This window comes from Amblyomma americanum, chromosome 3 (genome assembly GCF_052857255.1).
Source record: "Amblyomma americanum isolate KBUSLIRL-KWMA chromosome 3, ASM5285725v1, whole genome shotgun sequence".
NCBI classification, from domain to species: Eukaryota; Metazoa; Arthropoda; class Arachnida; order Ixodida; family Ixodidae; genus Amblyomma; species Amblyomma americanum.
Window position 1 is genome coordinate 109,237,010 of NC_135499.1, and position 71,923 is coordinate 109,308,932.

General features: G+C 48.0%; 1 protein-coding gene, 3 non-coding genes and 1 pseudogene across 4 annotated transcripts; all 5 read left to right on the forward strand.

Annotated features, from left to right (window-relative positions):
- Nucleotides 1-18,872: 18,872 nt before the first annotated feature.
- LOC144126369 (uncharacterized) lies at nucleotides 18,873-20,977 on the forward strand (annotated as a pseudogene).
- A 480-nt stretch (nucleotides 20,978-21,457) lies between these two features.
- Nucleotides 21,458-23,251, forward strand: LOC144123223 (uncharacterized). Its single transcript, XM_077656095.1, has one exon. It carries the CDS (start codon nucleotides 21,458-21,460, stop codon nucleotides 22,865-22,867), a length of 1,410 nt encoding a protein of 469 aa, XP_077512221.1. The 3' UTR covers nucleotides 22,868-23,251.
- Nucleotides 23,252-38,370: 15,119 nt separating this feature from the next.
- Nucleotides 38,371-38,442, forward strand: TRNAI-GAU (transfer RNA isoleucine (anticodon GAU)). The gene has a single exon. It is a non-coding gene; the product is annotated as a tRNA-Ile (tRNA).
- Nucleotides 38,443-41,426: 2,984 nt separating this feature from the next.
- Nucleotides 41,427-41,498, forward strand: TRNAM-CAU (transfer RNA methionine (anticodon CAU)). Its single transcript has one exon. It is a non-coding gene; the product is annotated as a tRNA-Met (tRNA).
- A 4,932-nt stretch (nucleotides 41,499-46,430) lies between these two features.
- Nucleotides 46,431-46,502, forward strand: TRNAM-CAU (transfer RNA methionine (anticodon CAU)). The gene has a single exon. It is a non-coding gene; the product is annotated as a tRNA-Met (tRNA).
- The last annotated feature ends 25,421 nt before the right edge of the window (nucleotides 46,503-71,923 follow it).

A 71,923-nucleotide genomic window follows, 5' to 3' on the forward strand; every position in this document is an offset into this window, starting at 1 on the left:
AACCACTTCAATGCAAGTGAAATCGTCTGTTAGGAAAGGGTGTCCCTTGTCACCTTTATTATTTGCTTTGTTGCTCGAGCCATTTTGTTTAAGCATTATAAAGAACAAGGCTATTACCGGTTTTATGTTTTGTTCAAGCGAAGTTAAGCGTTTGTCATACGCGGATGGCATTGTGATTTTCTTCGCGGACAAGCCCAGTGTCACCAACGCAGCAAAAGTGACAACCAAGTTCTGCAATATGACTGGAAGTAGTATCAATTGGATCAAATCAGTCGGTATCTGGCACGGTGAATGGGGCCTCATGCCAGCTGTGTTTAAAAATATGCAATGGTCGCTCTCGCCAACGAAGTATCTCGGAGTGCCTCTGCAGCACTATAAAGACAGCGCAGAATACTGGAAGCACTAAGCGGAACACATCAAGGAAAAAACAGCGAAGTTCGGAGGGCGGGACCTCTCTATATTTGCGAGATTAACTGTCTGCAATCTATTTTTTGCAGCAAAGTTTTGGTATGCTATGCAAGTCATGTTGTGGTTTAAGGGGCGCTACGCTCACCCTCTCCAGCAAACCTTTCAACTCAGAGATGATGTCTGCTGGTGACAACCCGATGGGCGAAAATGTCAAGCCCGGGTAGCGCCAGGTTGTGTCAACCTCCGCCACAGGTATGTCGTCTCCTCCAATGGTGAATCGTCTTGAGGTATCCACTTTGGTGATTTTCCTCTTAGCATCAGGAAGGTACGGTACTGTTAGGCTCTTTGCGGGGTTGATGGTCAATCCTCTGAGAGCCAGGTAGGCGTACAAGGAATCAAGTTGTTCCTGCAGGCCCTCCGGGGTCGATGCCATTATTAACATATCGTCCGCGAATGCCATGGAATTTACTGTCAATGGGCCACTCTTGAATCCGACCTCCGGAGGGCAAACCACCAGCCAACCATCTAACACCAAGTTTAAGAACATGGGGGATAACGGGTCACTCTGCCGAACCCCTCTGGTTGGCTTGACATACTGCGAAGACCCCTGAAAGGTCAGGGCTGTTTCGGCGCCTTCGTAGAAGTCACGGACATATCGTAGGAACGGCTCGTCCAGTGATTTTCTCTGAAGCCCCTCCAGAATGGCTGCCGTCGTTACTCGGTCAAATGCTTTCGCTATGTCCAGTGTTGCCATATACGGTGGTTCATAGCTGCGCCTCGCCTCGTGTATTACACCAGCCAAAAGGTGCACGTTCTCAGCGCATCCATCAACTGGAATGAAGGCGCATTGCTTGAGATCAAGAGGAATTGCATTCACCAATCTCGTCGCCAACACCTTATGAAACAGACGAAGCAATATGGGGGCTACACTTATTGGGTGGGAATCCCCTGGCTCACTCGCATCTACTTTTTTGGGGATAAAGATGGTTCGAGCCCCTTTCAGGCATACCGGCAGCCTCCCCACCAACATCAACAATGTCAGAACAACTATAAGCACGGGAACCGGCACGCCCCAAAGTTCTCGAGCAGTAAAACCATCCGGTCCCGGGGCCGAGTCCAGTTGAGGCAATGCCGCCTTGAGTTCACCGGTTGTAACGGGTTGAAAAATGGAAACTTCAGCCCCATCCTTCCCTACAGATCCGAGTTGGGAGGCCGGTGGCTCGGACTCCATGACTCTCTTCCACGTACGCAGAAAGTCCGGTACATCTTTCACAATCGACTGCTTCGGGCCATCAAGAATTTCCCTGGCACATCTGGATTGACATTTCTTAAAATGCTCCTGAGTCTTCGCGTATTCATCCTGGCGTCTCTTTCTTCTACTCATGCTCTTCCTTTATTTAAGAGCGTACGTTGTTGTGCTAGTCGGTCAATCATGGTAAATACAAGGGGGGGGGATACTGCGCACAAAAAGACAAGGACAAGAAGATAACACAACAGGCGCAGACTCGCGACTAACTTTATTGACAACACGACACTCCTTTATAAGTTTCAAACTGTCACATCACACACTTGTGGAAACCAAAAACTTGTCTTCATTCTGATACAGTTTGATAGAAGGGTCACTTACGTAATCTGTATCCTTCTGTTTGATACAAAACGCCTCCGCCAACTCGCGCGCCACCGGGTCCCGGCTCCTCCTCAAAACTTTTGTATCTGTCAGCAAAGGCAGGCAAGGGTTATTGCGCGTAGCATCCGGGCATGCGCCACAATGCAGGGGTAAATTCGACCCTGTCCCTGATTTCATGGAACGCTGGTGTTCCCTTAAGCGCTCATTCAGACATCGGCCTGTCTGACCGATGTATACCCTGCCACAGGTGAGGGGAATCTGGTATACGACACCCGTCTGGCACCTGACAAAACGAGTGGCATGACGCTTCTCGCAGTCCGCTTTCCTCTTCCCTCCGGACATGACCTGAGGGCACAATGGGGCCAACTTGCATGGGGCGGTAAAAACCACCGGCACGCCGTAGCGTTTCGCCACGTTCTTCAAGTTGTGGGAAATTCTGTGAATATACGGTAGAACCACTGGCCTCATTTCCTTAGAACGGCCACTATCCCGGCATGTCCTATCTTTCAGTTTGCGCAGAAGCTTCTCTGCCATTGCAACAATGATTGAAGCAGGAAAACCAGCCTTCATCATCCTAATAACCTGAATATTGAGGCTCTCGTGAACCAGGTGAGCGCAAGACTTAGACAAGGCGCCCTGCAAGCAATACGTTCCGATAGCCCGTTTAACAGTCTTGGAATGTGCTGACCTGAAAGGCAACAGGTCTTTCCGTGCACGTGGTAAGTACATCCAGCAAACGTGATCTGGTGTTAAAGTCAGGTTAATATCTAAAAACTGTAGCTTGTCATGTTCCGGTAACTCGTCAGTAAAGGTCAGACCCTTCCCATGTCGTCTGAAAATCGACAAAATTTCTTCCACAATCACAGTGTGCGTCGCGCCAGGTCGATCTTTAAGAAACACTAAATAGTCATCAACGTACCTAAATATTTTCAGAGTTGTCTCATCGACAAAATAGCGCACCAGATCACAGTCAATGCTGGACAAGATGATGTCAGCCAGTACAGGTGCCACACAGGAACCAATGCAAATTCCTTTGCGCTGAACAAGGACCTGGTCGTTAAAAGATACAAAGGTAGAACCAAGATAAAACTCAAGTAAAGACATAAAATTGTTCAGCGTTATACCGCAGGCATTCTGAAAAGCTATTACACCCCTATCTTCAATACAATACCTGATGGAGCAAAACAGGGCATCGTGGGGTATTGAAAATAACAGGTTTTCAACGTCAATTGAAAAGGCGTCGCCTACAGGTGGAGCATCCTGTAGGTAGGCGACTATATCATCCGAGTTCCTAGTCAAGAATGGGTCTTCCACTACCACCAATTTCAAACACTTTTGAATAAACACACTTACTTCACGCTGCCAAGTACCTTTTTCACTTACTATGCACCTAAACGGCTTGTCAACCTTATGTGTTTTAACAGTGAAAAACAGTTTGTCGTCGGGGCTGGCTTCCCGTTCTAGCTGGTGGTCCATCCCGGAAGAAGTACTCCCGAACATAGTTGTTCAATGGTACAAGGACATTTTCATTATCCAGAAACAATTTCGCGATTGTCCAAAGGGTGTCTGCCCCAAAAGTCCTCGACACAGCTTATTTACAAATGCTCGTAATGCCTCCAAGTTCAAATCCCGGTCGGACTGAGAAGGTACAAAGTCACCCGAAGAATTTTGTGTCGTGTTCATTGTATCGTTAGCTCCGGCCGGCTCGGCTATCGGATCGAGATCTCTGGCCAGGAGCTCTTTCACTAAACTCTTGTAAGCGTCTTGGCGCCTGTGTGATTTCCGGCTGTCAAATGTACGACCCCTGAACATGGCATGTAATCGTTCATTCATGTTTTAAACGTGAACACCATCTTGTTTGGCCTGCCTCAGGATTTGGGCTTCCCGGAGCGCAAGGCGGTAGTTCTCTTCTGGTAACCATTGCGGCTTAGTTTTGGAAACCACAATCTCCGCGTTGTATGCCACAAGGTGCGCCTCTTCCGGTGAAGGCTCAGGCCCACTCGAGTGGTGAATGTCCTATTACAGTCAATGCAGGTGTTGTGTGAGATCTCGGAGGATGAATCATCCGAGTCTGAGGTGAGCAACTCATTCCTTAATCTCCCAAGCGGGTCCTGCCTAGCAGTAGACGGGCCTGGACAGTTCCTAGCCACACTAGTGGGTTCACTCTCATCCCGTTCAACATCGCTCCTACACGCACTGCGCCTAGGGCAAGATGCATCATGTTCATCACTAAGCCTACGCTTCCCGCGCCTAGCGCCAGAAGCATCTAGTGAAACGACGTTTCGGTCAAGTTTCGCAGTCACCACATCGCCAACACTACATACAGATTTTTGTTCAATGTCCGTATCATCACTAGAACGAATAATCACCCTGCGCCCCACTCTGGGCCGCGTATGCACGTCACTGTCGCATGAGTGAAACTCGGAATCCGACCCAGAAGCCGGAGACACAACAGATCCGGACGCCGCCGGAGAAACACGATCCGATGAAACACGAGGACGGGACCTGATGGCCTGCACATCACCCCTCAAGGAGCTCCTATGCGAAACAGAGAAATCTGAACGCTCGGCGGAAGTATCCAATCCTTCCCGATCAAGAGGGGGTTTGTCCGATCGACGATCCCCACTCTTGGCGTCCGATGCAGTGTCCAGACCCGACAACACGTCTGCCGGGGCGGGAGAAAAAACAAAAACCGCGTCTGCCTGAGCGGCAGGCGCGGCAACCGCGTCTACCGGGGCGGTGCCCCGGCAAAACGCGTGGGGAAACCCCCCCCCCCCCCCCCCCCCCCCGCAACGCCCTGCAGGTCTTGCTCAGCAGCCTGCGGGGCAAAGCCCGCCCGGCTGCGAGACGACGATACAGGCAAAACAACACACGACTCACCAGGGTGGGAAGCACTCCAAATCACGGCAGGCAGAGATCCGTGGATCTAAACCACGCTCTGCTATTGTTTTTTTCTTCTATCCTTTTTTTAAACAGTAACATTCAATCTGTACTGCAATTTTGTGGCGCCTGAGCAAAGTAGCCTGGTACCGCTATGATGACTATGGATATGATGACTATGATGACTATGGATAAGTCCATTCGCGTGGCAACTTTAAATGTCCGAGGGCTTGCCTCAAGGAGGAAGCAGAGTCAACTGTACCGCCTGTTAAGCGACTTTGACCTTGGCATTCTAGCAGTGCAGGAGACGAAAGTCGAGGGCGACGTGGAAACCGGGGGCATGGTTCAGCAATTCGTAGCGCGATACTGTGCTTTTGTGAGCCATTCCGTGGGATATTCTTGAGGCTGCGCATTGTTGGTCCGACATAGTCAGGAGCTAAAATAGAAGCCGTTACGTCATGCACGTCAGGAAGGTTTATTGTATGTGATTTCTTGTTATCATCCTTGGAGTGGCGTGTAATCTCTTTGTATGCACTGACTGTTGCTGGGGAAAGGTGCAGGTTTTTTGAACAGCTAAAACAGTATACCCAAAGTAATAGGTTGGTCATTCTTATTGGTGATTTCAACTGCGTTCATTCAGCCCGGGACAAAACAAGCGCCCGACCGTACAAGGATGCCAGCACCACTACCCTAAATGAAATAATAGGGAACTGTAGTTTGGCGGATGTGGCTGAATGCCTTGGTGGTGGAAGAAATACACAGTACACCCGTTTTCAGGCTTCGAGCCACGCTCGTTTGGAAAGAGCATACGAAAGCCTTGATTTGGTACCCTTTTGCAAGGAGTACCGAGTGAGCGCTGTTTCATTTACTGATCACTGCTTAGTCAGTTTTCTAGTAGCAAGCACGAAAGAAAGGAAAAGAAGCTTCGAGTGGCAGTTATGGAAATTGAATTCAAAATTACTGGATGATGAAATTTTTATGGCAGACGAGACGACGCAAGTTGTTGCAATGAATTATATGGGAAATACGACGTGCAGAGAAAAATGGGAGAACTTCAAGCAGACAGTTAAAATCAAAGCATTGGAGCGGCCGAGTGCTATACGCAGACAAAAGGGGGCAGATGAAAAAGCGATGCGCAGAAACTTGGAAAAATTGATCAGTGAAGAGTGTAGTAGACCCGGCATGTTCAGGGACGATATTCGCGCACTAAAGTATAAAATAGAACAGTTCGATATCGAAAGACACCACGGTGCTCTGGTTTTAGCGAGAGCGGAAAAGCTGATAGCGGGGAAAGTTCCGTCAAAAAGAGAGTTGGGCTCAGAAAAGTGGCACGCGCGGCGCAATCAGATAGTGGAAATTGAAGTTGGTGGAAAAGTTAGTGACGCAGAAGAAGATATTGAGCGCGCTTTCTTCGAGCACTACAGTGGGTTATTTGCGAACTGCTCAGTTGACATTGATCGTTTCAAGAAGGACTTCTTTTTGTTGATGCCCAGCCTAGACGACAGTACGAAGGAAATATTGGATGCAGCTATCTCAGTAGAGGAGGTGAAAAACGCTATTGAAAGCTTGCAGCCGGGAAAGTCTCCGGGCCCAGATAGTCTGACCTCAACCTTTTATAAACGTCTAAAAGGAATAATTTCATCAGTTTTAGCTGCTGTCTATAATGAGGCATTCGATCTTAATGTACTGTCGCCGTCCTTCATATCCTCCCACACTGTTCTTATACCGAAATCAGAAGACCCCTCTGTATTGCGCAGAGTAACCTCTTACCGTCCAATTTGCCTCACAAATGGAAACTATAAGATAATGATGAAAATTTTGGCTAAGCGATTGCAGACAGTCATTACTGACCTGGTGGGGCCGCATCAAACGTGCGGTATTAAAGGCCGATCTATTGTCTCAAATATACGTGTAGCCCGTAGTATCCTTAAATGCTGCGACCCAATGGGCACACAAGTAACAATGATCCAAATTGATCTGGAGAAAGCGTTCGTTAGGGTGCCTCATGAAATTCTTCTTTGCATTCTAGATCATGTGAATGTGGGTAGAATTATTCGAGGCGGGGTCGCCATGTCGTCCCAGGATTGCTCGACAAGTCTAATTGTCAACAAGGTGGTGGGTTCACGCATTCCAGTCAAACGCTCGGTGAGCCAGGGTTGCCCACTTTCGCCACTGTTTTGTTTTTATATAGAGTCATTTTGTTTGAGCGCGATAGAGAGCGATTGTATGCGCGGTTTTAAACTACATCAGTTAGAAGTGCGACTGTTGGCTTATGCGGATTATATAGCCGTGTTTTTTAATGATTACGACAGTGTAACACAGGCTGTTAAATGTGTTAAAAGTTTTTGTGCGGCCAGTGGCAGCGCGGTAAACTGGAGTAAGTGCCTGGGATTCTAGCACGGGGATTGGCTGGAGGCCCCAGACACTTTTGCCAACATGACTTTTACTACGACTCCTGTTAAATGCTTGGGAGTTCCTCTTGAGTGTTACAAAGACAGCGAAGCCTACTGGAGGAATGAAGTGGATAAAATGAGGGAAAGAGTGAATAATAGGAATGGATGGAATCGGTCATTGTTCTCGAGAGCCACAATTTGCAACATATTTTTAGTGAGCAAACTTTGGTATGTCCTTCAAGTCTTGCATTGCTCCAGGGTTCATATCTAAAAATTTCATCTGGTGTTGGCAGTGTTCGTGTGGGCATCTTCTTGGGAAAGATCAAGCCGCACCAATTTATTTCTACGAGTTCGAAATGGAGGATTCAGTTTGTCACATTTGTTTTTGAGACAGGTTGTCAATCGGTTTTTATTTCTTCGGGACGTTAAGCACCCGTTTCTACACACTGTCTGCCAACTTCGCCTGGGGAAGCACTTGCCTAATAGGATTGTCTCTGCTAGCAGTATGCCCGGTGGAGTGCATGGTTTTCCACGCGAAGTTGTGGTTTCATGTAGGTTTTTGACGGCGCGGTTTTCACTCGAATACCTGAGTGAAGTCAACCGGAAAAAACTGTATAAAAACCTTTGTAGTGTGGTTCTTCCCGTTTCTCTATATCGGCCCATTAACAGGGAAGGTATAAGTAACAAGGTACTAAATCGTGTTAAGGCAATGTTAGTCCCGTCTGGTGTTAAGACTTTCTTTTTTAAATTACACACTGGAACTCTGACTGTCAAACCGTGGATGGCTGAAAAAGGTTTTTTCGTTCCCTGGGGCACTCACTGTATAATATGCAGAAAGGAGGAGACAATTGAGCATGTGTTCCTTGAATGCTGGGATGCTGTGTTCCTTTGGGATGTGCTTCAGCGCACAATAAAAAAAGAATTTCCGCTTGCTGGGTATTGAATTCGCTACTTGCCAATTGAAAGTGATGACGGTACCCCATTTGATTTGATCATGCAAATTGCCCTACACAGCATTACTACAGAATGGTAGCAAGGCACACCGATCTCGATGCAAGACCGGCACGTCAATATTTTAAAGAAAGCAAGCAATTATGTTCATGAGAAAAAGATGCTGCAAAGTGGTCCAGCGTGGCTATCACGTGTTGAGTTATTATTGGCGATGAAGGAATTTTAGCATGAGCGTGACCGGACAAGCTGGGAGGCCGTTGTTTTAACAAAGATGCTGATTGTGTTTTAGTGCTTATGTATGAATATGTGTTTTCTTTTCATGTGGGTCAAAATACCGGCAATAAAGAAAAAAAAAGAAGCAGAGTGGCGCAGTGGAAGCCTGCTGGGCCCATAACCCAGAGGTCCGTGGATCGAAACCAAGCTCTGCTATTGTTTTTTTTCTTCTATCCTTTTTTTAAACAGTAAGATTCAATCTGTACTGCAATTTTGTGGCGCCTGAGCAAAGTAGCCTGGTACCGCTTTTCAATCCCAAGCTGCGAGATGTCAAAACGGGCACAATGTTTAGTGCAAGTTGGCGCTTCTATATATGTACACGCTACGGCGGTTTTCCTTATATGCCGGACAACGCTGCTGCTCTGGCGTGGAAAACATATTGCCGTACTTCTCTTGCGTCTGGTAAGTGCGATGGTAAATGAATTACTGGTTAGCAGCACCAGTTCCATCTTCTTTTTTAGATCGTCTGTGGTTAAAATGACCGTCCAAACATTTTTCTTTTAACTGTTACTGTTCACTCCCTCTGTTTCCATTCGTAGCAGAAGGCAACCAAGGGATCTTCATGTGCAGAATAGTGTGCAGTCAATTCGCCGCTATATATACCATGCCGATGCTACTCCATTGTGCTGACACTGGTGGAGATGAACTTGTCACAATACCGAAATGCATATGTACAAACAAGATAGTGTTTGTGCGAAAATACGGCTAAACACGCTTACTCGCGAGTTTACTCACAACAGTGCAGCCTGAATTACCTTAGGTAAGCATATCGACTGTACATTTTTAGACTTCCGGAAGACATTTGATTGCATTCCACATGCACTTCTTTTGCTCAAAATGTCCCTCCTAATGCCGGCTGAACAAATAGCATGGATTGAATCATACCTGTCCAAAAAGAAAACAGTGCGTGGTTAGGGATCATGAGAGCTAATCAAGCGTGTCTGTGCAATATGGTGACCCACGGGACTCCGTTGTGGGCCCTCTTTTTTTCTTTATTTATATAAATAAACCTGCTGATCATACCATCAGCCATGCAGTAATGTATGCTGATGATTGCTGATTTACAGTGAGGTCACTAGTGCGGCTGACCACCAACATTTACAGAGTGACATGAAATTTGTTTTATTTTGGTTTCGCTCCTGGAAGATGTCTCTTGATTTTTTGAGATGAATTCTGATGAGTTTCACAGCAAAAAAGGGCCAATGCTTATCGTTTGTGTCATGGTTGCAACTTGCCTATCAGTCGCAACAGAATACAAATATATAGTGGTTGCTTTTTTCTGCAAACATGTCTTGTAATGCTCATGCTCGGGTGCATTGCATGACGTTGAACGCTAGCCGAGTTTTAAACTTCCTCAGGCTAAATGTCAAGCAGGCATCGGTTAATATAAAGGAAACAATATATTTGTAGAATGTACGCACCATCCTCGCATGCGCGAGCAGTGCTTGGTATTCGTCATCTGAACCAAAGAAAGCAAACCTTGAACGCATAGAGGCGCGTGCTGCTCACTTTTTGTCAGCGGACTCTGACTTTAAAAAAAGATCTAAAGATATTTCTAAGAACTTGCAGTGGCCGCTGCTCGAAACAAGAACAAAATACCTGCGCTTATCGCTATTTTATTATTTTAACTCCAGATCATGCATCGATAAAGACAGATATTTAAAAAAAGCCAACATATGTATCTGCGCACTCAGACCACACCTGAGAAGGGCGCGAAATTGCTTGCACGATTAAAATATTCAAGTACTGCAGCTTCTTCCCGAAGAAAACACAGGAGCGTTGTGATCCTCCAGAAGAGACTGTCTCGAGAACCCCTTCATCTTCTGTCTAAGATCTTAAAAATATGCCGTTTGTATTAGTTTGACAAGTTTCCGTGCTACAGTGTGATTTAAAGATATCAACATCATGTTTAATACTTGCATACGTCGTTTTATTTGTTTTTATTCTTCGTCCTTCGGAACTGAAATAATATTGCCATTTGTGCTCTCATATTGTTTCTTTCCCCCACTGCTACAGTACTGCCCGTAATGACGTTGTATGTGGGTGAATAAATAAATAAATAAATAAATAAATAAATAAATAAATAAATAAATAAATAAATAAATACGTGTGAATCACACCGTATAAAAACAGCACTGCGAAATAAACACAGCTGCAACCAACGGACGCACAGAGAAATTGTTTCTACATTTGCCCTCGTCTGTTCGCGCGGCAGGTATAGGATGTGAGCTGCAGAAAATAAGATTTCTGTGCCTGGAAAAGTAGCCTTCTTAGATGCAGAAATTTAATAATTATGTTCATTGCACAGGCCTACGTAGTCTTGTGACACAATAGGGTTGACTGATCTAACATTTTGTACCAGCACCCGTTGAATTCTAGATTGTGCATTCTGAAGATCCCCAAGCCGCACATGGGCTGTGAAAGACGCCGTACAGCAGGGCTCAGGATTAATATAAACCCCTGACTTTCCTCACCATTCGCTGACATCGCACAGCATGCGACCGTTGGTGTATTTTGAATTCATCGATGCCAGCATGTGAGCGCCAAAGACAGAGCCACCGCCGCGAGTACCCTACGTTGGGCGAGTGATCGCCTTAGCGAATCTATGCTATAATGCGCAGTACATGTCATGTCCTAGAAAATTTTGGCGTGTTAGCGATATGTAGAGAGGAGAAATACTAAAAAGTATGTCCAGGAGCCTCATCACAGCGAATTTAAACGGGGGTAGAACGTTCTTAGAACGCTGGAGTTAGATAGGGATAGCGCAGGTCTAAATAATTATGAGCATCTATCTTTTAGGAGGCTGTTTATTTACGCTCATTCGAGACACGAGTGCGCATGCGAACCAACGCGTGCAATATTGGCGGAAGGATCAGTCATATCAGACTTCACGGCTGCTGTCAAGCGCGCATTTTTTAATAGCTCCGGGTCGCTGTCGACTCGGATGTTTCTGTCGCCAACGTATCCGTTGTCGCTTCCGTGATTGACTCTAGTGTGTCTGGTTCTGTCGGCGACGTGTCCTTGGTCGGCCCTGCAATAGTCTCTGTGGTCGCTTTAGCAGTCGACTCTGTTTCTGGTTCAGTCAGAGAGGTGTCCTTGGTCGAACTCGTGTCAGACGTGCCTAGTGGGCCTCCCGTTGTCGACAATGCTATTTCTGGTTCTCTCACTGATGAGCCCGTGGGTGCGTCCGCTGTCGACACTGCTGTTTCCGCCACGAACGGGCCCTTGGGTGCGACGAATGAAGTGACGCGGTGATCGGTAGAGCAAAGCGACATTTGCAAATATCTTGCAACACAATGTCTAGAGTGCCGTCCGACTGCCTTCACCACCGTAGATCGCCGCGCTTCCCGCAAACCGTCGGTGCCAAATCAAAATCTATACGGCACGGTGCCAGTGTAAGAAAACCATGCTCAACTTTCTTGTCCTCCTAAATAATAAACCCTGGGCAAGGGAATTTCTAAACTGAATCTTTGGTGATCGTTGACCTGTACTGAGTTGATGGTAGGAGTAATAACTGCGATGCAATATAGTTAATCTTCAAAGTGAAGTAGCAGCGGACGCCGGTGCATCGCAGCTGACCCGATCTGTTTGCACGCTAGCTCCGCTCTAATAGATCACATATCTATCATTCATTAAACGACTATGACGGTTGTTGCTAAGGCGGTGCCATGAATAGACCATTTACTATAGCACTATTCAATTAAAAAGCGCAGTCCGGTGTGCCTCCGGTGCGAAATAAGTCAGGCCTAGCGACGACTAGGTTGTAGCACACTGCCAGAGCGCCGTCGTCTGCCAGGCTTGCGGGCGGCACCATTGCGGTATGCTCGCGGAATCTGGTGCGCCGAGCGTTGCTAACTTCTCAACTACTTTAACGACGCGGCAGGGACCGGACCTTTGCGGGACGCTACGGCGCTTGAACGCGTAGCTTGAGTACCGCAAAATGGCACACAGTATTTATTACGCTGTTGCTGCGCCCTGGGACGATACTCGAAGGCTGTGTAAAAGCGCTGTCGGACGGCAGTCGGCACGTACACTGCCTATTCTACTGTGTTGCTCTTCAGAAATCATTCTATGCGAAAAAGTATATTGTTGAAGCTGGTCAGCTCCTGTGCTTTTCCCATTCGGCTGTCCACGCGCACCTTCCGTTTACAGAAGCCGCCATCTTCTTGGATAACGACGCAAACCGAGGTCGGCCAACTCGGTTAGCGATAACCTATATTAGCGGCGTAACCGCGGTTTGGTCCGCCGTGTGAACACAACAGCGGCAACAATAGCAAAAACCGCGGTTAACTTAACCATGGTTAAGCGCGCCCGCGTGAAAAGAGTACAAGCCTCTGAAGAAGTTGGTTCACGCTTTTAATACGAATATAACTACGTTTCTGCGAAATACACCCAGCAGAGTGGCGCAGTGCAATAAAGAAACAAAACTGCGGCCAGTCGGAGCGGGCTGGACAAATCCAGCTGCTGGGCCCATAACCCAGAGGTCCGTGGATCGAAACCACGCTCTGCTATGGTTTTTGTCTTTTTTTTCTTCTGTCCTTTTTTTCAACACTAAGATTCAATCTGCACAACAATTTGCCTTCTAATATAGGCTACGTTGCTGTGCAGCGCAATCAGCAAAGTGGCGCAGTGGACATTCTACTTCCGGCCACCGAGCGTGACGGACGCAGGATCATGAGCTCCGGCGGAGCGGCGAAAGCGGCCCTTGCTGGCCGCGGAAACGACGATACGGATTATCAGGTGATCTTGCCGCAGCTGCCTACCGGACGTCTGGCTTTAAACACACTTTTTCTGCACGGTGATGTCCGTGTTAGGCCCTTTCGGGCCGAGGATTTTCGTGATGCGCTAGCCCAGGCTGGTACGCTTCCTGACGTGGTGGCTTTGGGGGCGTACCAAACCAACCACGTTTGGGCTGTGACTTTCAAGACCGCTGAACGAGCCAAGAGGCTTCTCGCCTTCAAGGAGCTGAAAGTGAAAGGACGGCGATGTCTTATCATCGATCCGAAAGACCAACAAGTCAAGCTACGGCTCCGCTGGATGCTGGAAGGCGTGGCCGACGAAGACATCCGGACGGCTTTTGCTGCGCTCGGGAAGGTAACCGAAGTTACACGGGAACGGTGGCGCGTCCAAGGCGTCCACGACAAGGGATCTACAACACGAACTGTGCTCCTAAAACTGAAACCTCGTTTGAAGGTCGACGATCTGCCTCACCAGATACGTGTCGCCGGGGAGTTGGCCCTTGCTGTGGCGCCGGGGCGACCGATGCAGTGCTTGCTCTGCCATGGCACGGGCCACGTTCGGCGAGAGTCTAAAGTGCCCCGGTGTTCTAAATGCAGGCGTTAAGGCCACGCCGACAGCGACTGCGTCCGCACATACGCAGTGGCAACCGGGCTGGCAATGGGGGTCGACACGACGGAGCATATTATGGACGTCGCCGAGACAGAAGAGGCGGCAAAGGGAACCGACGTGACGACGAAACCGGCGGTGATGACAGAGTCTTCGGGGCACCCGAGCGGCGACGGAAACACGGCCAGCGGCGGTGGGAAGGAACCGGGGACGGAAATTCCTGCTGGGACAAATGAAGGGTCATCCAGCGACGGGACCAGTCATTCGGCTAAAAAAGTCGACCAAACACCGACCAGCGAGGAACAGATGGACCAGAGCGGCGCCCGTGTGACGACCGTCACCGCCCCAGCCAAGCGACCTCACGACCCGACCGACAACGAAGGGGACAAGCCCGCAGATGGCGGCGTTGAGGAGCCGCCAGCGAAAACAGGCCAGTCCAGGCGACCAACACTCAGGCCAACGCCCAACCTTGCGGCAGGCAAGCGGGTCGCCGAGAAGGCGCCTCCACTGCCTCCGCAGCAAAACCAGGCATCCGCTCCTGACGGCTCCGGTGGTGGCAACGCCGTCTAGCTTCGTGCTAGACGTGAAAGGTGAACACGGTGCTCTTGGCGTCTTCACACGCTTTTAAATGTGGCTTCAGCAACCTCCTTGACTTTTGCAATGCTCAGTGTCAGAGGTTTTGCCGCTATGAGGAACCAGAGCCAAGTGCACCGCATTTTAACAGATCATAATATCAATCTGCTTGCTATTCAGGAAATAAAAGTGGAAGGGGAACAAGACACCGAGAGCATCGTGCAACGTTTTACGTCAAGATTCTGTGCTGTCGTGAGCCATGCCGTCGGCACATCTGCCGGATGCATTGTGTTTATAAAAAAGCTGCCTAGCCTCGAGGTGCAGGCGTACACATCGTGCCCTTCGGGTCGTTGTGTAGTAGTGGATTTTGCTTTCGCCTGCTCTGAATGGCGACTAATTTGCGTTTACGCACCTAACGTGGGCGAGGATAGGGTAGCTTTTTTTGAGAGCATTCATCGTTTCTTACGCACAGAAAAATACCTGATATTATTGGGAGATCTTAATTGTGTCTTGAGCGCGGCTGACAAAACCAGCACGCGGTCCCACCGCGATGAAAGCACCGAACTTCTCCGTCACTTGATCGATAAGTTTGCATTGGAGGACGTGACAATGTCTGGTATACAAGCGTGGCATGATGTTCACGCACTTCTAACGAAGTAGCCATGCCCGCCTTGATAGAATATTTGTATCGGTCGACCTGTCGCCAAAGTGTCAAAGCTACGATGTTGTTCCTGCAACTTTCTCGGACCACTGCTTGGTGAAAGGTAGTATAGGCGCGGTAAAACGTAAAAGCTCTTTCCAGTGGGACCTCTGCAAATTAAACAATAAGCTTCTGAAAGACGAAATTTTCACCGGCTTTGCAGCACAGGAAATTACTAAAATAACCGTAAATGGCAATCGAGCAGCTGGAGAAGAATGGGAAAGTTGCAAACAGCAGATAAACGTGTATGCAATAGAAAGGGCCAACTGCATACGTTTTCAAGAAAGGTTAAGCGAGGCACATTTGAAGTCCTTACTGGACAAGTTATTAGTTCAGGAATGCAAGGCACCGGGTGTTTTCAGTGAAGACGTCTGAAAAACCAAGCAAAAGTTAGAAACAATAGAGGAAGAGCGATATCGCGGCGCACTTGTGCGCGCGAGAGCTGAGCAATTCGCCGCGAGCGAAACACTCACAAAAAGGGCGTTAGGAATGGAAAGGGCGCACGCTCGGCGAAACCATGTCGCGGAAATTCAATGGGGCGGTGCCACTGCATCTGACGATGACAGCATAGCAAAGGCTTTTTTTGATAACTATCAAGCGCTTTTCGCTTCGAGGCATGTTGACATGGGAAGATATAAGGAGATATTTTTAGGGGCCATGCCACGTATTGATGACGCAGACAGAATAAGATTAGAGCTGCCAATTAGCGAACAAGAAGTGGAACAGGCTATTGATAAATTAAACTCGGGAGTGTCGCCGGGGCCCGACGGCCTAAGCGCGGCTTTTTATAAAGCTTTCAAGAAGGAACTAGCACCGCTTCTCTCAGTGGTATTTATTGAAGCGTATGTGTTGCATGCTCTGCCTACATCATATGCATCCTCGCATACTGTGCTCATACCAAAAACCGATCAAACAGAAAAACTCAGACAGGTAACATCGTACGGGCCCATAGCCCTCACAAATGTCGACTACAAGATTTATATAAAGGTTCTTGCAGGCAGGCTACAGACCGTAATGCATAAAATGGTCGGACCTCACCAAACCTGTGGGATCAAGGGGCGTTCCATTGTTGAGAATATTCACAAGGCTAGGTGCGTGCTTGAGTGTTTTGACGCAATATATGCTGGGGTCGCAGTTCTTCAGATTGACCTTGAGAAGGCGTTTGACTGTGTGGCGCACGAAATGCTGCTTTGCAGTCTACATTACATTAACGCTGGTTCTGTTATAACAGAGGGTGTGGCCATGGCTTACCGTAACTGCACTACGAGGTTAATAGTAAACAAGACCTTGGGGGCCCCCATTAGTGTGCAGAGATCGGCACGCCAGGGCTGTCCCCTCAGCCCCCTGCTGTTTTGTATTTATATAGAAACCCTCTGCCTAAACATTATAGGAAACGAGGCTATTCATGGTTTTCGTGCACAGGAATCAGAAGTGAAGCTCTTAGCATACGCAGATGACGTTGCTGTTTTCTGCGTTAACCAAGATAGCATAAGCAGGACAATCGAAGCAGTAAAGGGTTTCAGTGAGATCACCGGAAGTTTGGTGAATTGGGGCAAGTGCCTGGGATTCTGGCACGGAGAATGGCCGTCAACTCCAGCTGTTTTCGCCGCCGTTTCTTGGGTGACAACACCCGTGAAATACTTAGGTGTTCCATTCGAATTTTACAGGGACACTGAGCCTTATTGGAAAACACAGGTGGAAGAAACGTTTGAGAAAGCCGAAAAATGGAAAAGAGCTAATTTGTCTGTATTTGCAAGAGCAACTGTGTGCAATTTGTTTTTGATAAGCAAGCTCTGGTACGTGATGCAAGTACTCCACTGCTCACGGTTAAATGTGCAAAAGCTGCACCGTATTTTCGCTATCTTTATATGGGCCTCAAAATGGGAGAGGTGCAGCCGGACAAATTTGTTCAGGAGCGTCAAGGTAGGGGGACTTGGTCTGGGGCACTTGTTCATACGGCAGATAGTAAACAGATTTTTGTTTCTCCAAGACGTTAAAGATCCCTTTCTACGTACCGTATGCCAAGTCAGGCTCGGACGTGCTGTGCCAGATTTCATTGTTGGAACGGAGACTATGACTGGAGGTATTTTTGGTTTTCTTAAAGAGGTTGTGTTTAGCGTCAGGTTTTTGACGGCGAGATTTTCTAAAAATTATTTAATTGGTGTTCAGCGGAAAACATTGTACAAAGATGTATGTGACGTGTTATTGCCGGAACCAATGTACAGGGTAATATGCTCCGGAGGCCCAGGCAGAGATGTCCTGAAACGGGTGAAAAAAATGCAGGTACCACCGGGAACAAAAAATTTCTTCAAGCTTCACACCGGGACTCTGTCTGTAAAATCTTTCCAAGAAAAAAAGGGATTTTACCTTCCTTGGGTATCCCACTGCCTTATATGTAAACAACCAGAAACAATCGACCACGTTTTCTTGCACTGTTGGGAAGGGGTATATTTTTGGGACGTCCTTCAAAGGTCCATCAAAAAAGAATTACCACTGGATCCGTATGGAATCCGATTCCTGTCTACAGCAAAAGAAGATGGCATGCCGTTGGATTCAGTAATGCTCGCGAGCCTCCATAGCATATTGCGCTCCCGAATGGCAGGCTTTCATTGTGACCCGGATGCGCGGCTTGCGCGATTGTATTTCCGTGAGACAATGCACAAGTTCATCGAGGTGCTGAAAACACAAGCATCTCCCCCTGAGTGGCTTTCAAAGCTCGAACCTTTGACGGAACTCAGGGAATTTTAAACTGACAAGGCCTGGCCCTCTGGGGGCTGTAGGCTACCTATTTGTAGTTTGGGTGTCTACCCGTGTATGCCTTTTGTTGTATTTTGTCGAAGCCCGGCAATAAAAAAGAAGCAGAGTGGCGCAGTGGAAGCGTGCTGGGCCCATAACCCAGAGGTCCGTGGATCGAAACCACGCTCTGGTATGGTTTCTGTCTTTTTTTTTCTTCTATCCTTTCATTCAACGGTAAAATTCAAGCTGTACTACATTTCGCCTTCTAATATAGGCTACGTTGCCGTGCAGCGCAATCAGCAGATTGGTGCAGTGGGGATTCCACTTCCGGCCGCCGCAGCGTACCGACGTGTGATGACGGGCTCCGTAGGAGCGGCTACAGCAGCCATGTCTGGCCGCGGAAACAGGTCTTTTGAAACTGACGAGTACGAGGTCATCCTACCAAAACTGCCTACAGGTCGTATTGTTTTTAATACAGTTTTTCTTCACGCTGACGTCCGTGCACGACCGTACCGCGTCGAAGATTTCCGTGACGCGTTGGCTCACCTCAAGTTGCTCCCTGACGTAACCGCCTTGGGGGCGTATCGGATGAGTCACGTCTAGGCGGTGACTTTCGACAGTGCTCACGCTGTCAAGAAGATGCTCGCCGCTGGTGAAATGCAAGTGAAGGAACGTCGGTGTTTGATAATTGACCCAGCAAACCAAGATGTTCGAATGAAGATTCACTGGTTGCTTCCCGGAGTGCCAGATGAAGACGTGCCAGTGGCCTTTGTGCTGTAGGGAAAAATAACTGAGGTTAAGGCTGAGCGTTGGCGGGTACAAGGCGTCACCGATAAAGGGTCGACAACGCGCCTGGTGTCTCTTTCGCTGAAACCGGGAGTCAAGCTGGACGATTTGCCGCATCAGGTGAGCATCGCTCGTGAATTGGCCCTGGTTGTGGTACCGGGCAGGGCACCCCTCTGCTTGCGCTGCCGTGGCAAGGGTCATGTTCGGCGGGATTGCAAAATTCCGCGGTGTGGTGGGTGCCGTCGGTTCGGCCATGAGGAGAGTGAGTGTGCGCGAACTTATGCCAGCGTGACCGGGCGCTCTTCTAACGAAACAGCGTCCGAGCTGATGATGGATGAACTTGACGCCGAAGAAGCGGCGACGGGAAAGAGAGGCAACATTTTCGAGACACTGGTGCCCCATTCAACCTGTGTCGAAGAGCGGAGCGGCAGGCTTGAGCCTGCATCCAGTGTCCCGCAAGACGGTTTGCCTGATGAGAAGGCTACTGTGTTGGAAGACGCCGCCGCCCGTCCTAACGAAGCTTCGGAGAACGCTTAAAGTCAGCAGGATGAAATGGTGGTCTCCTTCAGTAGAACTTTCTGACGGGCTAGTTGGTACATCTCTATTAAACAGCGTGCGCTAACAGGACGTACACAGGAAACGTGGTCGCTTTCCAGCCGGACTGCTGCAAGCAGCAGTCAGGCTGGAAAGCGGCCACGAGAAAAGAATTCCGATGCACCGCACATTCCTGAAGAACCCCCGGCCTAAGCTCATGGAGTGAGGCGTCCGTCTTTCAAGCCGCGGCCTAACGTTCCGCCCGACCCGCGGCAGGCGGCCAAGCCGCCTCCGCGTGCACCTGGGTGCCTTCGCGTGCAGCGGCAGCATCGACGGACTTCGCGTGCCCCTTATCCCCCTTGCTATTTGGCATCTATCTGGGGCCGTTTTGCTTGAAAGTACTGTACAATGAAATTATTAGAGGCTTTCAGTTAATGTCAACAGAAGTGAAGGTGCTTTCGTATGCTGATGATATTGCTATTATTTGCATGGACAAATAAAGTGTCAAGCAGGCCTTGAACGATGCCACAGCATACTGCAGATGTACCGGCAATGCTATAAACTGGAACAAATGCCTGGGTTTCTGGCAGGGGGAGTGGGAAGACTCTCCTTCCTTATTTCAAAACGTTCAGTGGTCAGACGTGCCTACAAAGTATCCAGGCGTACCAATTCAGCACTACAAGGACACGACAAAGCATTGGCGTGAAGAAACTGAGCATTTGCGTTCGAAAACAACTAAATGGGGTGGCAGGGATTTTTTCATTTTTGCTCGCGCAACAGTGTGTTACCTTTTCCTTGTCGCAAAAGTATGGTACGTGCTGCAGGCGATGTTCTTGACAAGAATGTGTGTTCAGAAGCTGCACAGAGTGTTAGCTGTGTATGTGTGGGGATCAACATGGGAGCGCACGAGCCGGACAAACTTGTTTCGCTCAGTGCAGAATGGTGGCTTGGGTCTTGTACACTTGTTTTCAAGTCAACTTGTTTCGAGATTCGTTTTCCTGCAAAACCAAAAGGATCCCTTTTTGAGGGCAGTGATACAAGTGCGGCTGCAAAACTTTTTACCCAAATTTCTGGTTTGTACGCAATGGATTCATCGTCGAGGTGTGCAGGGGTATTTGCGAGAAGTGGTTGGAGCTTTTCAAATATTGAAAGTGCGTTTCTCGATGCAGTACATTAGTGGCGTAAAACGTAGGCGGTTCTATACTGACCTGTCAGATTTGATGTTACAAGTGCCAATTTATCGCATACTGAATAATTATGGTCAGGGTGGTGATGTTCTTAAAATAGTGAAGAAGATGGCCGTGCGGCCATCGGTGAAAACTTTCTTTTTCCACTTACATAGTGGCACACTGCCCGTGAAGCCATGGTTGGAAGAGAAGGGGATATATGTCCCATGGGGCACAAACTGTTTAATATGCCGCAAGCCAGAAACTGTAGACCATATATTCTTGGACTGTTGGGATGCAGTCTTTCTTTGGGACATCCTGCAAAGGACGCTAAAGAAAGACCTTCCAATAACGCCGTATGGCATCCGTTTTTTTGCCAGTTAATAACGAACACGGTGCACCGTATGTTTTGTTCATGCTGTTGGTACTGCATGTTGTATGGAAGACACGAATGGGTGTCCATCATGCAGATCAAAATGTGCGACCCGCTAGAGAGTACTTTGTTGAGAGTATTGCTTACCTAAGAGATGTGTATAAGGAAAAAGTTGATGAACCAGAATGGGAGACTCTGTTGAATGACCTTGTTGCCCTGAAACGGTTTTAACCTACGAGTGCTCTCTTTGTTCAGATAGCACCTTTTAATGTGTTGTATTTGGTGTTCCTGCCCAGTCGGCAATAAAAAAAAAGCATAGTGGCGCAGTGGAAGCGTGCTGGGCCCATAACCCAGAGGTCCGTGGATCGAAACCACGCTCTGCAATGGTTTTCGTCTTCTTTTTCTTCTATCCTTTTTTCTCAACAGCAAGATTCAATCTGTACAACAATTTGCCTTCTAATATAGGCTACGTTACCGAGCAGCGCAGTCAGCAGAGTGGCGCAGTGGAAGCGTTCTGGGCCCATAACCCAGAGGTCCGTGGATCAAAACCACGCTCTGCTGTGGTTTTTGTCTTCTTTTTCTTCTATCTTTTTTTGAACTGCAATATTCAATCTGTACAACAATTTGCCTTCTAATATTGGCTACGTTCCGGATCAGCGCAGTCAGCAGAGTGGCGCAGTGAGAAGCCGTTCTGAGCGGCTGTGCTTCAACATGCTCCATGCTCGAAACAGCGCATCGGCCGTTGGCCGAGGTCTACCGACGTCTCAGGCCACTACGGACTCGTACAAAGTTGTCCTTCCCCGTTTGCCAACCGGTAATGTTGTCCTTAATACCGTTTTCCTGCACGCTGACCTTAAACGGCGCCCGTACCGAGCACCTGACTTCCGTGACGCACTCGCACAGATATTGGATCTCCGGGAAATTTTGTGCATTGGTCAATACCAATTGAGCCACGTGTGGATGGTTACCTGCGAGAGTAGTTCTTCCAAACAGAAGCTTGTTAACAAAGCGGAGTTTCCTGTCAAAGGACTACGGTGCATGGTGTTTGACCCGGATACTAAGAACATCAAGGTTAAGCTCCTTTGGCTTCCCCGCTATATGGAACACCGGAGGATTGTGGAAGCATTAGAGCCTTATGGCACGGTCCAGTCTGTGGAGCGTGAAAAGTGGCGGTGCCCAGGGATGGAGCATATGAAAACGGCGAACCGTGAACTCTCCCTCACACTCAAGGATGGAGTGTCAGCTAGCACCATTCCACACACACTTAATGTTTATGGAGTGCAGGCATTAGTCCTTATCCCAGGGAGACCTCCACTGTGCCTCCGATGTAGCCGGGTTGGACATGTCCGGCGCCAGTGTCGCACGCCTCGATGCACTCAGTGCCGACGCTTTGGCCATACTGCGGAGAACTGTGTCTTGAGTTACGCTGACAGGCTGCGTCAAGGCCAGTGGTCACGGGAAGATGACGTGGCATCAGAACACATTATGGATGTGTCTGAGGTTGTGGACGCGACCGGAGAACTAAGTCATGAGCATCGAATAGATGGGGAACAGAAGACTTCAACACCTAAAAACAACACGGAATATGAAGCGACTGGCCATCTAGCATCCACGCCTCCAGGACGAAAACCGCCGGACCCGGGCCCCCCCGTGAGTGTTACAGAGACCGCTGTGCTTGCTGCACAGGAACACCTCGTTGCCACAGGTCAACGTCCGGATATGCCTCCTGTGGAGTCAGTCGAGGCGATACAGCCAGTGAATGCTCGCCGATCCTCCTCTGATGCTGATTCTGCTTCGTCGTTGGAGGGTAACGGTGAGACGTGTGTGGCGTCGATCTCTGGCGTGTCAGGTTCTCTGTCGGCTGTCAGTGTGGCAGCGAGTGATGTGCTCCCCTCGGGTTCGTGGGCCGAGGCCTTGGCTGTCTCAGAGGAAGACATGGACAGCACCGCACCTTTGAAACGTCCTGCAGATGCTGACGAGGTGTGTATCGATGGCGCTGACCAGAAGGCACAATGTGTAGAGGCCACGGGAAGGGTGGTGTTAAAGAGGAGGGCGATGTCTGCCCGAGAGGCCGCCAATTTGGCGGCGGGCCACCACATTCCAGGGGATGGCGTTTGTTAAGACTGGCACCAAAATGGCGAGCGTCGCAGCATATCAAGTCGCTACCCTTAACGTTAGGGGTATGCGTAATCGTAGGAGGCAACAGCAGGTACGGCATCTCTTAAAGAAATGGAGTGTGTGTGTAGCCGCTATCCAGGAAACAAAGTTGTCCTCTGATGAAGAGACAGCAGCTGCTCTTGAGCCTTTTTTGTCGGAATACAGCATTATTGTTAGCCACGCGAGAGGCTTATCCGGAGGTTGTATGCTATTCCTGGCGAACACGCTAGAGATGACAGCCATGTCTTATTGCATAGATGACGAGGGGCGACTTATATGCTGTGATCTCACAATTTCAGGTGTACAGTGGCGGATTATTTGTGTTTATGCCCCCACAAAGCAGCGCGATAGAAGGCTTTTTTTTCGGTCATTAGTTGAACATTTGTGCACGGACCGCAAAATTATATTGTTGGGAGATTTTAATTGCGTTTTTATTGATGAGGACCGTTCAGTGGTATGTAAGAGATATGACCATAGTGCTGCATTACTTACCGATTTGGTTTCTGAATATAGTCTTGTGGATGTGGGGCAGGAAAAAGGCGACAGTATACATTTCACTCATTTTCAGTTTTCCTCTAATGCTCGCCTTGCCAGAATTTACGTTTCTGTTGACGCATTAGCAAGTGTGTTTGGCTACTGGGTGCGGCCCATTTTCTTCAGTGACCACTGTATGGTGTCTCTTCAGATAGGAAAGTACACTCGGCATGTACTTCACTCTCGATGGGAGTTGTGGAAGATGAATAACTGTCTGCTCTCAGACGAAATCTTTCAGCGTGCTGTACCTACTTGTTTGAAGGACGTATGGTCACGCCGTGATCTTTCCATTTTTCAAAAGTGGGACTTGTTTAAACAGGAGATCAAAAACTTGGCAATTGAGGCCTCAGCAAGAATCGCTTTCCTGAAGAGACACCACCTTCGTGACCTTGGGCGCACCCTAACGGAGCTACATGAGCTAGAGAGGGTAAGCCCGGGTGCCTATCTCGAAGAGATTAATAACGTAAAAGCACAGCCTCAACAATTTGCGGCAGACAGATCTAAGGGGGCCTTGATACGATCTAGGTCCCGAAGGTTTCTTGATGAGCAACCTTCTCGTCGGGCCCTGAGTGATGAAAGAGAGAATGCTCTTGCGAAGGAAATATTGGAAATTCAGTATGGTGATTGCACATACAGTGATGCGCCTGGTATTCTTGCTGCTTTCTTCGACTATTATCGGAAGCTGTTTGGCAGTTGCGAAGATCCAAGTCAGGGTTTCAATTACAGTTCCTTGCTCGGAAACTTCCCTCGACTTGATGATGAGAAGTGTGCTATAGTGAAGGGACCTATCACTTTGGATGAAATTCAATCAGCCATTTCTGCCCTGCAGAGCCAGAAATCTCCTGGGCCAGATGGTATTACTAGCGAATTCTATAAAACATTTTCGCCTTGCCTAGTGCCTGTTTTGATGGAAGTTTTCCAAGCATCTTATGATGTGGGTGTCCTGCCTCCCACTTTTTATTCTGGGCACACAATATTAATTCCCAAAAGCAAAGATACTAATCTGTTGAAAACTGTTGAGGGATATCGTGCAATTTCCCTTTGCAATGTTGATTACAAAATTTTTGCCAAGGTTCTTAGCAGTCGTCTGCAGCTCGTCATTATGGACTTGATAGGTCCGCATCAGGTCTGTGGTATTAGAGGCCGCAGTATTCAAACACATATCCATATTGCACGTTCAGTATTAGAGACAGTATCAGATGAGATAGGCCAAGTAGCTCTGATTCAAATTGACTTGGCTAAGGCGTTTGATAAAGTTCGGCACGATTTCTTGTTGGCGGTCTTGGAGTATGCAAATATTGGTGACGTCTTGCTCAAAGGCATAAGGCTGTGCTAAAAGAACTCCTATACAAGGGTTATTGTTAATCAGGAGCTAACGAAACCAGTACCACTAGAAGCATCTGTTCGTCAAGGATGTCCACTGTCTCCATTGTTGTTTGCCCTATATCTGGAACCCCTCTGTGTCAGTATATTTAACAGCGCAGCTATCCGCGGTTTTTCTCTGGCTCAATGTGAAGTTAAAGTATTAGCTTACGCTGATGATGTCGCCCTCTTTTGGTCTGACAAAAAGAGTGTACTCGAGGCTCTAAACTTGACTAAACAGTTATGCGATGTATCAGGCGCGGCTCTTAATTTAGAGAAATCCAAAGGCTTTTGGTTGGGTCATTGGGGAACTAGGCCAAGCCAGTTCGGTGGTATATGCTGGAACTGTAGCCCTCTTGAGTACCTAGGTGTTCCGCTGCACCAAGTTCACAACAGTACAGCCTACTGGGATTCACAAACTGTAACTCTACGGCGGCAAACACAGGCTTGGATGGGTAGGGAACTCTCAGTGTTTGCGAGGGCACAGGTCTGTAACATTTTTTTGTTTGCAAAGCTCGCGTATGTCCTTCAAGTCCTGCATTGTGCGAGGAGGAAGGTGCAAGCAATACATAGAATATTTGCAGCATTCGTTTGGCGCTCTCAATGGGAGCCGATGAGGCGTGACAACTTGTTCTTTCCCTTAGAGGGTGGTGGAGTGGGCCTTGTTCACCTGTTCGTGCATCAACTCGTTTCCCGTTTTTTCTTTTTCAAATCGGCAAATGACCCGTTTCTGGTAGCTGTGCTCATTAGGCGGCTTAGTTTTCATTTGCCTTACTTATTCGCACCGACTGTGCAGGCTCGTGAGGGGACTTTATGGGGATTTCTTAAGGAGGTTGCTGACACTTTCAATTTTCTCACTGTGCGCTTCTCTTTAGATTACCTGTATAGCCTCTCGAGAAAGCAGATGACCCAGGCTCTCACTGAGTCTTTGTTCCCTACACCATTGTATCGGCAGCCTTATCTGGGGTCTTTGGACATCAGTGTTCTAAAGCGTGTTAGGCGGATGTGCATTCAGGCAGCCGCTTAAACGTTCTTTTTCAAACTACACACAGCGACGCTGCCTGTCAAGACATTTCTTAATGACAAGGGGATGTTTGTACCCTGGAATGTGAATTGTCGTCTGTGTAACGTGCCTGAGACAATTGATCATTGCTTCATCCTGTGCCGTGATGCCATGTTCTTTTGGGACATACTACAACGAATTCTTAAGAAGGACATTGAAGTTACACCATACACTATCAGATTTCTGCCTGTTGACAAAAACTCTGTTGTGCCTTATGACGTGTTTGTGTTGATGGGACTATTCAGTCTTTGTAAAAGCCGTATGATGGACAGACATGCCGAGCCACCAAGATCGTCCAAATCTGTGTTTCGAGAACAGTGTGCGTTGGTGAGGAGTGTATATGCTGCTCGCGACGAACCTCCAAGCTGGCTGCCGTGCCTAGATGCTTGTGTGTGCGTCCCTGAATTTTGATGTTTTGATGGGGATGCAGTGGTGAGTTAGGGCTATGGGGGGCTCATATTAAGCAGCCCGGTAACTTGAGACGCGAACTAGTCTGATTGAAGTTTCCCCCTTTCTACAGAAGTTCTTCCATGCAATAAAGGAAAAAAAAATCAGCAGAGTGGCGCATTGGAAGCGTGCTGCGCCCATAACCCGAGGTCCGTGGATCGAAACCACGCTCTGCTATGGTTTTTGTCTTCTTTTTCTTCTATCCTTTCTTTTTCAACAGTAAGATTCAATATGTACAACAATTTGCCTTCTAATATAGGCTACGTTGCTGTGCAGCGAAATCACCAGAGTGGCGCAGCCATACCAAGGCGGATTTATAGTGGTGGCGAAGGCTGGGCCGAAAAGTGGTTTAGCGCGACTGCAGCACAACCAGAGGATGGGGGGGCAAAACACTCATATAAAGAAATGATAAAGCTACAAAATTGGAATGTAATCTGCCAATAGAAAAGACAAAATATATTAGCACCTTGTTTTATGAAAGAGGTAAGTCATTTTATTAAAACCTGGCAAATTTTCTATTTTTGCAACACTCTTGACCTGCCCCCTATTCATGAGTGTGCGGTGCATTACAGCGCGTCTTTGCAGGCCTTGTTTCGATACCCGGCTAACCCGGCCACAGTGGCGATTTCTTATCGCCAGCTGTCTGCGATGGCGTGCCTGGTAAAGCGTATAAATTTTGCTCGCCGGTCTCAAAATGCTCCTTTTGCGAAGTTTTCGTCGTCCTTGCACGTCGCTTCTTTGTCACCGTTCGGTAAGATTTGCACCCCGCTGCACCGCTGCGGCAGTTTTCTCGGTTTTGTCGTTTCCTTCGGCGTGCGGCCAGTGCGAAGTCTTTTTCCGTCTTTGCACGCTTCGCGCTCTTCTTTTGAAGCGCTTAGCGCTTCATTTCAAGATGAGCTTGCGGCATGTGAAGAAGCGATGCTCCGTGGTACACCAAGGCGGTACACTGCGACAGCGTGGATAGTACCATTGGTGTCACGCTACACCGATTCCCGCTTGACTTCGATATGGTTTCGCCGGGCTGTTCGCTCGTGTTTCATAGCTGTAACCCGTTCGTGCGTACTTGGCTTCATGTCTTTTTCAATGTATGGTATTTGCTCCTACGTTGAGCACGTTTGAGGGTGCTAAAGCTGGCTTTAACATTGCCTTGCAGATGTAAACGCACCTGCTATATTCTTTCAGCTGAAGAAATTAAATGTGAAGAATAATCCCAGTGTGCTCTATGGTCTGTGTTGATGCGCCTACTTATGTCATGTTATGTTTGCTTCAATTGAAGCTGTCGTAGCATTGTTTTCTATACTTTTCAATTTCCTAACTGACAACGTTCGTGGCACTTCAGGGCTTTTTCCTTCTGCACTGTGACTATTGAGATGATTAGCCAACTTAAACAATACTGCTTGTGCTGCCTGTGACATGTATTTTTTGTTTGTGTGCCAAGGGTGTGCTTTGTGACTGTATTTGTTTGGTTGCTGCAATAAACAATGAATATGAAACTATGAAAACCATACTTGCCGCACACTCTATTGCCAACTGTGCACTTGAGCCAGTGCTTTGTGCATCATACCTTGCATCATACCTTGCTGTACTCAAAAGCTCTCAAAAGTACTAGCACCAGTATTTGCACTACGAATCATGCATGCTTCGCCAGTGTCTGGAAGTGTTGCTGCCTTTCTATGCTGCCCCTCCTTTACCAGTCACTTTCATTGCGTTCCCAATTGCACATTAACAAGGCCATAACTAGCAGGAACTCGAGCACATTTGACTGGCAAAGGTTGGGGCGCGCTGAAAGGCAGCAACCTTCGAGAGGTACGGGCTCGAAAACGCGGATTCTATAGAAAGACCGCTTTATAATTCGCGCCAAAAGCATACGTATGCGTGACGTCATTCTACGTCACGTTTGCGTAGTTTGCCCCCCAAAATCCAGGGGGCGCTGGAGTGCCCATGAGCCGCCATTTTTTGGACCAATGGGCGTCTATGGAGCCTTCGCTACCAGTATACATCTACCTTGGCCATACTACTTCCGGCCACCGAGCGTGACGGACGCAGGATCATGAGCTCCGGCGGAGCGGCCCTTGCTGGCCGCGGAAACAGGCTTGCTGCCGACGCAGATAAGGACTACGATATTGTTCTGCCTACTCTGCCAACATGACGTGTTGTGCTTAACACGGTGTTTCTGCACGGTGACGTGCGAGCGAGGCCCTAGAGGGTGGAAAATTTTTGGGACGCCCTCGCCAACGCTGGTGCGCTCCCCGACGTCGTGGCGTTGGGGGCGTATCAGATAAATTCTGTGTGGGCGGTGACGCTAAGCAGTGCTGAAGCCACGAAAAAGCTTGCTGCGTTGAAGGAGCTACAAGTGAAAGGACGCCGGCGCATCATTTTCGACCCGGAGGATCAACAGGTAAAGCGTCGCCTGCATTGGATGCTGCACGGTGTGGCTGACGAAGACTACCGGACTGCTTTCGCGGCGTTCGGAAATGTGACGGAGGTGACGCGGGAGCATAGGCGCGTCCAAGGGATGAAGGAGAAAGGCTCAACCACCAGGACCGTGCTACTCAAGTTGAAGCCGGGAATGAAGGTGGATGATTTGCCACACCAGTTGCGAGTAGCCGGTGAGCTGGCCCTCGTGGTTGTGCTCGGGGGACCGATGCATTGCTTGCGTTGTCACGGCACGGGCCACGTTCGCCGCGACTGAAAGGTGCCCAGGTGTTCCCAGTGCAGGCGCAATGGACACGCGGACGCGGACTGCGTCCGTACCTACGCGTCGGCTACCGGTCTCGGAAAGGCGAACGACACCGCGGAACTCATGGACGTCGCCGAGGCGGAGGAAGCAGCGACTGGCACGGACGAGGCGGGCAAGTCGGCTTCGACGCTTGCCACGTGTGTGAGCTCCGGGGATAGCAGCAAGGCGGCCGACGAACCAGCGAGCCGACGGCAGACTCCATCGGTGCCGATAACGTGACAGCTGGGAACGGGGCTAGCCCAACAGAGCCCGAGGCCATCCAGTCAAACGACCCGCACGAGGACGACCACGGGAAGAGCGGCGCCCGCACAACTAGCGTCACGCCCCCCGTCACCACCCCGGCGAAGCGTCCCCACGGCCAGACCAGCCCCGAAGGGGACAAGGTGGTAGCGGCCTGCGTCGAGGAACCCCCTGCGGAGACCTCTCAATCCCCGCGTCCGATGTTCCGGCCGCGCCCGAACCTTTCGGATGACAAGCGGGCCGGCGACAAGGTACTCCTCGAGCAGGCCGATGTTCTTCCGCCGGGTGATACCGGTGGCAACAGTGGCGTCTAGCCGCGCGCTAGACGTGGGAGGTAAGCGCCATGCTGTTGGGTCCTTCCTTTTGAGTAAAAATGGCTCCCGCGCCCGCCTTTAAAGTCGCTACGCTAAATGTCAGAGGCCTGGCGACCAGGAAAAAACAAGGTCAGGTGTACCGACTTATTACGGAGCGCGAGATAGATGTATTGGCCGTGCAAGAGACGAAAGTGGACGGCAACGAAGGAACCGACAGCATGGTGCGACGTTTTACGACTAGATTTTTTGCTATCGTCAGTCATGCAGTGGGGACATCGGCTGGTTGCGTGCTCTTTGTAAAGAAGATCCCGGGGTTAGAGGTGCAAGCTTATTCTTCGTGCGTGTCTGGCCAGTATATTGTCCTTGACTTTTCACTGAATAGCATTGAGTGGCGCATTGTTGTCGTGTATGCACCGAATGTGGTAGAGGAAAGAGTTGCTTTTTTCCAAAGCCTCCAAGAGCGCGTTCGCACGGTGAGGCAGCTCATCGTCTTAGGCGACTTCAATTGGGTCCTAAATGCGCGCGATAAGTCAAGCATCCGGGGGTTCCGAGACAGGAGCACTGAAATGTTGATCAGAATTATTGATAACGGAAACCTGGAGGATGTGGCTGAATGTCTTGAGGGTGCGTGGGCAGTGATGTTCCCCCCTTTTCAGGGCTCAAGCCATGCACGGCTGGACAGCATTTATACATCAGTTGACCTTGCCCCTGAATGCAGCCAGTACGGAGTTGTGGGAGTGTCCTTCTCAGAACATTGTTTAGTTGAGTGCTGCCTGGGAAGTGTCAAGCGAAGCAAGGCATTTTCATGGGAAATGTGGAAGCTAAACAACACGCTTCATCGCGACGATGTCTACTACCGAGCAGTAAAGGATGAAATAGGAAAAATAAACCCGTGCAAGAACCTGAAGATATGGCAGCAGTGGGAGTTAAGCAAAGAATCTTTAAAAATCAAAGCAATAGAAAGGGCCACTTGTATACGGTATAAGGAAAAACAAGACGAAGCTGAGTTAAGAACACTGCTGGAAACGTTTCTGAAGCAGGAATGCAAAGCGCCTGGGAAATGGATAGAAGATGTCAGGAAAACCAAGCAAAAGATAGAACTGACGGAAGAACGGCGTTATCGCGGAGCACTGGTTATGGCGAGTGCGGAAGACACAGCTGCTGGCGAAGCGCCATCAAAACGTGCTCTCGGTTTAGAAAAAGCCCACGCTGAAAGGAATCATCGATAAAATAGAATGGGGGGGGGGGGGTATCTTATCGGCAGACACTGACCACATCGAAGCAGCCTTTAAAGAATTCTACGGGAGGCTTTTTTCATGGCATCCGGTAGACGCAGTCGCATTTAAGCATCAGTTTTTTGGTGCAATGCCACGGCTGGACGAAGAAAAGAAAAAGAAAATGGAACTAGCAATAACTGAAAACGAAGTAGCGCAAGCGATAGATGAATTAAACCTCGGGAAATCACCAGGACCAGATGGATTCAGTGCGGCATTTTATAAAGAATTGAAGCATGGAATTTCCCCGGTGCTGTGTACAATGTTTAATGAAGCCTATAGAATAAACTTTTTGCCTCCGTCTTTTGGGACGTCCCGTACAGTACTCATACCGAAAACTGATGATATAGAGAAATTGCTATCTGTTACCGCATATCGACCGATAGCACTCACTAATGTCGACTACAAAATTTTTATGAAAGTATTGGCGCGAAGACTACAGACAGTGATAAAGGAAATTGTTGGACCCCACCAGACATGTGGAATAAAATGGCGATCGATTTTTTCGAACATTCACAAAGCGCGCAGTGTACTTGAAAGATGCGATGATATTAATGGGCGAGTGGCCATGCTTCAGATTGATCTCGAAAAAGCTTTTGATTGTGTTCCTCATGAAATCTTGTCCGTTTTAGACCATGCGAATGTCGGTTCAGTTATTCGCGATGGTGTAGCCCTGCGTATCGAAACTGCACGACAAGAGTGATCGTTAACAAGTGTCTGGGGGCCCCCATTGGCGTGCAGCATTCGGTGCGTCAGGGCTGCCCCCTCAGCCCTCTCTTATTTTTGTATTTACATCGAAACGCTGTGTATGAAAATAATAGAAAACAATAGTATTAATGGCTTTAGGTTACAAGCTGCTGAAGTTAAGCTGCTGGCGTATGATGACGACGTTGCTGTATTCACGGATGAGCTGGGGAGCATAAGCGAAGCTGTCGGGTGTGTACGCAAGTTCAGCGATGTCACCGGTAGCGGGGTTAATTGGTCCAAATGCCTCGGACTCTGGCATGGATGGTGGCCATCCCACCCGGACCATTTCGCCAACGTACCGTGGGCGACGACCCCGGGCAAGTATTTGGGCGTTCTGCTCGATGCTTATCGCGAAAGCGAGCAGTATTGGAAACAGCAAACGAAAGAAGCACGTGACAGAGCTAAAAAACGGAAAGGCACCAATCTCTCAATTTTCGCCAGAGCTACAGTCTGCAATCTTTTTTTTATTAGCAAGCTCTGGTATGTCATGCAGGTTTTGCATTGCTCTCGGGTGAACATTCAAAAGCTACACCGGATTTTTGCCGTCTTTATATGGGCTTCCGAATGGGAACGTTGCAGCCGAACGAACCTGTTTCGGTGGGTAAAAGACGGGGGTCTTGGGCTAGGGCACTTCTTTTTAAGGCAGCTGGTGAACCGTTTTTTGTATTTTCGCGATGTCTCAGACCCGTTCTTGCGCACCGTGTGCCAGGTGAGGCTGCGGCGATTGCTGCCCGAGTTTGTTGTTTCCACAGAAGAGGTCGCGGGTGGAATTTTTGGTTACTACAAAGAGATTGTAGCTAGTGTTAGGTTTCTTTCAGCGCGTTTTTCCAGCGATTATTTGTATCAAACTAAAAGAAAAAAGATTTACCACGGTCTTTGTGATATTGTTTTCCCAGAGTCCATGTACAGGGCCTTGTACAGTGGAGGTCCGGGAGCTGAAGTTTTAAAAAGGGTGAAGAAAATGCAGGTGCCACCAGGAGTAAAGACCTTTTTTAAGTTACACACCGGGACATTGCCAGTTAAAAAGTTTTTGGAGGGAAACGATTTCTTTTTACCGTGGGGATCGAACTGCTTAATTTGTAAACAGCCCGAAAGAATATACCATGTTTCTTTGCATTGCTGGGAAGGGGTTTATTTTTGGGATGTGTTACAAAGGACAATAAAGAAAGAGCTACCACTTGACGCGCAGGGAATTCGTTATTTAAGCACTTACAATGAGGATGGGGTACCATTTGATCTCATAATGCTCTTGGGCCTCCACTGTATATGGCGCTCCAGAATGGCAGGCTATAATTGTGACAAAGACGCACGACCTGCCCGAATTTATTTTCGGGAAAGAATGGACTGCTTTCTGGCCATCCAGAAAGCCGCTGCAGAGCCTCCCGAATGGCTCTCGTGGCTAGAGCCGCTCTGTATGCTTCGTGAATTTTAGTATGACGAAGCCAGACTCATGCTGGCTGACCACGACAGTGTCGTATGTACATAGCGTTTTGTGTGTTTTTGTTGAGTGTTTATGTGTAAATGTTCAGGGCCAAAGCCAGGCAATAAAGAAAAAAAAAGCAGAGTGGCGCAGTGAAAGCGTGCTGGGCCTATAACCCAGAGGTCCGTGGATCGAAACCACGCTCTGGTATCGTTTTGGCCATTTTTTTCCTTATTTTTTTCAACAGTGATTTTCTCATCTCTTCTACAATTTGCCTTCTAATATAGGCTACGCTGCTGTGCAGCGCAGTCAGCAGAGTGGCGCAGTGGAAGCGTGCTGGGCCCATAACCCAGAGGTCCGTGGATCGAAACCACGCTGTGCTATCGTTTTGGCCATTTTTTCCTTCTTTTTTTCAACAGTGAGTTTCTCATCTCTTCTACAATTTGCCTTCTAATATAGGCTACGCTGCTGTGCAGCGCAGTCAGCAGAGTGGCGCAGTCATTCTACTTCCGGCCACCGAACGTGACGGACGCAGAATCATGAGCTCCGGCGGCCCTCGCTGGCCGCGGAAACAGGATCACCGATAGCGATGACACGGATTATCAGCTGATACTGCCCCAACTGCCAACAGGAAGCATCGTTTTGAACACCGTGTATTTGCACGGCGACGTGCGAGCGAGGCCCTACCGGGCCGAAGATTTTAGGGAGTTTCTCGTGCCTACCGGTTTGCTGCCGGACGTGGTGGCCCTGGGAGCCTACCAGGTCAACCACGTGTGGGCAGTCATCCTGAACGGCGCGGAGGCTACAAGGCGGCTGCTGGCCTTTAAGGAACTGAAGGTGAAGAACAGTCGCTGCGTCATCATCGACCCGCAGGATCATCAGGTGAGGCTTAGGCTTCACTGGCTGCTGCACGGCGTGGCCGACGAGGATGTGCGGAGCGCACTAGCGGCCTTTGGGACTGTCATGGACGTTAGCAGAGAGCGGTGGCGTGTGCAAGGTATGAGCGACAAGGGTTCCATGACGAGGACGGTCGTCCTGAAGCTCAAGAAGGGCATGACAGTTGAAGATTTGCCGCATCAAATACGGGTGGGAGGAGAACTGGCCTTAGCCGTGGCACCCGGTCGTCCGATGCAGTGCTTGCGCTGTCACGGCACTGGCCACGTCCGGAGAGAGTGCAAGGTGCCGCGCTGCTCGAACTGCCGGCGTTTCGGACACGAGGACTCCCAGTGCGTCCGCACGTATGCCTCAGCAATGGGCCCGGGGGAAAGGGATGAAGCCGAGCACTTAATGGACGCGACCGAGGCAGAGGACGCGGCGAAGGGAACTGGCGATCCGCTGCCTACCGGTGTGGCAGAGCAAGCAGCCCTCGCTGGTGAGCCGCAGGACACAAGCGCGGAACGTCCGAGTGAACCGTCGTCTAGTCCACCACTGGTGCAGCAGAGTGTCGACAAAAGCGGAGCGAGTACTCATGCACTGCCGACTCTATCGGCTAAGGGCCAGGAACCGCCAGCCAGTGACGCTTCCGTTACAACGGGTACTGGGACTGCAACGAAACGCCCCCACGAAGTCTCCGGAGACCACGACGACCAGGAACTCGCCAGCAGCGTTGACGAGCCGCCAGTGAAAGCGGTGCAAGGACGGCGGGCTACCTTCAATCCACGGCCAAACGTCAACGCGGAAAGAAAGCCTGCCGACAAGCCACCGCCGTCGAGAAGCGAGAGCAGACAACCGGACGGCCCCGGAGACGTCTAGCGGTACGCTAGATGCTAAAGGTGAGCACCATGCTCCGGGCCTCCCTCCTACTGCGAACCGAACTGGCTCCTGAACCAGCCCTCTGGGTAGCTACGTTGAATGTCAGAGGTTTAGGACAGAAACGAAAACAAAGTCAATTGTATCGGCTGGTAACAGAAAATGACATTGACATTCTCGCCGTCCAGGAGACCAAAGTCGAGGGAGAGGGGGAGACCGGGAGCATGGTGCAGCGTTTCACAGCAACGTACTACGCCGTAGTTAGCCACGCTGTAGGACTGTCAGCAGGATGTGTACTCTTTTTGAAAAAGTTTCCCGGTCTTACTGTTCAAAGCATCATGTCATGCCCACCTGGGAGATTAATAGTGTGTGATTTCCTTTTGTGTAACGCGGAATATCGAGTGATTTGTGTGTACGCGCCGAACACATTGGAGGAAAGACATAATTTTTTTTGCTTATGTTAGGCAGTACATGATGCCTGAGAAACGCCTCATTATTATCGGGGACTTTAACTGCGCACTGATTTCTGCGGACATAACCAGCTGCACAGCTTTTCGAGACAGGAGTACGGACTTATTAGCTGAGGTCGTTGCCGAATCGGAATTAGCAGATGTGGCTGAATGCCTACAGAGCGCATGCGCGGTAAAGTACACTCATTTCCAGGGTTCTAGCCACGCACGCCTGGATCGCATATACGTTGCTCTGGATATGATCCCGATGTGCCGTAGCTACGATGTTGTACCAATATGTTTTACTGATCACTGCCTCGTTAAATGCGCAATAGGAACGAAGAAACAACTGAAACACTTTGTATCGGACACGTGGAAAATGAACTCTATGCTACTTGGCGACGAACAATTTATAACAAAAGCATTAGAAGAAATTAACTGAATAAAACCAAACACTAGACTTAATCTGGGTCAGCAGTGGGAACTATGCAAGCAGCAGATTAAAGTCACAGCAATTGACAGGGCCAGTGCGATTCGTTTCCAAGAAAAAATGAAGGAAACCGAGCTGCGCACAATATTGGAGAAACTGATAGCAGAGGAGTGCAAAACGCCCAGCATTTTCAAAGATGATATCAGGAATGTAAAGCGGAAACTGCAGTTGATCGAAGAAGAGCGCTATCGCGGTGCGCTGGTGTGTGCACGAACAAATTCACTGAAAGCAGGCGAAGTACCTACGAAGCGGGCTTTAGGGATTGAAAAGACAAACGCCCAACGAAACCACATAGCCGAGATAGAGCGGAATGGCGTCGTGGTGAATGATAACGAGGGCATTCGGCGCCAGTTTTCTGAGCATTATCAAGCGCTATTTGCGTTTCATCATGCAGACTTGGACGGATTTAAACAGACATTTCTTGGCCATATGCCGCGACTGGACGATGAGATAAGAGAATTCTTGGAGCGACCAATAAGTGAAAGTGAAGTGTGCCTAGCAATTGAAAACTTAAACGACGGAAAGTCGCCTGGGCCCGATGGCTTATCCGCCTCGTTTTATAAGTTTTTCAAAGAAAAGCTGGCTGCAGTGCTCACGGTAGTGTCCAATGAGGCGTACCACATGAAAGTTTTACCAGTCTTATAGTACATCACACACTGTTCTTATACCTAAGACTGATGCCGCAGAAAAACTTAGACTGGTGCCATATTACAGACCAATCTCTTTAACTAATGTTGACTACAAAATTTTAATGAAAGTTTTAGCGAGAAGACTTCGAACAGTGATTAAAGACCTAGTAGGCTGTCACCAGACATGTGGAATCAGGGGCAGGTCTATAGTGACTAACATACATAAGATGCGGTGCGTGCTTGAGTGCTGTGACATCATGAAAGCTTGTGTCGCTGTGCTGCAGCTCGACCTAGAGAAGGCCTTTGACTGTGTTCCACATGTTATTTTGTTCGCTATTCTCGATCATATTAATGTCGGTTCGATTATCAAAGATGGAGTGGCCATGGCGTACAGGAATTGCACCACGCAGCTTATCATAAACAAGAGTCTGGGGCCCCCATTGCCGTGCAGCGTTCTGTACGCCAGGGTTGCCCACTCAGTCCACTTTTATTTTGTCTTTACATTGAAACACTGTGCTTGGCTATTATTCAGAATGATTCGATTCGCGGGTTTGAACTGCAAGCTTCTGAAGTAAAGCTCTTAGCATATGCCGATGATGTCGCCGTATGCTGCATCGACCAAGGAAGTATTACAGCAACAGTTGAAGTAGTGAAGTGTTTCCGGGATCTCACGGGCAGTTTAATTAACTGGGGTAAATGCCTGGGATTCTGGCACGGAAAATGGCTGACAACCCCAGACACATTTGCTGACGTGACGTGGGTGAACACCCCAGCGAAGTACCTAGGTGTCCCTCTGGAATGCTACAAAAACAATGACGACCTCTGGCTAAGCCAGCTGCACGAAACGCGAGAAAAAGCAGACAGGTGGAAGGGGGTTCCCCTTTCTTTCTTCGCCAGGGCCACAGTGTGCAATCTTTTTTTTGTAAGTAAGTTGTGGTATTTGATGCAGGTACTGCACTGCTCGCGGCTGAATGTGCAAAGGCTACACAGAGTGTTCGCCACCTTTATATGGGCGTCGCAATGGGAAAGGTGTAGTCGAACGAACTTGTTCAGAAGGGTGAAAGACGGCGGTCTTAGCCTGTCGCATCTCTTTGTGCGACAGCTCGTTAATAGGTTTATGTTTTTTCGTGACACGAGCGATCCTTTTTTATGCACAGTGTGCCAAGTCAGATTAAGAGGTGCGTTGCCTAGTTTTGTTGGCACAAATGTGATGCATGGATCCATTTCAGGTTTTTTCAAGGAGGTCGTGACTAGTGTACGATTCTTGTCGGCGCGTTTTTCGATTGATTACCTTTCTTCAGTGAAAAGAACAACAGTGTACAAAGATGTGTGTGACAGCATTTTTCCGGAACCATTGTACAGAGCCTTGCATAGTGGAGAACCCGGTCAGAATGTTTTAAAAAGGGTAAAGAGAATGCAGGTGACGCCTGGAATGAAATCCTTTTTCTTCAAGCTACACACTGAAACACTGCCAGTAAAGAAATTCCTAGAGCAACGGGGCTTTTTCTTACCGTGGGGAGCTGACTGTATGATATGCAAATAGCCCGAAACTATAGATTATGTTTTTCTGCATTGCTGGGAAGGTGTGTACTTTTGGGATGTTCTGCAGCGAACGGTCAAAAAAGATTTTCCACTGGACCCACTCGGCATTAGATACCTAGCAATAAACAATGAAGACGGAATTCCATTCGACCTCATAATGTGGCAGGACTCCACTCTGTATGGCACTCCCGCATGGCCGGTTTCCATTGTGATCCGGATGCGAGGCCCGCACGGATGTATTTTCGCGAGAGTATAGCGAGATTTGTTGAAGTGCAGAAGTCGCTTGAGCCTGTACCACAGTGGCTGCCGAGAGTAGAAGCCTTGACAGCGCTGAAAAAATTTTAATATGACAACGTCAGTATAAAGCTGACTGCTGACGTCAGTATAAAGCTGACTGCTGTTTCTATTTCTGTGTACCATCATGTGTTACTGGGCACTGTCGGAGACCGGCAATAAAGAAAATGAAAAGCAGAGTGGCGCAGTGGGAGCGTGCTGGGCCGATAACCCAGAGGTCCGTGGATCGAAACCACGCTCTGCTAGTGTTTTGGCCATTTTTTTCCTTCTTTTTTTCAACAGTGAGTTTCTCATCTCTTCTACAATTTGCCTTCTAATATAGGCTACGCTGCTGTGCAGCGCAGTCAGCAGAGTGGCGCAGTGGACGTTTTCAAGAGAGGTTAAGCGAGGCTCATTTGAAGTCCTTACTGGACAAGTTATTAGGTCGGGAATGCAAGGCACCCGGTGTTTTCAGTGAAGACGTACGAAAAACCAAACAAAAGCTAGAAACGATAGAGGAAGAGCGATATCGCGGTGCACTTGTGCGCGCGAGAGCTGAGCATTTCGCCGCGAGCGAAACACCCACAAAACTGGCATTAGGAATGAAAATGGCGCACGCTCGGCGAAACCATGTCGGGGAAATTCAATGGGGCGGTGCCACTGCAGCTGACGATGACAGCATTGCAAAGGCTTTTTTTGATTACTATCAAGCGCTCATCGCTTCGAGGCATGTTGACATGGGAAGATTTAAGGAGATATTTTTAGGGGCCATGCCACGTATTGATGAAGCAGACAGAATAAGATTAGAGCTGCCAATTAGCGAACAAGAAGTGGAACAGGCTATTGATAAATTAAACTCAGGAAAGTCGCCGGGGCCCGACGGCCTGAGCGCAGCTTTTTATAAAGCTTTCAAGAAGGAACTAGCACCGCTGCTCTCAGTGGTATTTAAAGAAGCGTATGTGTTGCATGCTCTGGCTACATCATATGCATCCTCGCATACTGTGCTCATACCAAAAACCGATCAAACAGAAAAACTCAGACAGGTAACATCGTACAGGCCCATAGTCCTCACAAATGTAGACTACAAAATTTATATGAAGTTTCTTGCAGGCAGGCTACAGACCGTAATGCACAAAATAGTCGGACCTCACGAAACGTGTGGGATCAAGGGGCGTTCCATTGTTGAGGATATTCACAAGGCTAGGTGCGTGCTTGAGTGTTGTGGCACAATATATGCTCGGGTTGCAGTTCTTCAGATTGACCTTGAGAAGGCGTTTGACTGTGTGGCGCACGAATTGCTGCTTTGCATTCTACATTACATTAAAGTTGGTTCTGTTATAACAGAGGGTGTGGGCATGGCTTACCGTAACTGCACTACGAGGTTAATAGTAAACAAGACCTTGAGGGCCCCCATTAGTGTGCAGAGATCGGTACGCCAGGGCTGTCCCCTCATCCCCCTGCTGTTTTGTATTTATATAGAAACCCTCTGCCTAAACATTATAGGAAATGAGGCTATTCATGGTTTTCGTGTACAGGCATCAGAAGTGAAGCTCTTAGCATACGCAGATGATGTTGCTGTTTTCTGCGTTAACCAAGATAGCATAAGCAGGACAATCGAAGCAGTAAAGGGTTTCAGTGAGGTCACCGGAAGTTTGGTGAATTGGGGCAAGTGCCTGGGATTCTGCACGGAGAATGGCCGTCAACTCCAGCTGTTTTCGCCACCGTTTCTTGGGTGACAACACCCGTGAAATACTTAGGTGTTCCACTCGAATTTTACAGGGACACTGAGCCTTTTTGGAAAACACAGGTGGAAGAAACGCGTGAGAAAGCCGAAAAATGGAAAAGTGCTAATTTGTCTGCATTTGCAAGAGCAACTGTGTGCAATTTTTTTTTTGATAAGCAAGCTCTGGTACGTGATGCAAGTACTCCACTGCTCACGGTTAAATGTGCAAAAGCTGCACCGTATTTTCGCTATCTTTATATGGGCCTCAAAATGGGAGAGGTGCAGCCGGACAAATTAGTTCAGGAGCGTCAAGGTAGGGGGACTTGGTCTGGGGCACTTGTTTATACTGCAGATAGTAAACAGATTTGTTTCTCCGAGACGTTAAAGATCCCTTTCTACGTACCGTATGCCAAGTCAGGCTCGGGCGTGCTGTGCCAGATTTCATTGTTGGAACGGAGACTATGACTGGAGGTATTTTTGGTTTTCTTAAAGAGGTTGTGTTTAGCGTCAGGTTTTTGACGGCGAGATTTTCTAAAAATTATTTAAGTGGTGTTCAGCGGAAAACATTGTACAAGGATGTATGTGACGTGTTATTGCCGGAACCAATGTACAGTGCAATATGCTCCGGAGGCCCAGGCAGAGATGTCCTGAAACGTGTGAAAAAAATGCAGGTGCCACCGGAAACAAAAAATTTCTTCTTCAAGCTTCACACCGGGACTCTGTCTGTAAAATCTTTCCAAGAAAAAAAGGGGTTTTACCTACCTTGGGGATCCCATTGCTTTATCGTTAAACAACCAGAAACTATTGATCACGTATTCTTGCGCTGTTGGGAAGGGGTATATTTTTGGGATGTCCTTCAAAGGCCCATCAAAAAAGAATTACCATTGGATCCGTATGGAATCCGATTCCTGCCTACAACAAAAGAAGATGGCATGGATTTAGTAATGCTCGCGGGCCTCCATAGCATATGGCGCTCCCGAATGGCAGGCTTTCATTGTGACCCGAATGCGCGGCCTGCGCGATTGTATTTCCGTGAGACAATGCACAAGTTCATCGAGGTGCTGAAAACACAAGCATCTCCCCCTGAGTGGCTTTCAAAGCTCGAACCTTTGACGGAACTCAGGGAATTTTAAACTGACAAGGCCTGGCCCTCTGGGGGGTTGTAGGCTACCTTCTTGTAGTTTACACCGCAGCGGTGGCCAAGTGGTTGAGCATCCGCCTCGCATGCGGGAGGTGCGGGGTTCGATCCCCAGTGCCGCCGGGTACCCACCGGTGATACAATGGGTACAAGCTTTCCCCTGGTCTGGTGCTCGGCTTATTTAGGGTGAAATGCTTGGGAAATGGGTCTTCGACCCCACCTTGAGAATTTGAAAAAATACCTTGTGCCATGGCGCTCTTTGGCCATAGATGCCCTTGCGCCATAAAAATCCATCATCATCATCATCATCATACTTCCTTCTTGTAGTTTGGGTGTCTACACGTGGATGCTTTTTGTTGTATTCTGTCGAAGCCCGGCAATAAAAAAAAAGCAGAGTGGCGCAGTGGAAGCGTGCTGGGCCCATAACCCAGAGGTCCGTGGATCGAAACCACGCTCTGCTAGCGTTTTGGCCATTTCTTTCCTTCTTTTTTTCAACAGTGAGTTGCTCATCTCTTCTACAATTTGCCTTCTAACATAGGCTACGGTGCTGTGCAGCGCAATCAGCAGAGTGGCGCAGTCCGGATTCTGCTTCCGGCCGCGCTAGCGAACGGACGCGTTATCATGAGCTCCGTCGGAGCGGCGTCAGCGGCCCAGCAGGGCCGCGGAAATAGGTCTTTTGGCGCTTTTTCTTCAACAGGTGCTGAATACCAGGTAGTTCTACCGAGTTTGCCTTCAGGGCGTTTCGTTCCCAGCACAGTTTTTTTGCACTGTGATATCAGGGCACGCCCATACCGGGTGGAAGATTTCCGCGATGTTCTGGCTGAGTTATCGCTCCTGCCGGAAGTAATCGCCATCGGAGTCTACAGGATGAGCCACGTGTGGGCGGTTACGTTTAAGGATGAAGACGCCGTGAAAAATATTGTGAGTGCTGGTGAGCTGGTTGTGAAAAAGTGCCGGTGTCTCGTCATCGACCCAGCTAACCAAGACGTGCGCATGAAAGTCCACTGGCTTTTGCACAGAGTTTCTGACGACGACGTGAAGCTCGCCTTCGCGGCATTTGGCAAGGTGACTGACGTTGCCCGCGAGCGGTGGCGAGTGCAGGGTATGGCAGACAAAGGCTCCACTACAAGGCTCGTCACCCTGAAGCTGAAACCGGGAGTGAAGCTCGACGACATTCCGCACCAGGTGAGCGTCGCCGGTGAGCTGGCTCTCGTGGTCGTGCCGGGCAGGGCTCCGCTCTGCCTTCACTGCCGTGGCACGGGCCACTTACGCCGGTAGTGCCGCATACCGCGGTGCGGTGCTTGTCGACGGTTCGGCCAAGAGGACAGCCAGTGCGAGCGTACCTACACAAAAGTCACCGGGTCCGTTAACACTCAGGACGCTTCAGCCTTCCTCATGGACGCGGCGTATATGGAAGAGACGTCTGCCGCTACGACTGCGACAGCGGCGGGCGAGGCGAATGCCGTGGAGACATCGCAACAGAAAAAAATTGTTGCTGAGGAGGGCGTAACCATACGTGAACCAGCCCCTCGCCAGGACGCAGGGCCGAGGTCGGAGGGCGAGGTGAAATCCCCAGTCGCTACTGGGGCTCCTTCCATTCCTCCTGACCCTGTGAGCATGGACATGTCTTCCGGGGAGGCTAACCTAGCGGCGAGAAAGCGCCCGCACGACGACGGTGAGAGCACGGCGCTTCAACAGGACGGCAATGGCGGAGACGAGCCGCCGTCCAAAGCCGCAGGTATGAGGCGGCCGACCTTGTAGCTGCGGCCGAACACTTCCTCCGAAACACGGCAGGCGGGGAAACCGCCTCCGTAGTTTCATGCTTACAGCCCGTTCTGGGGTCTGGGAATTTTTTTTTAGGCGTGGCGCGAAGGCAGACACCATAAAATAAGGCGTTTTTTTTCTCGATATGGCTCTCATTTTAACTGAAGCACTGCGTGTAGCCACTTTAAACGTGCGAGGCCTTGCAGCAAGAAGGCGACAATGCCAGCTCAGTCGCCTTCTTCTAGACAACGATCTGCACGTAGTTGCAATACAAGAAACAAAAATTGAAAGCCAAGAAGCTACGGAACGTATGGTGTCCGTTTTCCGTACGCACTTTGAAGTATGTGTGTGTCATTCTGTAGGTGCCTCTGGCGGCTGCGTACTTTTTCTTCGCAATAATTTCGGTATTACGGTGCAGTCACTTTTCTCGTGTGATAGCGGCCGTCTTCTTGTCGTTGATTTTTTGTACTCTGGCGTTGAGTTCCGAGTTATTTTTGTGTATGCACCAAATGCGGAGTCCGAGCGAAGAGTGTTTTTTTGACCGCTTTGAGACATACCTAAACTGTGACAAAGTACTAATCCTACTGGGCGATTTCAACTGCGTCTGTCAGGCTACCGATCGTGCAAGAAGTTCGTTTGTGAGAGATAGGAGTGCTGATGTCTTGAACGAATTGGTCCATGGCCATTATTTAGAAGATATTGGAAGTGTCTTCACCAACGGCCCTTGTACACGGTATGCCCCATTTTCAGGGCAATAGCCCTGCCCGATTGGACAGAGTGTATGTGTCGGCAGAACTTTTTTCCCTATGCACATTGTATGATGTCAGACCTGTGGCTTTCAGTGACCACGCCCTAATGATTACAACCTTTGGCAGGCAGCAAAGCAAAAAGCGGTTTAATTGGCATTTATGGAAATTAAATATTAAGTTGTTGGAGGACGAAGGATTCGCTAAGAAAGTAAAGCAAGAACTAGAGAAGCTAATTACAGCGCAACCGTCGAACTTCGCTCCAGAGTGGGAGGAGTTTAAGCAAAGGGTAAAAATAAGAGCGATTGAAAAAGGTACGCAGTTGAAACATGCCGAGAAACAAAAGGAAGCAGAGCCTCGTGAACAGGTTGAATACCTCACGTGTATAGAAAGCGCACAACCAGGCACATGCTTTAATGAAATCAGGGATGTCAAAGCCCAGCTGGAAAAAATGGACGCCGATAAGTATACTGCGGCAGTTATTCGGGCGCGAACTGAGCAGCTATGGGCAGGGGAAACACCAACAAAACGAGCGATATCCGATGAAAAACGATACTCGTGCCGAAAGCAAATACGACAAATAAACACTGGGGCAGGGGTTTCGGCAGACAGTGGCGTAATCAACGAAACAATCTGTGATCACTTCAAAGATATGCTGGGTCATTCGCGGAAATCGGAAAGGGGCTTCCATTGCGAATTTCTACCACTTATGCCGAAACTTGACGAAAAAATCAAAATACGGCTCGAACTGACGATTTCCTTGCAAGAAATAGAGGACGCGATAGATGCATTGCCAACCGGTAAAGCTCCTGGCCCCGATGGCCTGGGAGCAGCTTTCTACAAAGCTTTCAAAACTGCAATAGCCCAGATACTGCAAGTCATTGTCGTTGAAAGTTATGAGAAAAAACGTGTTCCGCTGTCCTTCACAACTTCGCACATAGTGCTCATTCCTAAAACCGATGATGCTGAAAAGCTTCTGATAGTGGGGTCTTATCGCCCGATAAGCCTCACAAACGTCGACTACAAGATTATCATGAAGGTGTTGGCGAAGAGACTGCAGAGTGTTATAACATCGATTGTAGACACGCACCAAACGTGTGGCATAAAAGGTCGAAGAATCGCTACGAACATACACGTGGCGCGGTCCATACTAGAATGCTGTGACCCTTTTGATGACCGAGTGGCGATGATACAACTAGATCTGGCAAAAGCCTTTGACCGGGTGTCTCATGACGTCCTGTTTGCCGTACTAGAGCATGCGAATGTTGGCCGAATAATAACAGAAGGTGTCAGAATGGCATACGCAAACTGTACGACTCAGATTGTTGTGAACGGCGAACTCACTGGCAGCCTGCAAGTGCGATCTTCTGTAAGACAGGGTTGTCCCCTGTCGCCATTGCTGTCCGCGGCGTACCTTGAGCCACTTTGCTTGGCCATCCGGAATAATGAATGCATAACGGGTTTCAGGCTGCAATCAGCGCACGTAAAAATCTTGGCTTATGCTGATGACATCGCTGTATTTTGTGGAAATACAGAAAGTATTCCTGAGGTAACGAACGTAGTGCAAAAATTTTGTAGCTGCACTGGAGCTCAGATCAACTGGGAAAAAAGCAACGGGTTCTGGCACGGTGGCTGGGACGTCGCGCCTGAACACTATTCTCGGATGCACTGGTCCACCACTCCAGCGTTGTATTTAGGAGTACCGCTTGACAGTTACCGGGACCCAGATCCGTACTGGCTTGAACAAGCATCGAGGGCCAAGGAAAGAAGTGATGCATGGCAAGGGAGACAGTTATCGATGTTTTCGCGTGCCATTATCTGCAACCTGTTCCTTGCTGCTAAAGTGTGGTATGTGATGAATGTGCTCAGTGCTTCCCGTCAAGCATTCAAAAACTTCATCGTGTTATTGCGGTTTTTATTTGGGCTTCGACCTGGGAAAGGACGAGTCAAACGAACCTGTTTCTTTCTGTGAAGAAAGGTGGGCTTGGCCTGGCGCATTTATTTTTGAGACAAGTTGTCTCGCGTTTCATGTACCTACGGGATGAAAATGATGTCTTCCTCCGGACCGTAATGCAAGTACGCCTTTGTCGACTTCTTCCTGACCTTCTTGTAAGTTCGGTACATGTAAATGGTGCGGTAAGAGGGTACCTTAAAGAAGTTGTGCTCGCGTACAGAATGCTGTATGCTCGGTTTTCCATGGAGTATTTGTGTAATGTCGAGAAAAAAATTGTACGTGGACTTAGTGGACACAATGCTTCCTCTGCCGAAATATCAATTGCCACTCATTGCAGGCCCAGGAGCTAATGTACTTAAAAGAGTTAAGATGCCAATATTGCCAGCGATCAAATCCTTTTTCTTTAAACTGCACACTAATACCTTATCAGTGAAAACGTGGATGCACGATAAAGGTCTTTTCGTCCCTTGGTCAACAAACTATTTCCTGTGCCGCAAACCGGAAACCATTGAACATGTGTTTTTGGACTGTTGGGATCCCATTTTTTTCTGGGATGTCCTTCAGAGAACTTTAAAGAAAGACCTACCATTAAATGCATATGGCATTAAGATTTCTACCTTTTCACAAAACAGATGATTTTCCATTTGATGCAGTAATGCTCCTGGGACTTCACAGCTTGTGGAAAACCAGAATGGAGTTTAACAATGCAGATGAACAAGTGAAACCTGTACGGGAACATTTCATTCAAAATGTTGTGCGATTTAGGGAGGCGTATAAGGCCCTCCCTGAACAGCCAAAATGGATCGATGTGCTTGATGATTTGGCAAGACTGAAAAAATTTTAACATGCCGTGTCAGGCAAAGGTCTGCCGACACGTTTTAATTGTTCATCTTGTGTTTTTGGAATGTCAAAGTCGGCAATAAAAAAAAAGCAGAGTGGCGCAGTGGAAGCGTGCTGGGCCCATAACCCAGAGGTCCGTGGATCGAAACCACGCTCTGCTATAGCTTTGATTTTTTTTCAAACAGAAATATTCAATCTGTACTACCATTTGCCTTCTAACATAGGCTACGGTGCTATGCAGCGCAATCAGCAGAGTGGCGCAGTGGAACTGGGAGTGTCCCGGTGTGTAATTTAAAAAAGAAGGTCTTTACTCCTGGTGGCACCTGCATTTTCTTTACCCTTTTTAAAACATCAGCTCCAGGACCTCCACTGTACAAGGCCCTGTACATAGGCTCTGGGAAAACAATATCACAAAGATCATGGTACAACTTCTTTCTTTTAGTTTTATACAAATAATCGCTAGAAAAACGCGCTGAAGGAAACCTAACACTTGCTACAATCTCTTTGTAGTAACCAAAAATTCCACCCGAGAGCTCTTCTGCGGTAACAACAAACTCGGGCAGCAATCGCCGCAGCCTCACCTGGCACACGGTGCGCAAGAACGGGTCTGAGACGTCGCGAAAAAACAAAAAACGGTTCACCAGCTGCCTTAAAAAGAGGTGCCCTAGCCCCAACCCCCCGTCATTTACCCGCCGGAACAGGTTCGTTCGGCTGCAACGTCCCCATTCGGAAGCCCATATAAAGACGGCAAAAATCCGGTGTAACTTCTGAATGTGCACCCGAGAGCAATGCAAAACCTGCATCACATACCAGAGCTTCCTAATAAAAAACAGGTTGCAGACTGTAGCTCTGCCGAAAATGGAGAGATTGGTGCCTTTCCATTTTCCAGCTCTATCACGTGCTTCTTTCGTTTGCTGTTTTCAATACTCCTCGCTTTCGCGATAAGCGTCGAGCGGAACGCCCAAATACTTGCCCGGTGTCGTCGTCCACGGTACGTTGGCAAAATGGTCCGGGTGGGATGGCCACCATCCATGGCAGAGTCCGAGGCATTTGGACCAATTAACCCGCTACCGCTACTGCTTTCTGGCCATCCAGAAAGCAGCTGAGGAGCCTCCCGAGTGGCTCTCGAGGCTAGAGCCGCTCTGTATGCTTCGTGAATTTTAGTATGACGAAGCCAGACTCATGATGGCTGACCACCACAGTGTCGTATGTACATAGTGTTTTGTGTGTTTTTGTTGAGTGTTTTTTGTGTAAATGTTATGGGTCAAATCCAGGCAATAAAGAAAAAAAAAAGAGTGGCGCAGTGGAAGCGTGCTGGGCCCATAACCCAGAGGTCCGTGGATTGAAACCACGCTCTGCTATAGTTCTATCCCTTTTTTAACATGAAGCTTCAATCTGTACCACATTTTTTTGGCACTGCTGCACAGTAGCCTGGTACCGCTTTTCAGATGCATCCTGCGGATGGTAGAAAATGAGACATTATCAGTTGCGTGTGGGCGCTTCTTTATACATGGTGTCTCACCTAAGATTTTACAAAAATTTTAAAAATTGGCTTTTTGAGTTGAAAGGGCCCTTTTTCGACATAGCATTATCAGATGTGAAGTACATCAGAATATAGCTAAAACGTGCTGACTAGCAGGCTGGCTAACTAATATTGAATAGTTAACTTTTTATCGATTACTAATAGGCTCCATAATTATTGTGACGCGTATAGCCCATCGTAAGTAATATCTATATCAGTTTTGAGAATTTGAAAAACACGGTTACCCTCGGCGCTGTGACCCAACCAATTTCGCCTAAATCGGGCCAAAATGCATGCGCTTTCGAGAAGCTTGCAAGGAAAGCAACCTCTGCAGTGAACGGAAATCTTCGGAATATCCAACATTTGTCAGACCGCAGCGCCGAAGCTAATGGTGTTTTTTGAAATTCTATAAACTGATATGGATATTGCTTGCGGTGGGCTACACACCTCTCTATGATTAAGTAGCCTAACAGAAATAGTTAAAAAGTTAACAATTCAATATTAGTTATCCAGTCTCCTAGTTAGCATCTCCTAGCTGTTTCGAACACATTTTTTCGAAAGTTTCCTCGGCTCTTAGTATACGTGCTGGCTTTAGGGTAAAGGTGCTGTTTTACAACGGGTTAGTACTGTCTGTGATCCAGTACTGGGGTGGGAGGGAACTGGGATATCTATTACAGCCAGCGTCGATGTTTGGGCGGGAAAGGTTGTTGCGATGCTCGTCTGTTGTTTCAATCTTTGCTCTCACATCTCTCAACCCTCAACTGCCTGCACGTGCCAGCGACTGTGGCTCAGCTCATGCCAGTGCCCAGACCCGTGCGTATATTTTCGATGTGCGCCTTCTGCCGGTATAAAGAAACCAGGAACAGTGGGATGGTCCAGCTGCCTGCATGCAGCTTTCTTCCAGCCGCCTTGCCATCTGATATGCAAGATGCAAATAAAACAGTATTGTAATCACAATCAACTGTGCGCACACAGGGTATGCCGATGAAGACGAAATAGGGCTGTCGCCCTGTCTGCACCGAACGTTTCCAACATTACCGGAGCCTGAGCCATGAGTCCATCGTTCGTAAAGCGGATTTCGGACACTTCCTATGGAACAAATGTTCACGCTCATCAAAGCAATGTGAAATTTCCATGACGCTTTTGCGCTGCAGGATTCATCGCCTCAATCATTATTTATGCCGTTCATGGTTCACAACGTAGAATCTATTTGCTTCAGCCGGGGACGTTGAAACGACACATATTTCATCCTCTTCTGTCGGCGGTTTGCACGGCAGAGAATTAAATTTTTGCAAAATCCTCTCGCTCAATTAGGGCTGCCGTTTACTCATCCCGTCCTCCTCTCCTTCGTTGCAACCGTCAAATGGCATACCATTAGGCAGGTATGCGAGCTTCTTCACAGGTATGTCATCGAAAATGGGAGATTTTTGTCTTCACTTCTCGTTGCCTTTACTTTTCTCTTAAAATCACTTTATTTCAGATTGTTGCATTCAAATTTAGTAAATCAATCCTCACCGCTTTGTTTCCTCAATTTTTATTCCGATTTCCTCAAGATCTCTCAAAATTTGTGACTTTTCTTCACAGATCCCTCTATTTATATTCATTACCCGCTTGAGATAAACCTGGATGAGTTTTCTTTTGTTTGGATCTGCACCAAACCGTGGCCCATCCCCCACCGTTAGTATATGTACCATCGCTTTTGAGGCAACAACAACCACAATCGATCGGATACTTTTTTGCTTTGATGGGCTGTGTTTACCTTCCTGGCAGTAGTGTCACCTCCACACGCTGCCTGAGGAACCCAAGAGAGCCATAGGATCTCAGGACAGTCGCTCCGACGTTGCCTTCACAATGCCGACGTTCATTCTAAGAGGCGGTTAGGCCTACCTCAGCGGGGCCGATTGACATGAAAAGTAGTTATGAATTGGAAAGATCACATCCTGCTATCAATGCCTCTGCTGTTTTGTCTACCCCTCAGCCTCAAGGATGTCTCCTGAGCACCTCAGCGCCTCCTGCCCCCGGTATTTCACCGCTACTCAAGTCGCCGTCTTCACTTGCAGGAGGCAATTCATCGTTACCCTCTACAACCTAGCCTACTACTGTGTATAACCCTGTGCTACTCCTGCGCACTCCTGTGCGGCTTTTCTCATGACAGCATTCAATATTTCTATATTTTTCATATGAAAATTAGGGAAAGCAGCATTGCCATATTTCATTCCATGGAACTCAAGTCATCCGTCAAAGACTACACCGAGAGTATTTGCCTTGTCGTTCGTCTTTCTCCAGACAAATTCGCTTCGCAAGTGGCCCTTCAGTTTTTTCCGAATTATGACTGCCCACCTGCACCTGTTCCAGTCAGTCCCAAATATGAGGCAGAATTTAAGATCACATGCCCGTTCACTATGGCTGAGCTTACAGATGCCATTGAAGTCATCCGCCCTAACACTGCACATGGCCTTATGGCCTATTCGGGAATCTGGACGGTGAGGTATAGACTTCAGTTCTCAGAATGTTTTACTAAATCTGGATGTTCAGTGCAATGCCATTCGTTGGAAACATTCAGTGGTAATTCCGGTACAAAATCCCGGCAAATCACCCACAACTGTTGGGGCACTACGTCTGATTTGTCTTACTCCATCTATTCGCATGCTGTATGAAAAAGTGCTTCCCACTCGACTCTCGTAATGGCTCGACCATCATCAGGAATGTTTTTCCTTCCAAACTGGTTTCCGACCAGGATACTGATCCAAGGATGGTCTTGACCACTTTGCCAACGACGTAACACGTGTCGCACACCTCAGAGCCATCTCGTTCGCGCAGCCCTAGCAAAAGATATCACGGAGGCCTCACGCAGCTATTCTCAACGCTATGTGATCACTTGGCATGCCCTTGCAGGTTTGTCGAGCAATTCATGCTTTTCGTTCACAGAGGTGTTCGTTATCCTCGTTAAGGGTACACCCTACGGACGCTTAATTTCTAATTGAACAGTACCGCAGGGTTCCGTTTTAGCCACTACTCTATTTTACATCGCATTCATTCATTTCATATACACTTTTTCCACTCTTACTAATGTTCATGTTCCAGCATATGCAGATGGCATCACTCTCTGGTCCGCAAACCGCCCAGGTCAGGTGCAGCAACACACCCTGCGAAATTCCCTCAATCTTCACAAATTTCTTGTCAACACTGGCCTCTCCCTCAACCTCTCCAAATCCTGCTATGCCCATGTGGCCAATAAAGCTAGCCGCCATAATTTCAGAGCCACTTCGTTCCTATTCACTATTGACAATGCGCCACGTCCTGAATTATAACATACCAATATTTTGGGCCTGCAAGTTCATGATTCAGGCAAAATCATGGCTCGGTTGTCAGCTATGTGCAAGAGTGCAAAAAACACATTTGGCCTTATCCGCGTAATAGCCAATTGTACTGGAGCTCTCTGCTCAGATACAGCTCGCGGTATTGTTCGTGTTGTCTTTGAACCTCGGCTCGTACACCAGGCTAAGTTTCAACAACTTACGAAAACACACTGGTCCACATTTGAAGCACTCAACCACGAAGCCATGCATGTCATTACTGGCCTACCTTGAGCAACTCATATTTGTCGGCTGCAGGAGTATGCGCAGCTCAATACAGTGGCAGATTTAATTACCCAGCGACAAACCAACCAAGCACGGAAAGCTTCCTTCATCCCACGTCCGAGCCTCAGCCGCCTCCAGGGGGCTACAGTCACATTAGTTCAAACAAGCCTGATCGCCGTATGAAGTCAGAGTTCTCCTCTACGCCATTCGAGGGACCCGGGCTGCCGTCTCCGAGCCGTATGCAGTCATCCCCGCCACCTCCTTTACAAGGAAGGTAAAGGAAGGGAGCGCTGCCACAAGACTGAGAGGGGATGGGCAGCGTAGACCATCTGAACATCAGAAACGTGATGGGTTGGAGAAGGCTGCACTCAACGGCACCCAACGATCGGACGAAGAGATCGCCCTCAGGACTCGACGCCGCGGCCGATGGCAGCGAGAACAGCGAGGACCTCGCGTAGTGGAAGATCGAGGACTGAGCAACAAGAGTTGGCGAGCACAAGTCAGCTCACGTCGACCGAGGGCCTAATTAATTGTTGTCGCTCTTCGGAATCGCTCTGCTGCCCTTCGAGGTTTTTCAGCAGCGCAGGGGACAAAGGACGTGACAAGTGCAAGTTTGTCCCCTGCGCTGCTGAAAAACATGTAACACCAATTTGCCCAAGCTTCCACAGTATCAGCCCTTCCAGGCACTTGGCAAAATGCTTCGAGAGATATTAAGTTGAGAGGCAATATGGAAGGATGATAACCTGTGATATAGCAAGTAACTTCGGGAAGAGCCAAACCAAGAGCCGAAAACTCTGCAAATAATACGGCAATATAATCAGCGATACGGACGAAATACCTCGAAATAGCATGCTACAGTGCGCGGGTCCTTTGTCGTGTACGCTGTTTGAGGGCTGCCTTCAATATAAACCTTGCTTTTTGTTTGAATGGCAGTATTTGCGAGGCAATAAAGTGTGCGCGGCGGAAATGCCAGATTACACGACAAGCTTCCGCTATTCGGGGTAATTGCCGGGGCATAAAGCACCTTTTGTGGGTATCTGGCTTGACGACGTAGATTTATCGTGGCGTTTTAAGATGATATCTTCGAAATGACGTAGCATACTTTGTCACATTCTTGTCATACTTTGTTTAATGCAGTCCCCAAATGATAACAGTTGCGCGCTATGCGAAACTAGAGCAAATATTTCTCAGCGTTGCTTACATATTTTTCTATCAGCCACGCTCCCGCCCCGCAACGCCTTCCGGGAGTCATCCCGGCGTACGCGTAAAGTTCTGTTTTGAACCTTTGAAATGACGCTTCGTGCATTCACAGCCCCTTCGAGGATGAACTTGGTACTTCTTCACGTAAGGACGACATCGTAGACGCACAGTGAAATTAGAGAAATTCTTTGGAAACTTTTTTGCATGATTCCTGCGCGTGATACCAGTATTCTTCAGCCTGAGTCATGAATTTTGTTCCCATAAACTAGAGGGAAACCTAGCGGCCCTACACTGTAACCACCAGGAGCTCCGATGCACTCCAGGAAGCTGGAGGCTTCGGACTGACATCTGGTTGGTTGTTGGCTATGCTGCCGATTAGATTTCCTGGTTGCGCACCTTCGTTTTCATAGATGTTCTAACGCGACACCGTTAAGGAGCCCGTGTATCAGAAAATTTTGCGCTGTCGGCGTCGCTGACAGTGAGCCAAAAATCTGCGGAAAATCCCCAAAGAAGCACACAAGAGGCAGGCTAGCCACTTCGGTGACGTCACCTTGTTGCGTCATCACAACCTGCGCGCCGAATTGTGAGCAAACTGCGCACCATGCAGGTGGCAGGTAAATAATGATTGGTCACGAGGGATTTGCTCGGGAAGAGCAGCTTCGGTCGCACGAGCCTCACCGGTGGCAGCACCTGCCGTCGCAGGGCAGCGGTGCATCGCTGAAGCCGCTGGGCCACTTCCCCAGGGTTAGTATGAAGACTGCAAGGGATCTATGAGCGCTAAGTAAAGAATGACTATTTCTCCATATGTGGCCATAACCTATTAAATCTATCGCGTCATTCCCTTAAGACGGAGCTTAAGTGCCCTCACCAATTTCTGTTCGCTTTGTGGTGGTGTGGTTAATCAGCTATGCACGCATTTCTTTTAAGATCCGTAGCATTCGAAGGCGCTTGACCCGAAGTCAGGTGAGCGCAATGTCTGCTCCCTGTTAGACCTGAAGTCTGTCCGCCCCTTCGCTTGGACCCATTTGCACACCAAACTGGATTTGCGCACCAAACTGTGCTATACTTGTGCACTGCAACGTTAAAGAAGGGAAAATTTTTTTTATTTGAAAACTGAAGAGTCTGCACACTTCTCGAAGGAGTCTCGGAGACACTTATCTTATAAAAGCAGAAAATACTTCGACAAGCCCGACTTATGTGATCCTTACTCGTCGAGGATTAAATTTTCTTAATTTCGAAGTCTGGTGGTGGCCGTGCATTGCACTCCCGAACGACTTCCACTTTATGAATAAACGGAGGAAAATACTCACTTTGCACTTGTCAGCATGGGAACGGTATTCACTTACGGGTAGGACAGGTTTCCATTTCTTATTCATGTTTTTCTCTGCAAAATCTGAAAGCGCAGTGTCATGACAGGGTGAGAGCGGGCATATAAAAACCAGTTGCTTACATAAAAGTATGGTTAGAGAAAGTTTTTCAATGTACGAACGTTGGGCGCGAACCGCAAAAGCAGACGACATCATGAAACGTCTTTATCTTTCACAGCGCGTCAATGGAAATAAGCTTGTATAGTACACTATTTCCAGTGCTAAAGACTTTTTTTTAATATGTGGTCCCAAAAGTGTGTTTCTTAAACGCAAAAAAAAAAATCGGTGGCTAGCAGTATTTGCCGACACGAAGAGGAAGGCGTCCTTTTTTCAGAAATATTTTTCTCCTTTCCCAGAGTACCCATAAAGGTGGCTGTTTGATAACATTATTCCAGCACTTTGAAAAAGAAGGTGATAGAGTGCATTACGAAATTTTGAAGCTAACGTTTTAATGTGTCACGTTTAGCGTGTGTTTTGAAGCCGGGTAAACTTTAAAGGCTTTCTATATCCTGGGCGTTTCCCTGAATCGCGCAAGGTGCTCGTGTAGTATTGCATGCTGCCAAGTGCGCTATATTTGCTGACGAATACAGTCGAACTAAAGTCGTTCTCACTAATATATAGCGGACGAATAAAGTGCGCTACATTTTCTCAATAATACATGTGCATAGATGTGCATTGGACGGCTCTCAACCTCCGGCGGCAAAGACCGCAGAGATTTTCCACCACTCGACGCTTCGCACTACGCGTTACGAAGCCCTTTTCTTCAGATAACACGGTCCGAGAGAACTGATGGAACACATGCCACGTTCGAAAAGACGATTCTACAAGATCGTTTAACAAGCGAAGCTACCGTTGATAGCCGTACTCTGCTAAAGTTCTTATCTAAGCTAGTCGCTTACTGACTCGACATAGTACTGCAGGCCAGAACAGTAGAACTAGCGTGTCTCCTGTCGTTTCTCTCCCGTCCATTTTTTTGTGTGCTGGTTGCTATGTTTGGAGTCGTACTATGTTCGGTCAACTGATCCATTCTTATAGTTCTTACATCCCTGCAACCGACCAACTTTATTTTGTTTTAAGCTTTCTCTCAAGCCATATCTCGGTACAGTACACGGACTCTAAATGTGCAATTGCGTCCGACGTAATTACGTACACGATTTGATTTTTTCTTGTTCTTTGCTTTCAAATGCCAGCAAAGTTACACATGTGGCACGAAAACATCATCTATTCCGTTTGCTTGTGGTGATCATATACTCCGCGTTCCACAGCGTCCTCAACCTTTGTCCATCTATTCTCTAGCAACCCCATCAAACGTACGTTTTGCGCTTTGAAATGAATGTGGGGAACAAAGTGTTTTCAAGTTGGCCTCCTTTTTATCCGTTTCTCTTTTTTGTCTGCTATGTAAGAGACGCATGTTGGGGAGCGACGCAAAACCAACGTACAGGATCTGTTATTTACAAAGCACTTAACCAAGCACACTCCAAGGGGAGTAAAACGAAGTCTGAGGTTGTCGTGACTCTATTACAGATTACCTTAGTAAATACCTTGTAGGCGATGGACAGTAAGCTGATCGGCCTAAAATTTCTCAAGTCCTTGGCGTCTCCTTCCTTATGAATTAAGATAATATTTGCGTTTTTCCACGCTTCCGGTACGGCCGAGGTCATAAGGCATTGTGTATACAGGGTGGCTAGTTTTTCTGGTACAATCTCCCCTCCGTCCTTCAGCACATCTGCTGTTACCTGATCTTCACCAGCTGCTTGTCGCCTTTGCATTGCTTCTAACGCTGTCTTTACTTCCTATTTCGTTACTGGCGAGATGAGGGATTGCTATGCTGTACTTTCTCTCTCATTAACACTGGTTTTATTCACTACTGTATAGATTTGTGTAGAATTCTTCGGCTACTTTAACTTTGTTAGCCATATTGCTGATGGCATTTCCCTCCTTGTTTCTTAACGCATATATCGGATTTCTATCAATGCCTAGTTTCCTCTTCAACGCTTTCAAGCTACCTCCGTTCTTTAGAGCATGCTCGATCCTCTCCATATTGAACTTTCTTATGTCGGCTACCTCCCTCCCTTCTTGCACTTATTTATTTAGATAGCTATGCTAGTTCTATCCTTTCTGCAGGGTTAGACTCCCTCTTGCTTCGGCGATTCTTGATCACATATTTCGTCTCCTGAGATAGCTTTCTGGAATCCTGTCGAACCGTTCTACCGCCTACTTCTACTGCGCACTCCTTTATGATAGCTGTCAGTTTATCGTTCAAAGTATGCACATTAGGATCGTCTTCCTCAGTTAAGGCTGAGTATCTGTTCTGGAGCGATATCCTGAATACTTCTATTTTCCATTTCATCGCTAACTTGTTAATAGACTTCTTCCCTAGCTTCTTTCGTTCTCTTCTCAAGTCTAAGCTAATTCGAGACCTCAAAATTCTGTGGTCGCTACAGCGCACCTTTCCGAGTACGCCCACATCCTGAACGATGCCACGTTGAGCTCATTGGTGTTATTTACCTGCTCTCCACGCATTGTTTACAGGCCAGAAGTTTCGAGCACCGGTTCGCTATAGGGCGATCACTCACCTATGGGGTGCTACTCGCCGCGGTGGCTCTGGCTTTGGCGTTCACATGCCGATACCAGCGAAGTCAAAATACACAAATGGTCTGGTGCTCTATAGTGCCAACGCACGCTGAACAAGTCCAAGGGGCAAAATTAATCCCAAGCCCTGCAAAACGGCGCATGTTGCAGCCAAAGTGTCGCTTCGGTATCTGGAACTCCGCAATGTGTAATCTGAATCCAAGGAGTACCGATACCAAATGTGCGATCTGTAGACGCCAATTATTTTCATAAGACTACTTACACCTCTGCTAGGTACATAATTAAATACCTTTCTACCCAGAATAAGGGTACTCTTTAAAACGGATGCTTGGGCGAGTTGGTACGTCAATTTTAAAACAGGACAGCGCACACTTTGACAGGGACTACGAGGAAGACACGACACAGACGGGCGCTCGTATGTGTCGTGTCTTCCTCGTAGTCGCTGTCAAAGTGCGCGCTGTGTTGTTTTAAAAAGAGTACTCTGCCAGGCTCAGAAGTCTTACATTCTGCAGCTGAGATGGCATACCAGCAGGGCGAGCAGACGAGGACAAATACAGAAATTTCAGTGTTAGTCCGATTGGTTGCTTCTGTGCATATTTGGCAGTGTCATTACTACACGGTGTCGCTTACGCAAGTTTACTTTGTTAACTCACAAACCCTGTCTGTTTTCTACATGTGTTCTTCAGTATTGTTACATGGCGATCTGCATCAGTGTCAGCGACACGCAACATCGGCAAGGTCTATATAAGGCGAAATTTGCCTGTACCCGACTCTGAGCATGAAGATTCATTGCTTACCTCCAAATGGTACGAATGGAATAAGGGTAACCAGTGGCAGATCAAGGCAAAAGTTTACAGCTATCATGTTAAACAGACAAGATATAGAAAAAAAAGATATTGAACGGCTTCTGCTACATAGGTATTCATTTAGCGTCACACTTAGCGGACTTAAAAGAAGCACGCCATCATGTTTACACATGTGCACGCTGGCGCAGCGCTGTCGGGTGTATAAAGAAAACTGCTCATTTTTGTGCTGGCTTTAATGCCCCACATGATGCTTTTGAAACACGGTACAAGGCTACTGTGCTGCGGTGCCCAAAAAACCTGGGCCACGGATTCATCGTTCATATGAAAAAGAAAGAGGGTAGGAAAAAAGGCCAACACGATAGCAGAGCGTGGTTTCGATCCACGGACCTCTGGGTTGTGGGCCCAGCACGCTTCCACTGCGCCACTCTGCTGATTGCGCTGCACTGCAACGTAGCCTAAATTAGAATGAAAATTGTAGTACAGATTGAATCCTACAGTTGAAAAAAAAAGGATAGAAGAAAAAAACAAAACAATAGCAGAGCGTGGTTTCGATCCACGGACCTCGGGGTTGTGGGCTCAGCACGCTTCCACTGCGCCACTCTGCTTATTTTCTTATAAACCGGTTTCTTCAGAGGCTTAGTTGGGCCTCCTGAACCTAGGCACGGCACCGAATGCCCTTCGCACAGATGCAATGGGAGCCGGTCGCTACGTGAGGAAGTGAATGACCTTGACAGCAGCCGCCGAGCGGGATAGACTGTCCGCGTCCGGCCTAATCGGTAGCGCCAGCTCGAGGGTGCGTTGCCCTGCTCCATCTAATTTCTCGTTTTAATCATCGAACGTCTTCGTAAGTGCTGAGTTAGCTCCATGCATAAGGCCATATTTCATGAACCCTATCGCACGCGAATTAGAAATGCTAGTGCGACCATGCAAAATCCGTATGTTGTGCTGCATGCTCCACAAATCTTGTTGCGTTTGAAAACAACCTGCTCGAAACATATTTAAATAACTTCATTATTAACACATTTTTCATTTTGTAGTGTGATTCAAATTCTTGCTAGTTTTGCAGCCGCTTTCCAAAAATGTTCTGATTGCACTTGTACTGTTATATTCGAGTTATTTCCTAGTATTTTTATATTTATGTGTCTTTTTGTATGGCTTCGGTAGTACAGAAAATACTAGCTGCAGTCTGTACCCCAAGGGTGCTCCTTTTCGTTACTGGCGAATAGATTTTTTTTCAATATCTTTCTGTTTTCCAAGCATGCAGACACGAATGCAATTCGAGGCTGTAGAGAACCATGTGTCTGAATTCGTTCTGGTGAGCCGTTCCAGAGCATGTCTTTTCAGCGACATTGTAGAGGCTTCGGCATCAATCTGGGCGAGTTGAAGTCTCATGATGGGATGTTCTGGGCCTCGAAAACAAAAGATTTTCGTGTTTCCCTCTCGCCTCTATCCTTGTTCAGATAGAGAATGTAACGTCAACCGCATCAATTTCGCTGTTCGCGAACCTTGTTATATCCCTAAGATATACGATCTATAGACTTCCCATAGACTTTTCACAGACTCTGTTGCCTTCCTATAAACTTTTTTTGCCTTTACAGAGTTGATTGCTGTCTACAGGCAAAAATCTACAAAAGTGTGTAGCCATAAGTATACAGACAGCCTATAAACGGCGTATAGTATTTTCATTCTCTAAAGGCTAGTCTATAAGATTTGTTTATAGGAACTTTATAGACTTGATCACAAAAGACTGGACAGTCTGTTGACAGTCTAAAAATTTTTTCCTTAGTGATGGTTTTTTTTCGGGTATGTTGATCGGTCCCCATAACAAAAGACGCGTTTTTGTCAATTTAGAGGAGTCTTGGCCGTTATAGTGCGGCAATACACCGATACAGATAAACTTCAACTTGTACTCTGTTTTCTTTACACACTACAGTTTCACCACGTTGAGAAAAATCTCGCAACAGAAAGCAGCAGCGGCCACTGATGACGCATATTCTGTACTGGAGGCCGAGGCCGCGGAATCTGACCTCACATATGGCTGTAAAGCGCTGGCCCAAGCATACCTCTCTTGTTCCCAGGTAACATGATATCAAGGGCTGTACTACCTTTGTACCGGCTGTTGTACCAGCCTGTGAATAGCCGGATGCAATGCCCGGAAAGTCAGAAATATCTGCGCCGGTCGCGTAGGCTGGGGGGACTTAAAAGGACTCTGAAACGGTTCTCAAGCTTTTCCGTAAATGTGTTCAGTGCGTATAACGAATACTTTTGATCATTCACACGAGATATAAGACTTTCAAACGTAACTAGAATTTTGTAAATAAATATCAAAAACCGTACTTTTTTAAATCTTCCAGTTGATTGATCACCTACCGAGTGACGGTTTTTAGAATTATTTTTCAGAAATACATAAAACACGAGTCCGGGGATGTCATGGTGAGTGACAAAGAGCCCGGCGCTTCCATTCCGTGCAAGCATGACGTCACGGCTACACCTCCCGTGCGACGGGAGAGTCCTATGAGCCAAAAAGTCATCACTGCCATCGCCGGCTTTCAGACGCGCGTTTCTACGCAGGGCATGTTTGTAGCTTTCGAAGAACACAGCAGTGGTCCCTTGCAGGACTCGCGGTTTGAGATCGGAGTTCATGATGCGCTCACAGTGATAGCGGTGAAAGGTATACAAGCGATTGCGATGACGGGTGGGTAAGCGAGTGCGGCCACCAGAACTAAACAAACCGGCTGTCGATGGGTGAAGAGTTCTCGGGCGGGGCGCCGACCAAACATGTTTTCTTTAGAAGTCGGACTGTATCACTTGAGGGAAGAGAGGGCACGCGTCATTTTTAATCGCTGAGAGCTTGGGTCTTAATGAAGCAAGCTGATAAATTCATACTATAAGGTGACTGCTATTGGAATGACTATCACTCGAATGCTTTACTTAGCCGCGGTAGACACCAGTCAATTAATTAATCAATCAAGCAAACATTACTTCAACAAATTTTTATTCCCAACTCCAGGTTCGGGGCACCCCAGTAATATAGCAGTCGCGTACTGCTTGAGCGAGGGTGGTAACCCACAAGTTCCACAGCAAATGAAGTTTACATAGCAACAATGCCCAGGCATAAACAAGCAGCTTATATTTCAAGGCGTCTGTTCAGCAGGAAAAGCAGCTATATAGCAATATAAGTGGAAAGCACTGGAACTTGAATATGAAAATTACAGGAAAATATCGCAAATTTATAAAAGACCTCGCAGTCTGTCTTCGAGTAAAAGTAAAGTAATCAACACATTCTTTTTGTATTTATTTAGCAGGAAGGTAAGTTGATAGGCAAGTGGTTGCAGTATGTATCCCAAACGGCGATGTGGTATGAGCCATCGGTTTAATGCACCGGTTCAAGGATCACTTCTCTGTGCGGTTAGGCTGGAACCAGCACTTAAAAGTGCTTAACAATTCTCACCATTAAAAAACATTGAGTGCGCCAAACGGAATTCAAATATATTCGTGGCACCAATGTCAGTAAGATCTTGGCGACTTGGTTGTAGTCGCGGCAAATTGACAATGTGCCGCAGTGTTTTCATTTGCATCCGCTTAATAATGTGCGCATATATAAAACTAGTTTTATCCCGCGTAAGCGCGCATCAATTAATGTGAGGTGCAAAAGCAGTGTGATGAATTTGCAGAAAGGCTTAAATTGGCAGTAACTGCTTGCATCAGAATAGTGCACCTGCTGCTTATTAGAAGTAATCTGATAATGATTCATTATGACCAGTCCAGGTCTTATCAGCTGAAAAGGTTATGCCCAATTATTTTAAGCTCATCAACTTTTGCTATCACCCTAGTCCCGAAAGAAAGAGGCTAGCGTATGTCTGCGAGGTTGTCCTTGGCTTTTTATACCAATTTATGGTCCTTTAAGCGAGAAATGAAGAAAAGTTGGTGTCTGCAGGGTCACTGCGCACGAATGATCAAGGTGCATCAACAGATAATGAGCACTGGATATTTATAGGAGAAGCAGACGCAAAGAACGAACGTCGAACCCGCGCTTGTACTGTGAGTTAGCGTTTTGCGTCGTATCGTTGAGTACATCCTCTACTTGTCTATTCGTGCGCATGTGTCAGTGAGAGAGCGCGCATTTCTACTCTCCTCAAATCGGGTCCATCGTAAGGTACGTGCGAAGTCGCTTTGTTTGACCTGGAACGCTTTCTTACTGCATCGCCTTCACAGCAATTTTCCAGGCGACAGCACCGAAGCAGTTACTTCGAGGACATTCTCCTCCAATTCACACATCACATATATTCACACATATCACAATTCACACATAACACATATTGGTCATATCAAAACTCGTGCTCACAACGACCGCACATATAGAACATCGCTGATGAGGCTCACTACGTTAATCAGACAGCAGGAACCGGTGAAACCGAATGCAATAACCCGAGGCGCGTAAGAGTGCTCTGAAGTTCTCCTCCCCCTATTTTTTTTTTTTGCCTGAGCGGCTCACGGAGTCGTTTTTGGCGAAGAAAATCCTACAGCAGCCATTCTTTTTTTTCATTTATTGTCTCTCTTAAACATTCCTCCCGAGGATAACGGTCCGTGCGTGGCCAATCGGAAAAATGATCAACGCCTCTGAAAACGGTGCGGCTACGGAAACGCAGCCCACAGACTCGTGGCTATGGGCAGCGTGCCCGGTGTTGACATTGTCGTATTGTTCATCTCTAAATACGTTGGTCGCTGCCCCCGGTACCGTGCGTATTGTGCCATTGTTTGCTTGCCTGTAGCTTCTGATTCTACTGTGTGCGTATGTGTGTGCGTGTGTGGGTGGGGGGGGGGGTGACCATTATGAATTGGACTCCACAAAATACACGCGAGAAGATCCGTACTAATTGTGGCGCGGAAAATCTGGCCTATCACATAGCAGACCTCCTTAATCATATTCCTCAAATCATGTGCCTATCATACATTAATCGAAATCTCAAGAAATGTTCAAGAAGCTTTATGATAAATATGTATTGTCCGTTGATGATTCAACATGTTCTTCCCACAGCTCCTAAAAATTAGAGGTTTGCTTGAAAATCTTTAATTACTGTTAGTTATATCTACTGTACAGAACGAATGTGTTTGTAGATGCAGCTGTATGTATATGTTGTCTTTCCGTTTTTATTTCTTTTATTTCCATGTTCTGTATGATGCGTCTCGTGTTACAGAAGGTTGACGCTTAGCCAGGCATGTTTTGCCTTTTCGTCAGCCTCCCTGACACCTGTCCCGTTGCCAAAATAAAACTCAGCTTCAGCTTCAATTAACTTTGAGCACCCATTTCTTTTGAAGTCATCTCCCTCTGTCCGCAGCAACCAGTGGGAAAAGACAGCTTGCTTCGCCCGTCGTTCCCGTTCATCGTCCAGGAAAGACGTGTCGTTTGCTTTCTACGACGCCATCCGAGTGGCGCAGCCCGGAGCCATCGTGGACGCCCGCCGAAATTGGCCTGCCAGCGATGTGGGGCTGGATCCCTTTCTTCCCGCAGGGACGAAAAAGGATGGTTTCTAGTATCATCACCGCGGCTAGGGCTATACCGGGACCCGGCCCCGCGACGACGCCTTTCCTGACTCATCGTTGCCCAACCATAGACCGCCTGCTAATCCACTTAGGCTGGAGGTCGACGCCCGATCATAACACCACTGTTACTTGTTTCATTTCCGGACTGATGATAGTTGTGGTAATAAGGGTCGTTTACATGAACCCGACAGGCTCGGGTTGAGTCGAGCTATCAGGTCGATAACCGGCTACTTGGTTCATGTAAGCGCGCGCCGATTCGGGTTGGAAGTCGAGTCGTCGGCTCCAGTCAACTCTCCCGCGAAGGTTATTTCGACTCAAGTCGACCCTGCCTCGATGTGCTTGTAAACGCTGTGGAATCGAAGAGGTAGGGTAGGGGGAGGGCAGAGAATAAACGGGAAATTGTTTTTCGTTTGCGCCGTCGTGCCTCCGAGACTGCGGTGCGGTTCTGCGATCTTGGAGGCTGCTACTGCTTCCTGGCACTGCGCTGCTCGACGCTTGGCGTCGCCGCAATTTAACCGGTCTCGACTCGTTAATATCAAGTTCATGTAAACACGCAACCGTCGAGTTGGGGTGACCTTGCTCAACCTGACCCCCGACTCGACCCGACGCAATCAGGTTCATGTAAACAGGGCTATTGTCCCACTTTTCTATGCAACGTTTCTCGATTTCTTCCTCGACGCATTCTGCTATCTACGCATTAATTTAATTATCCTTTAATTCTCCGTATTCGTTCTGTGTCATCTGCATTTCTCTTTTGTTGACGTCTCCCTTTTGCAGAGTAATACGTTTATGATCACTTTCAAAAACTGTGCTCCCGCTCCTAGTATGTTTCCATTTGTGCCAGCTTGCTATAGATTCCCTGCGACATTAGGTAACAGTCAATGGTCGACTGCCTGCTCCGGAATTCCCGCGTGATTTGTCCCTCAGATTAAGTTTCTCTATTTCCAATAACTAGGTTGCGCCTCTCACAAAGTTCTAGCATTAACTTTCCGTTACAATCTCAGTATGCATCCAGATCATGGATTGGTCATTCATGTTCCCTCATTAGAGTGATATCGGCATTGTCTCCAAACTGCATTACATCTTTATTGAGACACTTAATGAGATCCTCGTTTTGTTGCCTATATGTTCCCCGTGTCCACATATAACTTCTTCTCCCGCCATTTGTCCCTGATACTTAGAAATGCTCTTTATATAGTTGATTTTATTCTTTGCCAATTAGTTCCTTGATGTATCAGCATGCTTTCCCCTCCCCTTCTTCCCTATTGTTCTGTTACACCCTTCCCAGACATAGCCATCGATGAACGCTTGATCTTTTAGACATCTAAAATGCATGTCGCAGAGAGCGTATACACGTATTTGATCGCCCTTTAACTGCTGTTCTATTTCTAACCAGTTCGCTCTCTTTCTACACCTTTGTATGTTTATGTAGCTGATACTGGTGTTAACTTTCTATTTAATAGTTTTCTTCCTGAACATTATAAAGTCCATTTTGCTGGGCTCATCCTCCAAAATTACACTTTCTTCGTTTCCACCTACCCCAGCGCCCGGAGTCCCCGTCGAACCCCTACAGTGAGCTCACAGTCTTCGATAGCAGCGCCGCCATAAAGGAGTGGTTCCACTGTGACGCGTAGTTAAAGCGCGGTTTTCGTGTAGTTTGCTAGCAATCGCATTCGTTCATCTAAATCATTGCAGGCCGACCGCGTGCGTTACCAAAAAATGTTAGAGATCACTGCGGCTACCGAAAATGCGAAAACCCTGATGCCTCCTCGACACTTGTCGCCTCTCTTTGCCCCTCTTTGAGTCCATTGAGGTTTGTTTCTAGTTAATTAACTAACTAATCTAGATCAACCAAACTTAGACAATCTATGGTAGACAGGTTTATTAAACCTATGCATCTCAGATTGTTTCCCGCTCATTACTGCCATTGCACGTCGCCTAGGTGGTGCAGCCACCGTCGTGTCCGTGATGTTAACGCTCTTGCAGACGCCAACTGCAAACTACCACGAGAAATTGACAGTTCCACATGTAAAATTTAGGTGTTGTTCTGCGGGAGTTTCTCTACGCCACAGCCAGGCGTTCATTTATTTCAGAAATATGCTTTCGATTCTTTCAGAAAAAAAATATTGCCGAGAAAAGTTAGCACACCGTCCCTATAAATGTGGTTAAATTCATGTGACATCCCGAAAATCCACCCAGAAAACCTGTTTTCTTCTACTTATCAGAAAAGCGACTAATAAAGCCCACCGGACGGGGTCGAAAATTCTTAAAATTTTACGAAAGCCACGCCTATGTGTTAGTCAGGGCGGGTGTAAACCAACCTTTTGCTTAACTGCAGCTACCGATGGTGTCAAAAGGAGGCATATTTATGGGCAACCGCGGCGTTTTTAATGTAAAACAGCATGTAATGCGAGCGCGTGGTGGATGAAACTATGTGTGTTGATGGTTCATACTTAAAAAAAAAATAACAGCGCACAAAAGAAGACAGGGCGAACGAGAAGACACAGACGAGACTTGTCCGCGTTTTTCCGTTCGTGCTGTCTTCTTATGTGTACTATTATTTCTTTTTAAGTAAAACCATAAACCCCGAAAGATTTCTGTCTGCAACCTATTTCGGAATCTCACCCGCGGTGCCGAAGTTTTTCGACCAGCGTCAAATTTCGAGAAAAATTACGATTATCTGGACACCGGCACATGTTGCCGTCCCCGGCAACGAGGCTGCTCATGAGCTAGCTCGAGGTTTAAAGCACTGGGCATGTGACGACCCTCTGGAGCAAGGGAGCGGTGAACGCTTGGCAAAATATGGGGAAATTACTCAACTTTGCAGATTGAAACGCAGGCTAGTATACACCCACCAGACTCGTCAATAAATAATACGCAGACAGTCACGCGAAAATTACTCTAAACATGTACGTACCCACAACTGGTCATGGCAAGCCAAATATTCGTGGAGGTAAGATCAGACGAGTGTACACACTTGGAGTTGGGAGGATCTCTATAATATAATCTGAGAATGCCCAAATTCTCCTATCAGGGCGCTAAATATGGATTCATAAGAATCCTGGGAGACCTTGCTGCGTAGTTCGGGCTCTGAGATCCAGTTCCGCCATGTCCGATTGGCTGAAGAAGCCGCCAGGACACAAGGCCAGCATCTAAAGCAGTGTTTCCAGCCTCCTGCCTCCCCGGCCTAATGCCGAGGGAAGTGGGAGAATGCCATTTGTTGTTGTTTCTACCCTCTATAGTACTGCACATACCCACAGAGAGGGATAAGCCAGGGTGTCTTCTGTTGATGATGACTGCCTTACTAAATAGCACATGCCCACAAGGGGGATTGGTCATAACCAGACAGTGAATACTTGGAGTGAAAATGTTGGACAATAAAAAGTCCTTTCCTCCTCTCCTCCTATTTATATTTACCACAAGCCGGGTTATAAGAATATTAATTCCTGCGGTTATGTGCCTGAATATTCATAAGAAGCGTGGCTTTAGCCGTTCCAGGTGGCTCTGTTCCCAAACCCTTGAAAGCTTTCCCAGAACGCCACCAGTAAGTTTTTCGCAAATCAAACATGTCAAATTTCTTCATTCTTATCAGGTACTATTTTCTATTTAAGCACTTACAATTGTTTATTAAGCGTAGGCCCAGTAATACAAGGATCACTGCGCCAGACAGAGCGCGAAAGGTGGTTCTTCACTGCAACGCGCCTTGATTAAGGTCAAAACCAAGCCACAACTTTTCTTGGGCACCGGTTAAATTTGTTAACCCCTTCTATTTTATTTCTCACCTTTATTATGGCTGGGATTCTACTTGTGCTCATACTTTATTTAATAGCTTCAGTTTACTGACCTCATGACCATTTTGCGCGGCTCGGATCTCGATGGCCAGAGGAAAAAGACGACAACGAAGGACGTGCCCGCTGAAGCCTTCTGTTAAGTGCACCACACAGACGTGATATCAAGGCCGCTTGCATTGGAGTCTCAAGTAAGAAGACATTCCGAGACTAAGATGGAGTCAGGTATCAACGAAAGTGCGCCTTCTGGAAACGCTGGCACCTCCGTTCCCTCATCCTCAGGATATTGCACGAAGTCCGTGAGCCACGACTGGACGACCAGCAGCGGCAGCAAGGTGAGGTCGCTGTCAAATATACGCGCGACCAAGAAATCTCTAGAAGGTCCGATTGCACGCGCGAACGCAAACGCAACGCCAACGCAACGGTGGATATGAATCCCATTGGTTTATGTACAAACTAAGAATTATATATTGTCATATAGTGCTGCGGTTTGAACGACGGTTTTATAATCCAGTTTTTTATTTGTAACCAGGTATACATATACATAAGACAAGCCAGATCTTTAAATAAAGACAGTTATTGTAATTCAAGGCGTGCTTCATGTGCCCGCAGGTCGACCAGGACACATCGAGTTCAAGCAAGAAAAAGAGCGCCCATTCGGCCCTTGTGCTGGGGTCGCCCTCCGACCTCAGAGCGGACGAGGAGCTCCACCAGTCGGCGAGGGCGGCCACGGGGGGCGTCATCGCGGTGCTCGCACTGAGCATGTTGATGCTGCTGCTGCACGTGGGGCGCAGATACCTCGAAGCCACGACCACCGAGGTAGTCTTCGAGAACTACTCCATAGTAGTGCCGGAGACTGAGCTGAGGACGGCTGTCACCTGGCCGACGCTTAAGGAGACGCCCTTCAGGCCGCCGGTCACAGAAGGAGAAAACTCCACCATGGAGGAGGCTACGGAGAGCCTGCCCGAAGATTCACCATCGAACGTAACGGAGCTCACCAGGGTGCCTACCTTGGAAGAACTTACCGACGATTCGTCATCACCAACGCCGAAAGTGAACTCATCCGCCCCAGAACCAGCAACGGAATCAATAGCGGAATCGAACGGGAACTCTGCGACTGAGGAACCAACAGCGGAATCGACCCCTCCCCAGGCATCTTAGTAGTACCCGCATGACAACGGACGTCACCGCGGTGCGACCACCACGACTACAGGAAGTGTACTGTAAACGAGCGAGTTTTATCGCGACGGCGTGAGTGAACGCGCTCGTTAAAGGCATGCGCCGATTCTTCCCTTGACCCGCAGTGACTGCTTCGCCTCCTTCTCTTAAATCCACCTCAAGATTGCACTGCTGAGTTGCGATAACAAGCAGGTTATATAACAGACCAAAGCTCCTGCTGTTACTTTGTTTTCGATGATTTCATACTGGTCTCCCGATTTACTCCTGATTTCAATAAAATAGCTCTGTCATTTATTTGAAATAGTGCTCTGGTGTCTATATTGTGTGGGAAAGTCTTTTTATCAATGTGCCTTTTCTGCAGCGGTGGTTCAGTAATCATGGTGCTCGGCTGCTGACCCTAAAGAGGGAGTTCATTTCTGGCTGTGGCGATTTAATTTCGATGGAGGCGAAATGCTAGATGCCCGTACACGCTTAAGAACCCCAGGTGATCGAAAATACCTGGATCCTCTCATAACGGCGTCTCTCATAACATGAGTTGCTTTGGGACGTTAAACTCCATAAAAGTAAACCAATCTTAATTTTATTCTGCTTTCCCGTGCAAAGAGCGCGTGCGTTGGGATACACTGTTTGCTTTAGCCCTACTCAAGTTTCCACTGCAGGGGAGGAAGATATGTGATCTGTCTTTGCAGGTTGTTTTTTTTTTGGGGGGGGGGACGGGAGGGGTGGGCGGGGGCAGGCACTCTTACTCTCCTCGACTGGGTAACACAGAAGGGTATCTACAATCTTGGTATCGCTAGCGCGAGGGGGCGTCGATGCACGGGCAAGGCCAGTCTAGCTGGTTCCACGGCGCCGATGAGACGCTTTTAGGGCCCCCGTCCTCCCCCAGCTGAGCCAATGACAACGCAGAATATTACGTCTGTAATTTCAGCTGCTACAGAATGTGTTCCTTATAAGCTCTTCTGTCCTCTTCCCTGTCTCTCCAGCAAGCACAGCTGCCAATGCTGGCTCAGTATTTGTGCAATTGAGGAAGACTGATCAGAGTATACCTTGATGTGCAGAGGAGGTTTTAAACAGACGCATAAAGAATGTGCAAGAATGGCTAGAAGCTCTTTTAACGTCCATCTCTCCTATAATACTGCTTGATAGCGCTCCAGTTTCAAGGATCGTAGGCAGATGGAATGAGCAGCGCAGCCAGAATTGAGCTGAGCTTCAGCTCAGAAAAGATTGTATGCAGTTGTTTTTCAACAGTAATTTTTCGCAACCGCTAAAACAACACGGACAAGAAAGGAACAGACAGGACGTGACAGGAAGCGCTCGTCCTCTTTGTTCCTTGTTTGTCTGTGCTCTTTTAGCGCTTGCGAAAATTGACAAACGTGCACCAACTAGCCCGATCCGCCACTCTTCTGCTTTTCAACAGGAAGCGGTTCGTAAATTGTTTGGTTCAGCCTTCGTCATAACTCGGCCAAAAGGTTACGACGCGCACGTCAAGAAATAAATTGGTCAATTTGGAACCGAGCACAGTCAAAGTAGAAGCCTGGGCGAGTTGGCATGCACTCATCCTAAAAATAGCGCAAAAAAAGACAAGGACAGCGCTCGTGTTCTCCTTTCCGTGGTCCTTGTTTTGTTTGCGCTGTTTTTAGAATGAGACCGAGCATAGCCCGAGCTTAAAAGGTCTGCAAATTTATCATAAAACCAACGGGGTTAGTCACGCAGTTTTAGTTGAGGATACCTTCATTCATAACGCGCACACAAGGTGAATTCTTATGACGAAACATTGAGTAAGAACTTTCGTGCCAATATAGTCAAGCGCGATGTGCCGGACGGCATTTCAATAGCTCGTAAGGAGTTGCCTTCGCTTCTTGAGTGCCCGCAGCTGACACAGAGTTCGTATTTATGATATCCAAAGCACAACGCCACAATGATCAACAAGCGAACATGACATTGTTAAATTACACTGCCACCTCTCCTCTAGTTTCATTATAATTTCTTAGTGTCAGCAGATTTGCCCGCTAAATTCTAAACTGTATGCAGCGAAGATAATTTGCCTTTTAAACAGTGAGGAGCAAACTTTAGCGAAACCCAATATTCACGGAGTTGCAGAGAATTTAAAAATCGAAATTGCCCCACTTTTACAAACGTTTTGCGTTTTTAAGCCACTGCAGCGAAAAAAGGGAGAGAAATAGGGATTTCTGGGTTTGAATTAGGGAGTCTTCGGTTAAGGCACAGATGCTTTTAAACTAGCTGTATTCTTATATACTTGCGTTCTAGTGAACTCGTAGACAGCGTAGGACCCTCGTAATAATTTGATTAGCGGTGCTGCGATGACGGCGCAATTTCCACCTTTCGTCGTACTGGCTTAACAAAAAAACGGTTATGGTGGAATTGTGCAAGGCGCGCAAGGATTGACAGTGCGCTGTGGAGATGGTTGCCAACAGCGAAGAAGACGGAGAAGTAGTGGGTGGAGAGCGGACGCCATGGCCTTCCGTGAAACGGTTTTGTCCACGACGGCAGGGGCTCAAGGCCAGCCGTCCATGACAAACATGCGTACAGCGGTCGGCAACCAGGCACCCGGGGCCCTGACACCCGCAAGAGATCTGCACGAACTCGGAGGTGCGTGTACGGCAGCAGCAACCAACGTGGTGCCCATCGGCGTCGAACATCGGCCGCGGGCTCCGAGCAGAGGCGCCGCCATCGAGGTGGCCGAAACCACGACCACCGTCAGGGGAGTGCCCCAAGCCGAAAGCGCCGTTGCCCGGGGCGGCCTCAGCCCGTCCCAGCCTCGCCAAGTCCGCCGCCATCCCGGCTGCTTGTGCATGCTGTACTTCGGGGTGATTTCCGGCCTGGCGCTCTTCGTGGCCGCCTATTGCGTGTAACGTGGCCGCTTCACGGGCTACGAACAGGTGCCCTCATTCCTCGAGCCTTCGTATTCGGCGGCCCAAACGTTATCGGCACCAAGCGCCAGTACAGCAACGTGGACGGACGGAAACGCCACATGGGAAGAACCCGGGACGTCGTCTCCAAGCCATAGGCAGTTTCCCACTGCCATCGCTTCGACGCAAAAGCACAAGAAAGCGAGCCCTGCGACTAGACTGACTGCGGCTCCGCAGCGCAGAACCTCCAGGCATGAGAAGTGTTGTGGGATGGAAGAAGAGCCAGTGAAGGACGTCGAACACCCACACAAAGAGGTCGCCATCAAAGCTGTCCGCCGAGGCCGAAGGCAGCGACCAGAGAAAGGGCCTCGTATTGTGAAAGTGAGAATACTGGGCAAGAAGGAATGGGGGTAACATGTCTACTCACGATAGTAGCTTTTCTGAAGAACAGACTTCGTCCTGATCATTTGTATTTACCCGGCTTGAAACGCAACCTGATTTGGCGACGCGCTCTATTCAGAATGCGTCTTGTACGGTGCACAAGCAACGCGTCGTTGTTTCTCTTGTGTTATTGCTCGCATAGCGCACCAAATCGAATATATATCGAATATATGGAATATATAGCGTTGGTGTCTAGCTGTCGTCATCATCCCTTCGTCTCCGTCCTCCTTGCGCTCTTTAACCATGAACACGTGCCATCTAGCACAACTTCTCACTTTAACAAATATATGAAGAAAAATAGAGCCTCGCTTGAAAATACTATGCTTCATGTGGTCGTGACTAAAATAACTATGTTATCATACATGACGGAACCAACAGTCACGGAAACTATGGCGTTTAGTTGGGAAACTAAGGAGCATGAAGAAGTTCTCTTTAAAAAATTTGCGTTCATCAGTGTAAAATTATTATGGTAATAATTTTAGACATAACTTATGAGATAGGTGTAGAGAAAACAACCACACGCCACCGGGGCCATTCGAACCTACGAAATCCGAATATTGCGCCTGGTGATCTACCAGCTTAGCCACCAGCTTGCTCATCTATGGGGCAGAAAAGTGGAGGCTAACCAAAAGGGTTCAACTTACGTTAAGAGAGAAATAGTTTATTGATGGGAAAGGCAGAGAGGTTGGAAG

Coding starts and splice junctions, on each gene's coding strand:
- LOC144123223 (XM_077656095.1), top strand. CDS start 21,458: ATGCTCCATGCTCGAAACAGCGCATCGGCCGTTGGCCGAGGTCTACCG.